Source organism: Blennius ocellaris, assembly GCF_963422515.1.
Source record: "Blennius ocellaris genome assembly, chromosome: 3".
NCBI classification, from domain to species: Eukaryota; Metazoa; Chordata; class Actinopteri; order Blenniiformes; family Blenniidae; genus Blennius; species Blennius ocellaris.
This window is the reverse complement of record NC_137652.1, coordinates 8,997,905-9,069,993: the sequence shown is the minus strand read 5'-3', so window position 1 is coordinate 9,069,993 and position 72,089 is coordinate 8,997,905. Positions and strand designations below refer to the sequence as shown.

At 43.2% G+C, this 72,089-nt stretch overlaps 1 protein-coding gene across 1 annotated transcript; it reads right to left on the bottom strand.

Annotated features, from left to right (window-relative positions):
* Positions 1-13,741: 13,741 nt before the first annotated feature.
* Positions 13,742-68,109, bottom strand: bnc2 (basonuclin zinc finger protein 2). The gene is made up of 5 exons (XM_080494287.1): positions 68,090-68,109; positions 59,105-59,207; positions 57,416-57,651; positions 27,136-29,531; positions 13,742-19,362 (listed from the first exon to the last, which is right to left on the bottom strand). Exons 1-5 carry the CDS (start codon positions 68,099-68,101, stop codon positions 18,573-18,575), a joined length of 3,537 nt encoding a protein of 1,178 aa, XP_080350413.1. The 5' UTR covers positions 68,102-68,109; the 3' UTR covers positions 13,742-18,572.
* Positions 68,110-72,089: the final 3,980 nt, after the last annotated feature.

Genomic DNA, 72,089 nt, shown 5'->3' with positions numbered 1-72,089 from the left:
TACAAGGACTACAAACAAACAGGAAATCATGACAAGAACACAAGCAGTATTTACTGTTTAATTCCATTTCTGGGAGACCAAAGCCCTCCCATCTTCACTATCAAGTTATCAAGGCCAGAAACAAACCCCAGGACATCAGGCCACATGGCACGGACCACTCTTGGCAACCGTCAGACACCACATGACATTTAGTTGTATAATTATCTCAGCCACTGTCTAGCTTTATTTGCAGATGTCACTTGTTCCTTTTGAGAAGGTTAAGAACTGGTTTACGACTACGGCCTAAGACCTTCTCTGCAGGCCTAAGAAAAATATCTGAATCACGGATTGAAATTGTTTATATTATGTCCATGAATACTTTTTAAATAATTCCAAACGGTCTGTCCGCTTCTTGTCAGAGCTTCTCCCCTAGCTGCGCCGCTTCCAGACATGTATTTCCATGTTAACATTTTTAACCAATCATATTTCAACCATCCCCTGTTGCCAGGGTGAAGAAGTCTGCCTTTGGCCTTCACTTTTACTTCTGCAGGCATGTGCAGTGTAAAACTAGTGTCGGTCACGCTGCTGCTTCAACCAATGAGATTTTGATATTGGCGACTCAGGACCTTCTTGAAGGCCTAGCGTGACGTCAGCGTTTTCATGCCCTCTGATTGAGTTCACCCTCCAGCGAGCTGACTGCATCTGCCGAGAGCTGCACCAACAAAAATATAGTTGTGTTGATTTAATAGTGGATTTGTCAACCTACAATGACTAAAGGGGACGATAAAGACATTTGGTTGCAGATTTAATGTCAAAACAATTTTCAAGACAGACTTTTCCAATAGGTCTTGAACGCACCGCATCACTCCAAGCCACTGAGGTGCAATTTACTAGTGCTCACTACAAACTCCATGGCAGGACTCGGGATTATATTATTTGCCATCATATTATTTTCAAGACCACGAAAAGCTGACGTTTGTCACCCTCCTCGACCCCCAGAAGCTTCGAGAACAGCAGCCGCTTTTTTAATGTAGCTGCAGATGAAGCAGAGTTGTGAACTCTAGACATTTATTCATCAGTAAAAGGATTTAATCTGGCTACACGAGTATCTATACAATGGCTCTTTATACTGCATTTCTGCATAACATGGTTTTTGTAGGCATAAAAAAGTTATTGAGGGGTGGATTGACCTCGCACTAGTGAAGGCCTGGGTCAGAAATGCACGGCCCGCCACTGGGTAAATGATACTTCTATGAAATACACAGGAATCTGAGGCATTATTGTGGGTTACAACACAGTTTCTATATGTGGCTCTTACTGGCTACGGATTTCATTGTCAGTTAATGAAAATTTCAGCATTTAAATGAGGGAAAAAAGTAGAAATTTGAAGTCATCTAACAGCCATGATTTTAAGTTACCAAAATGTTTCCAAAGGCACTTTGTGCCATGTACTCTGGAGCTCATATTTTGGGTCTCAGCACTCCAGCTTCAGTTTCAACACCTCCCATTCATTTTGTTTCACCAAAGTTAAATAGAGACATATATTTCAAGGCCATTGTCGTGATGAGCTGCATTACAGTGTCTCCATTGTCTTGCAGATACCTGCAAATGACTCTCAGTGAGCATATCGAAGTGGACGGAGAGGGTTGATAGCTTGCACCGCTCGAGCAGCACCGACTGTTATTCTGGTCATGTTATTATCTGAACGATCTGAATTGATCCAGTGGAGTGATAACATGCCAGTTTTTCTGACACAGTGTACCCCTGTTTTCATTTTCTGAGTGAAGGTACTGTGAATCCCACTCGTTTTTGTAAAAAGACCTGTAATTTCCCACTGTGCTGTTATAAAGGAGGTCGGACTGCAGTCTGATGCCACTATAGCTCAGACCGCTTTTGGGAAGCTTCATGACAAAGCTGTGCATTTTAAGCAACTAAATCATTTTCTAGTTCTTACCAGTCATGTGCATCATTCTGTTAACATTCCAAGTTTATCCACAGAGATGCCTACATGCCCACATGTAGATTTGAGGAACATTCTTCAGCACAGACAGCCAGAGTTCTCAAATTTCTCCAACTATTGTCAACGAATGTGGAGCGTTTGAGACAGAAAAAAATTCTGGATGGAGAAAAAAAAGGCCCTTAGTTCAAGAGAAATCATGGCTTTACCATGACCATTAGATTACATTTATAAGGTCTCCAACAATAATGTTTATGTCCTTAAGAGGGTGTGAACTATTGGGGTCAAATGGCAAATATGTGGTTTGTTGTAGACATGAGAGTTCTGGGCAGATGTGTGTGTGTGTTGAACATATGCTGTTTGATTTGAAGGATAATATGCAACCACATGACTCAATCAGGAGTTCTCCTCCCATCATCAAGGTTTTGACACACTCAGCATACTTTGTGGCCTTTCTCACATGCAAGTATTTAGAAACTGATAGATTTTTGTCTTGGAGAATGTGTTTCAGGAAATCTCCTCTGCATGTGTGCACACTTTTCAAAGTGGGGGCTTTGTAAAAATTTGATTTGCGGGTTTCCAGTATTTTCTCTCCACCTCTCATCTCGTCTTTTTGTAGTCCTCGCTAAATCTTGATACTGTTCTGAAATATGCTTTGCCTAAATACAGCACATTTATGCACACACACACACACACACACACACACACACACACACACACACACACACACACACACACACACACACACACACACACACACACACACACACACACACACACACACACACACAAACTGAAATAAAAAATAAATAAATCCTTTTTTCCTCTTGGATGTTTTGTTGAAGCACTTTTGGCACATCATAGCAGAAACACACAAGTGCAGAGAGGGAAAAAAACGGTTTAGGGGGATTTTGATGGGTTGAACAATTATCTGATTACAAAAAAGCATTATATGTCAAAAAGAACAACAACATGTAATTGGCTTGGTGTGTTCAAGCTGCAGAGGGCCAGATGTAGAAATGTGTGCATGCCTGTCAATATAATGGCTCACAGCTTGACCACATAGGCCATCAGGCCTGCACCACCAGAGCTCCAGCAGCAATAAAATCCAACGCTAGCATTTGTAAGTGCTAGACACTCCAATTTGATTGGTAAAATTCACACTGTAATGGGCTTATAAAGGATTTCTTGGGCCTAGAACAATGAGCTGGAGGGCTTGAGCGGTGCCAGGTCATGGACACCCAGTGATTCACAACATCCCCCCCTTCTGGGCATGCTTAGTTTCCTCTATATCCACCAGTTACCCTCTGCAGCTCTGTTTAAAAGCCAGTCGGGATGTTCCAAAGGTATTTAATAGTACTGGTGCTGGAGGTGGGTGGGTGGGGGGGGGCGGGGAGAGGGGTTCTGGACCTCCCACATTCAGGTTCAACCACAGAGCCACGGCTTTTCTGTTTTGCCCCACCTCATCTCTCCCTCTCTCTCTCTCTCTTTTTTTTTTCCTCCTCCACCATATGTGTAAGTGTTAGAAAAAAAGCTCTTTAACCAGAGGCACCTTTCTCTTGCACCTTGCTTTGTGCTGAAGACAACAAAGAGGGATAGAGATCCCACACATAGGGAACACATTTAGCCAGGCAAAAGGCCAGTGCATTGCATTCTCATGGACCTGCTCAGGGAAAGAACTGCAGAACACATTTTACACGTAAATATTCAGAATTGGATGTGGCACATTCCTCCCTTCTTTTTCTTTGTCCTCTTCTTGCTGCTTCTCACATGTCTCATCCCCTTCACTCAAATCAGTCTTCCCCGTTTTGACTGTCCACAGTGGCCAAGACAGGAGTAAAACCAAACCAGAGAGCGGGTTTGGGATTCGTTTGATTTCGATTTCTATTGCATAAGAAATTCAGACTTGCATTTTATGCCTGTTGTTCACAAAGGACAGCCAGCTTGACATCATTGCTCAGATATTTTTGTGTAACCAGCAGGAGAACACGTTGGGTGCTGCTTTTTGTGAAATCACTGTGTGTTTTGCATGGATTTGTTTTTGTATATTTGTGCGTATGTCTATCGAACTGTCATTTATGACAGAAACTCTAAGGGCTTGTTTCATTTACTGCATGCAAATGGGTAGAGGCCTTTTCCCTCTTGGGACCATTACATCACATGTCCACTTGCTCTCTGAGATACTGATCTCTAGTTGTATTTTTTTTTTGTATCTGTAAATTTCCCCACGCACTGCTCTGCCCTGTACATACACATGCAACCGGAATAGTTTTCATCTTCCACACCCCAAAACTCCTTCAGCACCGGAGATTGATGGCTATTCATTTCTTTTTTGTTAGCAGACAATAAGTAACTATGCAGTTAAAATGTGAACTTCAGTGTGTGCTCTGCGACTGTGTCTGTTTGTTCTAGCAATTTGGTGAAGGGTTTATGTGATCTCAATCTGTGCATTTCTTCTTCTTTTTTTTTTTTCTTTTCTCCCCAGTGCCAGTGACGGTGGCATTGGTGGGATTATAGAGTGGGTGTTTGCTCCCTTAAACACTCTCTACACATGGACTCCTGCCTCTTTTGTCTTTTTATAGCCTCCTTCTGGGAGACGCCGCACTCTCCCTGAATGCAACACAAGCCAACACACCTCTCAGTTCCTTCGCCAGAGACTGTTATCCAGGGAATACTGCTATTCCTCCCCTACTTTTCCATACACACACACACAGACACACACCCACACACACACACAGACACACACGCACACACACCTTCTCTCATCTCTCAACGCCCTCCTGCCGCCCACTCCCCCGCCACCCCTACCACCAATCCTTCTTTCACCACTCTCAACTGGACACAGATTTTTAGTTTTTGGAGCACGAGGGTGACGCGGGGCTCATGGCGTTGAACTTGAAGTACAAGTAGCTCACATCTTCCTGCATTATTAGTCACTTTTCAGTCACATTCATTTTATCACACTCGTTTGGCAGTGGAAAAAAATGTGTATTGTTCTTGTCACTCTAAGATCGGTCAGACAACTTTTCGAACTTACTGCGACCGTATGCTGACAGGTGACTGTATGTAGATCAGTATGTCACTGATCTATTTAATGGAAATTAATAATGTGAGGTCTCGTCAACAAGTAGCAATAAACAGAGATAAAAAAACATTTTCATATAAATTTGGATTTGGATTTTACTTAAACAAACCAAATAAAAAATTTATGTTTCACTCAATTTTACATCTTAGGATAATATTTTTATTGGATACTTGGCTGATGCATTAGTTCTCTCATTACATCATAGTGTAGTATAATTATTAACTCACAGATACTTGGAATAGAGAATTCATGGTGGATTCATATAGTCATATATTCATTATTAATATTTTGTATGTTTTATCTGTGTGTTCATTCTGGGTACCCCAGTTTATTTCCACAAAAATCATACGATTATAGCTGAAGTTGTGTCTCCATAATTGGCCATAGATGTGAACACGTGTGTGAAAATATATTTCTGCGTTGACTGAGGAATTGTTCATAGTGTACCTGCCCCACTGGAGGTTGGGATAGACTGGAACTCTCTGCCACCTGGATAAAGTGGGTATAGAAAATGGATGGATAATTTCAAAAGTCAGAAAGGATCAATCAACATGCAGTAGTGCCACGTGTGCAAGGAAATATATGACAAATCAAAAGAAACTATCTTTAAAGCTTTTTCTCACAGGTCTCGCTTGCTGCACTAACCTTTGAGTCGTTAAATATGTACTGTTTTGATAACTTACTGCTGCTCATTGTTAGGTTTGCACAAGCAGCCTGTTCATAACAGGCTCAGGTACGCCTCCCCTCTCTGTCCTCGCCACACCCACACCGCACCCCCTGCGTGGCATCAGATATACAGGCGAGCCACTGCATTGACACGGTCGTTTGTCTTCTGACTGCCATGGCATATGGAGAGGGCTGGCACTGCACAGATGTCCACTAAGTGCTGATGAAGGGAGAGAGGAATGGGATGGGCCAGGCCTAGGAGGATCTTTGTCAGTGCTGCTGGAGCCTGGTACTGCTCTTCCCTGCTGGTGTTATTAACTTTACCGTTCTGTAGGGGGGGGGGGGGGTGCGATGTGGCTGTTCAATAAAATATGTGTTTCCAAATATCCTGAATAGCCAGTAAGCATCTGTTTACATCTGTTCTCTCTCTATCGCTCTATATCAATATGTGCATGTGTTCAGTCCAGTGGGTGCTGTGTGCTTGAGTGCTATCTGCAGGAGCTCTCGTAGAAAAGGAGGCTGTGGATTAAAGCTGGAGGTAGAGAGAGCCTGAAAAGAATAATTTGCAGTTTAAGGCCAATAGCTTCAAAGTCATGAATCCTCATGGGTGAGCCAGCCAAGCTCTGAACCTGTCAATGGTAACTTACTCCTTGCATAGCATGCCAAAGACTTCAATAATGACATCACCCAGGCATGGGGGTAGGGGGTCGAGTAAGGGAGAGCTGTGAGACTGGCCAGTTTTCAGGGGTGCGAGCGCGGCCCTGCAGAGCACTTTGAAGTCCCGCTTGACGAGGGCTTTGCAGCTGCCTGATACCGGCCATGTTGTTCTCTGCGCGGATTGGACATAGAAGCCACCAGGGTGGCTTATCAGATTTATTGAGGCTTAGCTGTTGACGTTCAGAGTGTGTGTGTGTGTGTGTGTGTGTGTGTGTGTGTGTGTGTGTGTGTGTGTGTGTGTGTGTGTGTGTGTGTGTGTGTGTGTGTGTGTGTGTGTGTGTGTGTGTGTGTGTGTGTGTGTGTGTGTGTGTTTGGAGGAGGAACTGGGTGAATAGGGAAAGGGTCATCCCTGTAACAATCCACTCGTCCCAGTTAATTTAGACAGCACCCTGGGGTCTGACAGCGAAGAGGCAAGACTTCTCACCGCAGTCCTGAGGACTTGAGCCGAGGGAAAGCACTTGTGCAGCTCCACCATTTTCTCTTTTTTATTAATTCTGTTGTGTTCATCGTCGTGAGGTGAAATATTATTTGACAGAGCGATATTTATTTCCCTACATAAACATACTGTATTCGATACTTTAGGCAACTTGATCAAATCCCGCACAGTTTAATACCATCATCCGTCTGCATCCAATTGGTAAGTTTACCACAAACTAATAGGATGTGGACATTTCACCTTGAATCGCGGTGTTCTTGGAGAACAAAGTGCACACCGCAATCTTGCCTTGGTGAAGTTTCCCAAGCCGAGGTTTCAGACACACGCTTCAAAGTCCTTCTAATGAGTGGAAAAACATTTTGCCTGCACGACATTAAAGAGTGCCATTTTTTGGTGCGTGTGTGTGTGTGTGTGTTACTGCTGCAATATATTTCACAAACGTTCCCTTCCAAATGTTAGCAACTCATTTTCACCTCCAGCACAAACAAACAGTGAAGTATCGCTTTGTGCAGCCAGTATCAAAGGCAGCATTTGTTAACAATAAAATGCTGGTTTGAAATGGCTCCAACACAGACTTTTTGTACACACACTCTGGCCAACATTTTTTATGCCACAGAAATATATATAAAAAAAAAAAAGAAGGAGAAATGGTCCGGACAAAAGAAGGCCAAATTTAATGTGTGTAGGAGAACTGCCAGACAAACTACATGCAACAGTTTTATTTAATTGCTCAGTTGCAAATTCTTTGTTCTCACTGCTGACATCTTCTTTTCTCAATTTTTGATCGCTGTTGTATTGTTTGGAGATCTTGGCTTGTATTAAAAGCGTATCAAATTTGGGACAGGCTTCCAAGCCTCCGTAACAGATATGGAGAATCGATAAGAGCATTAAAAGACTGTGACAGAGTGGCCTCCGCCTCGGCTCCTCTCATTTCTAAAAGAGTGGCTTTGTGACAATAGGTTTCACTCATGCTCACAAGATCCATTCTGGGACAGATCATGTTATCTGGTGGGTGGCATGAAAGTTGCTTAACCCTTCGGTGACAGTAAGAGCAGTGCAGCATTAGGGATGTTGGGAACATTTCACGAAATATGAATTAGTCCAGCCAAAAAGTGTTCCGACTACACAGGCGTGTTCTCTTTCTATCACAACCTATTTTGACAGCAAGTTTCTGGCCTCATCAGTATCACTTTCTCCACAGTTTCAGTCGCCTGAGCTGCTTTTAGCTCCCTTAGCATCGGTACCAATTCCATTTAGGGGTAAAAATGAAAAGTCTTCCTCCAGTCATTCCCAGGTGGTGTTTGTGCGAGAGGGAAAGAGAGGCATAGTTTGGAGACGGACAGAGAGTCAGAGAGGATAAAAAATGAGCAGTGGGGTTTGTTCAGGTTCAAGATGCATTGTGTCTGTTGGCAGCTTGTTGCGCCAACATTGTTTGACGTTCTACCCCTAGTGCGTTTGTGAGCCTTTGAGGGCTTTATGGCTTGGTGTGACTCTGCTGCCAATAGGTTCCAGATGCCTCCGGTGTGGGAACTTGAGAGTAGAGTGAGAAAGGAGACAGGGAAGAAGCATAACCAGGTGTGACCCATTGCGATCTGGGATGTTCTCCATGGATATTCAGACTAATATGAGTATGCATGCATGTGCATGTGTGTTGGAGAAGTACTCAAATGTGTTTTCAGTCTGACACTGGACAGGCAAACACACAGGTAGACACAATTATGGACACAAAAAACTATCCTTGTGTATGCAAGTAGCCCATGCACACATACCCTCTGCCAAGGCACGGAGTTCATGATTTGAGTCGCATTGTTCAGCACATTTGCTGCTGGCACCTCTGAGGTCCAACATATGGCAGCACTCTGAGCCTTCAAGCCCGATGTTGGGCCTCTGAACAGAACCTGCCAGCTCCACAGTGGCCTGCTTTCAGGGAAAATTGTCAGCAGGACCATTTAGGGTCCCAAACCACAAGCACTGATAAATGTCTGCATGTCTCTTTGTAATTACCTTTAATCCAGTGTCCCTTTTCCAAGAGGCCAAGCAGGAAACTGCATAGTGCTGCAGTGGACAGCAACACATCACAAAAAAGAAAATGAGAGGGGGAAAAAAAGCATGATTTAATAAAAAGGAGAAGGTGGGTGCAAGAATACATGTGTTTTAGCCAATGTGCTTCAATAGAAGTGTGCCTATAATTGGTATTAATTTTATATATATATATGCATTGAAAAACAAACAGAAAACATAAGGTAGTCAATTTATGTCTGTGATCTGGATCTAACATCACCAAAACACTGGCTCCTTACGTGAATCCATTGAGCACATTTGCAGCTTAGATAAAGTGTGAAACAATACATTAGTCCTCTGTTTGACATTCTTTTTGCAATAATACTTATCAAAGGTATCAAACAACACTAATATAGAACATGTGTTAGTTTTCCCAGTAGTTTGTTGTCCTTGTGTTTTATTAAATGAAACTAGTAATGACTGTTTAACGATGGGAGTCGTTCACTATACAAGTCTCACTTTTACCAGCAAATGGAGAAAACGTCATTTTATGAAACATGACTAAAATAGTATTTCGGAAAACTTAAAGTGTTCTCTTGATCCATCAATTGAAGTTTAAAATGGCTAAAGTATTCTTTCTAAGGAAGGCTTTTTATCGAGAAATGGTACCTACTAGTTGTTCTGGCATGGCTGCCGCTGCTGTCGATAATCCCTTCCTCCTCCATCAATCATCTGCAAAATAAACACAGGCCACCCCCCACCTGTGTCTGACTTAGAGGGGCGAGGACCCGTTAACCTGCTCGCACAGGCCACCGGCTCAGGCTGCCGATTTCCCGCCTCTCTGTTTAGATTATTTTCCATGGAGGCGGGTGACTCTCCTGTGTCACTGATAAGAGCGCAGTAGGGTGGTGGCAAGAGGGTCAAGCCACAAGGGGAATAAAAACTCAGGAAAACAGCAGAAAAAAAAAATGCCTCCATCCCCTGGAAAAAGTACTTTTCCCCCCCAAACTTCTTCACCATGGCACAAGGCTATTACACTGATAGAAATTCTGCTCCCTCCTCGACAGTCTGGCCCTGAGCACACGAGGGGCCAGAGTCTTAGCCACATCTCAAGCTAATTTACAAAGATCCTGAATTATTCTCTTATCTTGGGCTTTAAAGGTTGTAAGGTTGATTAACAAGGTCCTGTCCTGTTTATCAGTTTGGGGCTGGGTGTGGAAAATAGCCTGCGATAAGTGCACAGACCATTAAACATTCTATTTCCCCTAATATTTGTCGGCAACCATCTGCTTAACTGATCTCCCTTCACTTTAATTAAAAGGGATTCCCGTCTTGTTGGGGTCATTATGTGCTGGCGGACGCCAGGAGAGGGGTTTGTGATGAGTTCAGCGTTCCCTCTGTCCCTGGGTTGCCAGAGGGCTTTTTTCATCCTCCCTTCCACCCTCTTCCGAGTTAACCCCTTCCTCTCCTGCTGTTCTTCGACCGCCTTGTTATTTAGCAGCGTACGTCAGTCCAGCAGTTCTAAAACAGATCCAGCGCCTGCCGTTGCAAACTTTTCTCTTCACTAGTGCATGGATATTCACACCCTCTCCCTCAACTCATGGGCAAGAGAATCTGGCTGTAATGGTTTGATTTGCCCAACACTAGTTGGATCGATGCGGCTGTTTACAGTTTCTCCCTCTCTCATCCCTTTTGTCTTTTTTCTAATTTAGTGTTCCCAAACCATGGACAGGGGTCTGAGTATGTCTGCTGTGCTTGCATCTTCGCCCTCCTCCCCACTCTCCATCACTGTCCATTGATGTTTTTCCCTTCTCTTTCTTTTCTCCTCGTCCTCTCTCCTTCCTTGGTTGGTCTTGGAAAAAGAGCTGCATGCCTCCACACTTCTGGAGAAGACTGATGGCTCGTCAATAGCATTAGCCAGCACTGCAGGCCTCACTGGTGTAGAACCAAATCAATAAGGCCCAGTAAAAAGTCTTATACGTGTATGTAGTCCATTTCAGCCAGTGCTCATGTTACCACAGATGAGTTTTTCTAAGAATTGAGGAGTCACCATCTATTTTATTGCCTTTAATTCCACATTTCCTCTTCAATTCACTAAAAATTATAAGTATTCCTGCTCACGGTCATCCAACGGCTTTTAGTGTAATTATCAATAATACTCTTTGAATAGGTGAAATAGATGTTTCTGTCCTTTGTTGCATTAAGTATGGATATTTAACTTTAGCAGCTCTGAGGTGACACACAAAGTCTATTCTGCTCTTCTCTTTGAAATTCTGCTAATCAACATTCTAATTATTGTGTGCAATTACAATCAATTAGTCCTTAATGGAAATTGATTTGTGCATTGAGGGTTGTGACTGAATGGTGTGTGTAATAATTATTTTTTTGGGGAACTTTGAATTCACTTCTAAAATGCAAACGTGGTATTAGTATTGTGTTGAGACAGTGTGATCGCATACTTAAAAACTAGCAACCTTTTTATGGGAGTTATTCCTGTTCCAGGTTGAAATTCTCGTAACACAGCATGTCATATTTCGTACAGCTTGTAAAGCTCATTTTGGCAGATGTGTGTATTTTGTTATGTTGTCTGTAAAAATTAAAAATATCATTGGCTCATTCTAAATTTTTTTCCCTCATCTTCTTTCCAAAAATGTTACTGTTTGGTCTTTAATAGCCCCTGATGGTTGTTGTGTGCTTTTCATTGTAGTCCTTTAAACACCAGAGGAGGAAATTCAACTCAAGCTGTTTATTTTCCTCAACGACAACGCACAACTTAAATTTATGGTAATTATAGGTTCAAACTATCTTCAGAGAGAGAGAGAGAGAGAGAGAGAGAGAGAGAGAGAGAGAGAGAGAGAGAGAGAGAGAGAGAGAGAGAGAGAGAGAGAGAGAGAGAGAGAGAGAGAGAGAGAGAGAGAGAGCTGGAGGACCCGATTAAAAGCCACACATGCACAAAGAGAACATGCAAACTCGGCACAAAAAGGCCCCAAGCCTGGACTCACACCGACACTCCTCAATGTGAGAGGGGAGGACCAACCACTACTTATTAGCACTTTCTGTCCTCAGTCCAGCATCCTGAGTTGACTTTTGGTCACATGCTTACAGAGAGTGAGAGCATTAAATCAAGTTTGAATGATAAAAAAAAGATTCCCTATTAACTAAAAGATGAAAATTACTTCCACTGGGAGCAATGGTGCCTCAAGATCAATTAAAATTGTAAATGGTTGTTGTCTTTGTATTGTTATCTATCATGTTGGCAACACTGTTTTCCCCCCAGATGCGTGTCACTGGAAACAAGAGATATGTCCTCAGAGTTTATCATAAATCAATTGTAATCAAGTGTAACATTGACATTATGTACTGGTTTGTTTCCTCGTCTGCATTGGTTTATGAATAATGCTTGAAAGGTCTGACACTGTTTAAATGTCTGCTTGGCTGTTTGGCAAATAGTTTTAAAATGCAGCATTTAAACTTTATTCTAAAAACAAAGCCAAGAAGCAATCGAATGGGACACTTTCTGCAATCGGCTGATGGCAAATTAATGCCCAGCTCTGAAAGTCTGCGAGGTCAGACGGACCTCTGACGGTCTGATGGACATCCCGCCTCGTCCACTGCTCCACCCTTTGCTCTTCAGATACAGCAAACTTCCCCCTGGGTGTCCGAGTTATGTCTGCATGTACTTTCCTATAGTGAAGAGATTTGCCTTGCAAAGGTCAGCGGAGGGCCAGTGTGTTTTTCAGACCAATCAATGGTCCGCCGCTGCCAGAAATACATCCAGTGATGGAGCCGGGGTCAGCGTGATGGCAGATCGCGCCCACTGTCTCCCTTGTGGGAGATTGTCACCAAGGAAGGGAATGCACGCGTGTGTGTTTGAGATGAGTGGCCAACCCTTAGAAGCAGGGGGTGTATCTTTTACTGACCCTGCATATAATCAATACTTTCCAGAGCTATCATTCTCAGAAGAGGCGCACACACGCGCGCGTGTGTGTGTGTGTGTCCGTCTGGGGACACGCTATACTTGTAGGGTGTTCAATGCGGAGCCCTACACAGTTTTTTTTACACATGGCTTCATAGCTAAGGTTGAAATTAAGTGACGAGTAGGGTCACTGGTTGTGTGTGTTTGTGTTAACAATGACGGGATCAAAGAACTGGTGTGTGACAAAGAGGATTGGTGTCTAATTCAAGGTCAATAAGGCCCATGTCACTGCTTGATTTTCACAGACGGGAGGGAGGAGGCATCATGTTCCTGTTGGTTACCGTAGAAAACATGACAACCTGGCTATGGCTCATATCAATTTGTAATTTGACCCCAAGTCACAAGAAAAGATGTCAGCGGAGGTTGCTTTTTGCCGCCACTTTCTGTCTTGCTGTGTGCTGTTGGTTTTGAAGGTTTCACAATATATACTCATTTTCTGTTCTGTTAATAATCCTAATAACATATAGAAACTTCAAGTCTGTTTTCTAGACATATGAAATACATTTTTTTTCCAAATATTTGTGCTCAGTCTCTTTTTAATTTAATTCCAGCGTATGATCAGACAAAGGTACTTTATTTCTCTCCTTCCGTGACCATCTTTCTAATATGCTAACACCTGCAGACCCTTCTCCTCGTGCCAGTACATCTTTTAATAACTCTATTAATCTAATCGTCCACTAATTGGTCAAGATAGCCTTTTCCCTAATGATTTCTATCACAGGGTAATTAAGGGCCTGGTAAAACCTGCTGAAATAACAGAGTCCCTTTAAAAAGACTTGATTGCCACTTCATTTCGGCCGTTATATTTGTACATCCCACACAACGGCTCTTTTGGGCTACTTTATATTTTTTTAGGCACACTGTAAGCTGATCTTTCAAGAGGAAATGTCCCTGCAATTGTGAATGAATTGCGATGACAAAATGCCAGTGACTGATAAATCTTTAATATAAAAATTGTACAAGAATTCTGATACAAATTACAAGAGGTATTTGGACAAAATATGAATAAAATTCCATTTACATCCCAAAACCCTTATGCATTTTATGCAAAAACCATAGACAGTTATGATACAGAAACAAATACAAGAAAGGTTAAAAAGAAAGAGAAAGAAAGAAAGAAAAAAGAAACTAGAGTTGTTGCTTTTTTTTCTTTTAAAGGATAATTTTTTTCCTTCTGTCTGCAAATGGGGAACACCTCTTTAGGTAACGTACAGTATTCATGAGGCTTCGAAATCACCATTTTTGACACCAAAGTGATGCAAGCTCCTTTGCTGTGTTTGTTCTTTGCAGTGCGACTATGTAGCCATGCAATGCTGTAGAGCGCCAGTGCTGTAACGCGGGCTTTTTACAAGACACGGACACAAATGCATCGGACACACACACACACACACACACACACACACACACACACACACACACACACACACACACACACACACACACACACACACACACACACACACACACACACACACACGCACACACGCACACAAAACAAAAAAACACAAGTGAAAATAAAAATCAAAATTCACCAGATCTTCAAGCTATTTGTACTTTAAGACCGCAAAATATATTTGAAAATACAATGAAAAACATGTTTTGAATTTACAGCATTTTTTTTTCTCTCAGAATCATTAACATTTCACAGGTTCCAGTTCAAATGAATGAGGAGGGATCTTTCTTCTTCTTCTTCCCAAAAAAAAAATTGAAGACATGAGACTGAAGCATCTATAGAAACCCACTCGTGCATTTTTTTTCCTTCTGTCTGCATATTTGTGATGTTATCCTAACATTTTGACCTCACTTTTGTTCAACGAGTTACGTGCAGCAGCCCCCTCTCCTATCCACTCGCTCGCTCGCTCACTGTGACGTGAACAAAATGGACAGTGATTAACAGGTCAGGCGTCTCAGCCGTTTGCCGGTCCTTTTCTCCCCCGGTGTGCCATGCGGAGTCACAGAATAATTGATGCCTGACGCGGCTCTAATCAAATATTTAAGATCCACTCCAGTGGTCGGAGCCGCTCTAAGCGACACGGTCCTGCCGTCCAAAAGCACCGTCACTCGACAAGTGAGTGCACCTGAACCCACGTGGTTGGACAGTTGGGAAACGCAGAGATCGCACTGGGGGCTCATCTCTCTCTCGAGGAAATGGGTGGTTGTTTCTCACAGGTCAGAGAAAAAAATGGGTGGCTCTGTCGCTCTCAAACAGGCCGGATTTGTGACGAGTCGTTGGGCATCTTTGCTCCCCTTTTCTTCCATGGCTCTCCCTTAACCCAGCTTCCTTTCTCTCTTTTTTTTCACGACATTGTTATTTGCCAGCTGACGTGCACCAGCCAGACCACTTCCCTTTTCCACTATTCGTCTCTCTCTCCTGTAAGTAATGCACACGCACATGAGAGAGAACGTGCTATATGACAAATGGACATTAAAAGCGAAGAACATAAGGAGGGTGTATCACGATCACTTCTGATGTTTTTGGGCACGCTCTGCTCTATTAATTCTGGAGAGTTCAAATCAATCTGTGAGGTTGATGACCTTTTAAATAGATTTTCTTCATTTGATCACTGGCCTCTTCAGGTAAAATGTCACAAATCATTAGCTTGTTTAAAAAATACTGGAATATTTCAAATATAGAAATAATACTAAAAGCTTTGGATTTTCCTTGTCTGCCTCAATTCTCGCCGGCATCATTCATCGTAGTGGAATGTTAGCTTTCTTTGTAGTGGGTGCTGCTGTAATAGTAATGCAAGAAGGCGAGTTTCATTTCCTGCGGTGAGAATATTTTTCTCTGCCTCTGTCTCCTCCATCACTAGAGGTTAACAAGTCATCTAGGTCTTGTCATCCTTCTGGGTGTGTGCCACTCTCGTCTGCCGCGCGCCTTCGTCTTGTATGGCTGTGTGTTGGAGAGACAGCTGACAGCAGGGTTCCCGGAGTAGCACTTTTTTATTTCTGCCAGAGCGAGGGCCCGGGGGACTGAATGAGTGAATGAGGCAGCGAGCGCCTCAGTGAAACCCGCTCCTGGGAGAAGGCAGGGGTTCCTGTACTCAATTTTCCCTTCACTTGGGATAAACAGGCAATTACCCATCCCTTTTTCCTATGCCATGGCCGTCCAGTGAACTTAAGCATACACTATTAGTGCGTGTCCCTATAGGATCTGCGCCGTGGCGTGTGGAGGTGGTAAGTGAGTGGCGGGTTGAAGAAATGGGTAAGGCGGCCGTTAAATGACTACGCTCTGATAGACAAAGAGGAAAAACAGAGCGAAGGGAAGAAATTCAATTGAACTGAATTGCCAGCGACCCCGAATAAGTAAAAAGCACGCGTAGAAAATGAATAGATGAATTGAATCCAACTTAATTGAATGAGTCAAATTAAATTGTTCGGAGCACACACTCACTTTCCCTCCTTTTTCTCCCGTCAGTGTCACAGTCCTGTCAGCGAGCGTGGCGTCTGGCAGCGTAACAAAGTGACAAGTGAGTTATTAGACAGAAGAAGCCGGGATGGCGGGACGCCTCCAGGTAACAGAGAAGCAGCACATTTTTAATGATCGTTGCTGTCATCCTTTCCTCCCTAGTCAGCCTTCCACCTCCGCAACCTTTCCATCAGAATCAGCTCCCTGTCTCGCCCTCTTTATCTTTGAGAAGAGAGGACTAAAAACTGCACGTCACACAGGTGGACTCCTCAAAGAAGACATGAGATATTTCCGTCCGATAGGTCACATCTGTATTGCAAAAATGGCTTAAGTGTGGAACTGAACACTGTTATGGATGTCAGGTGTTTTGAATACTGTACAGCACACCACATAACACTGCATATTCCCCCACTGTGTGTAGCACCAGTCAAGTAAGAGAAGAAATCTCCTTGTAACGTAATACATGGCATTGCTAACACGTCGACAAAACAAGTCACACTGAGGAACAATCTCTATTTTTTGCATTTTTTTTTTTTTAACAAAAAAATATTCTCATACCGGACAAAAAAAAAAAACATCTCCATGAAGATACATCACCCACTAATAAATACCCCTTCCCTCGGCTACTTTGCCCAATTACTGGAAATATTTGTACCGCAAGACAGTCGTGGACATGTTTTGATAATGGCTGCAACCGTCAGCCAAGAAATGGTGACATTTTTGAATAGTACAGGAAGCGACACTAAACAATGGAAACCAATAGAGAAATATCACAGCAATAGTTTTTAAGACTCAAGTGCATCATGTTAATCAAATGGGGTATGATTTTAAGTACAATGTCACACTGAAAGAGGTTGTTTTTTTTTTTTTTTGTTTGTTTGTTTTTTTTAAATCTTTTTTTTTTTTTTTTCCAAGAAGAAAACACAAATTTTGGTCACAGTTGAAGGACTATTTCTCATTTTTCTCTCCTTTTCCAAACCTATGGGACAATGATAATCCATTAGTACGCCTTTTATGAGGACAAACACCAGCTCTTGCATCGCTAATTTTGTTTGACAAAATAATCGCATGCTTAGTTTAGAAAGATAAACGTCAAGACTTAAATTTAGTGATTTTGACAAACATTCACGGAACTCCTTACACAAAGAACCAGGAGCGACTTCATCCTATTGACTCTTTTGTGTTTGTGAAACAGCAGTTCATACTCTGGATTTGTTTTGAAACAAGACACTTTGGACACAATTTCCTAATGTGTGGTTTTTTTTTTTTGTTTTGTTTTTTTTAGCAATGGGAAAAGATCTCAGGTTTTGTTCAGGAAGGCCAGATGTTTTCTGTTGTGAAATGTTCTCTAAAACTGAGCATGTGCAAAAAGAAACTGGCACAAGTATGGTGAAGTTACTGTCACTTCTCTCGGCACTGTCGCCATCAATGACCCCAAACAACACCTAAAGTCACCATTGCAAAATATCCTCATCATAATAATATTACACATCCCCTTGTATAGATGCAAAGTGCAAAAACTGAATTGGTATACTAAAGCTCATAAACATAATAGACAAAAAAAAAAAAAAAAAAATCAATAGAAATACAAAGAATGATATCAGTGTAGGAGCCCAAAAAAGCATGCCGGCAACCTCTGAATATCTAACAAGTAGATAAAACAAGTCACATGAGATTCTTTTTTTTTCTTCCTAGGACTCAGTTTTAAAATGTGTCTTTGAAGCTAACATAAATGAGTCAAGCTAAGTAAGATGCTACCTCTTTCTTGCCTATAGCTGGAAGTATTGTACGGGACTGTAACATAAAACCATAAAGAGAGAGAAAAGAAGCAAACAACCATCAACACAAATCTTGTACACCAAAAGCCTCTTGGGACATTATTTACAAATGAAGCGTTCATGCTTTTGTAAGGGGTTCATTTAAAAGCTATCATTACACAAATACATACACAAAGATTTTTTCTTTTTCTCAATACTATCATTTCTGCAGGCAAAGTCACAAATAAGAGTTTGAATGGGTTCTTTGGAGATGGACATCAGCACAAAGTGGGGAGAATTAGAAAGGAAAATATGTGGGGTGAGGGGAAGTATGATTAAAAAATACCGGCTGGAATTTTGTTATAAAGCAAACTCTTCACTCGAGAGTGTCATTCAGTTCTTCCAAAGAAGGAAAAGTCAAAGGACACAATTATAAACTGCAGTTAAGAGTCAATTAATTTTATGAGATGGAGTTACAGAGGACGGGAAGAGGCATACAGGCTTGTATTTGATGGTCTTTTGATGGGGAATAAGGATGAGGAATGAGGGGAAGAGCGGGCACACTGACAGGAGAGTAGCAAGTCATTCTTTAGTCTATTATTGTCGAGAAGGGCATGTTTTTATGGAGGTTGGGGTTCTGAGAATGTCGATTACGGCTGCGCACGGAGCTGAACACCATATTGCAACCGGAGATTTTGCACTTGTGCATCTCGCGCAAGTGCACAGTCTTGTAGTGCACACGCAGGGTCCCTTTGTTGCTGTACATTTTGTGGCAGATATTACAAAGGATCCCGCTGCTGTTGCTGCCTCCTGCGGATGAAAGGAGGAAAGGTGAGGAGGGGTCCAACCCCTCACCCCGTCCTTCCTTGAGTTCTCCAGTCTCATCCGCATGCCCCCTTTCGGCCCGCTGGGAGAAGTCCTCTCCCTCACTGTTGCCCTCTTCCTCATCCTCTTCTCCCTCCTCCTCCAGGTCATCCAGTAGGATGCCCTCGTCGCTGCCCTCATCAGACTCGTGTGAGGAATGGACGCTGCTGCTGGATTGAACACTGGACGTAGTGCTCAGGTCCAACACCATGTAGTCGTCGGACTGGGCCCGAGAGAAGCCGTTGGTGTGGTTGTTTTTAAGGTTGAGAGAATGGTGGGGAAACTCATTGCTCATGGGGGAATGGGCAATGTAGTTCAGGCCAGCGGGCCCAAGGCCGGCACCTCTGAAGCCCATCCCAGAAATAGGGTCCAAGCCCATTTGGTGGCCAGCGTAGATCTTGGCCAATAACTCGGCTCGCAGGTCCTTGGGCAGTGGCAAGTGTTGGGGGTCCAGGACAATGTCGTCCAGCTCTTTGGTCAGCAGTTTGCGGTGCAGGTTGATGTTGGAGCTGTGCCTAATGTGGGAAAAGAGTCACCGTTATTGATCAGAATGCGACACGTGCATACAAATGTACATCACTTTTTTTAATCACCAGAAGTAATATCAATCAATTTTTTTCATCAACGCAACATTTCCCCCCCCCATATTGTAAAGTCACCTTACTTTCATGAGGTCATACTGAGCTTAAGCTATCATTCACACACACACACACACACACACACACACACACACACACACACACACACACACACACACACACACACACACACACACACACACACACACACACACACACACACACACACACACACACACATGCTCTCTGCAGACAAAGTGCTCTAACACAGCAATGGAAGAGAGCAAGAGAACATCCTGCTAGTGTTTACCACTGTCAGCATGTCTGCACTGCTCAGCCCTCAAATCCAATACAGTCTGACTCAATTAAATACTCCACCATATTGAATGGGAGTTTATCAATTGATTCGAGCTGTGGTAATGTGATAATCGAGGGGAACTGGATAGCATATTAGCACTAGGCCCTGACAGCATTATCACATTCGTTCCCTATTGGAGGTGGCTTAATCGAGCACCTCAATGAACATGTCTTTATGTAGCACTGGATTTAATTAAGATGAGCATTTTTCCCAAACACAAGGCAAACTGTATCACACAATGTGCTACAGCCGACGATAGAAACTCAGTAACAAGTGCCATGCTTAAGCCAGGATACAATGAGAGAAGAGTTCAGCTCACACACAAAGCCATGCCAAAGGATGCAAAGTGAAATGGGCATGACAATGGAATTCAGTGCCCTTTTGCTCCAATTTCACAGCTGCCAAGGAAGACTGAGGAAATCAAAGGGAACCCACGGCACACACGTCACAATAAAAACTGCATAACACAGAAAGGAAACTTAAGCAACCAATGACCAGTGTCAGTATTGACGTACACACGGTCTGCTCCTCACAGATCAGCTGAGCACAACCAAATGAAAGAAAAAATAATAAATGCAAACACTCAGTGCCTTTAATGTGAAGGGTTTCCATGCAGGGAAGGCACATGGGTGTAAAACAAAATGAGGTTTGGAAAAAAAAAAAAAAAAGGGAAAAGGAAAAAAAATAAAAAGGTCATCCTGAGCAGGACGGGCAAAAATGGAGTCACAATGGATAGTAGAGCTTACCAGCAGTGGCAGGGTTGATGCAGTCAAAAAGGGTCCCTTTCCTTTAATTATTTACTTCCCTATCCGACATTGTCCTGCAAGAGGTAAAAATACATTCATTTGAGGGACCCTTTTCTGTGAACCAAGCAACCAGGAGCCTGTCCACTCGAGCATCGTCAGCATTGTGGAAAGAGAGCATGGCAAATCGATTGGCCGCGGCTGTCACTGCATGTGTGCCTTTGCACACGCTCGTGTGTGTTTGCGTGTGTGAAAACAGAAAATATACTACTCCCATGTAGTGAGACTTTGATCAAAAAGACTATATAAATCCTTTGTTCTTTTTTTTTTTTTTTTTTAATCCTTTGATAGTACAGTTGCACCCATATGGCGCTTACTTATGGATAAAACATGGGAGTCATGATTCAATGTCTGTAGTGCCGTGTCTCTGTCAAGTACATGTGTGGACTCTTGGCTCGGAGACGCCAGAGCATCTCTACATACTGAAATATGCCATGAACAGTGATCATCATTTATTTTGGGGGGGGGGAATGGGCACAGTTTCAGCTGGGATACTGAACAGCAGGCTTGAGTTGTGATAAAAGTAGAAGCTGCTCAGTGAAGCCTGAAGTGCAGGATGCTGTTGTTGATGCTCAGGTAGGCAGGTCCTTTGCAACATGTCTCCATCACTAAAACAACACCTTCTCACTGCTAATAAGCTCAAAGTTAACCATGGCTATCTAATAAAGTCAAACATGCTAAGTATCATGCAGTAAGTAGTCTGCAGAATTGCTACAGTTGATACTCACAATGCACCATATTGTTAGAAAACGTATGTATTTAAATGACAAAACATTCACGGTTACCACTAAAACTTTTCTATCGATTGCACAGAAATGAACAGAAAATTGGGTAAAGCAACTAAAAAAAACAGTATAGCTTATGTTACGCATTGTTTTTATGGCAGTTGAATCCAAACACACACTGGACATAATGCCTTATCCATTCATTTATCTGATTTAGACTTTCTGCTCTATTCCCCACTACACTCACTCTATCACTCCTCTTCAATCTGCTCAATCTTTCCTTTTCCAACCCAAACTTCCTTCCTTCCTTCCTTCCTTCCTTCCTTCCTCTGTCTCTGCCTCCCTGTTGGCCAGTAATGTGGCTGGCAAACCAATTTGACGGTCTCATCTTCGCCCAAAAGATGGGGGAGGCCTCCGGAGAGCCCATTTTTGACTGTGCAGAGGAGGCGGAGTGAGTGTGTGCTTGTCCCAATCGGCGTTAATCATCTTTAGGTTCATCTGATGGCCCTTGGCCTTGTTTTAGAGCGAATATGTGCGAATATAAGTGTGTGCGTCGTCTAAATGACTCATAATGTGTAAATGAGATGGAAGGCTGAGTGCTATTAAACTGACATCGGTGGTTCTTTGTCTTTCCTGTCATTCAGGGGGTGTTATGAGGTTTTGGGTGTAAGTGGGAGGAAAAGAGTTTTTGTAACATTTATCACTCTCTGTCACTGTTATGTCCCCTTTGCATTGCTTTTGCTACTCGAAGAGTGAAAGAGAAAAAAAAAAAAGAGAATGATTTGAGGTTCTTTGAGAAAATAAATTGTTTTATTTTGAATACGCAGTTTTTATTTTATTGAAGGGGGAAAAAAAACCTTATTATCTTGAAGTTATGATTGAATATTACTTGCGCATCTATATGTTATTCATCTAATCATGAAACACAAAAAAAATCTTTTTACTCCACAAAATGAATCCTAATTAGCTTTCAGGGATAAACCAGCTTTTATTTTTTTTTGCTCAGATATTTCCTCTATGAGCAGTATGCCCTTTGTTTATAAGAGACAAATGGAGAGCTGATTGTGGAGCAGAGGAGCTGGGCCCACATGCCGTGAGGGGACTGAGGGAAAAGGAGGGAGGAAGGAGGGTAGGAAAGAGACTCTCCAACATAATTAACCTTCACTCTCTCCGCTCGCAGTGGCCCATGCAGGGACCGCGGGCTGTGCGCGGCTGCACCATGGGAATGTGGGAGAGGGAGGACACCTGCCTGCTGCTATGACAAAGAAGGAGCAGGTTAGGATGTTGGGGTGAAGGTTAAAAATAAACGTTGGATGGTCTGATAAATAGAACGGTGATGATTGCTTTCCACCAGTTAATCTTCCAGCTTGTTCAGCACTTGTGCCGACGCTGCTCACTCCCCCCCCACCAAAAAAAATTAAAAAAATTAATTAAATATGCAATCATTTACCATCAAGATAGCCACTAAAATATCTCACTGTAAAACCACGCACACACATTTTTAGCTCTGTTTTACATTGAAAAACACACATATGACATGCATGCTCAAGGGGTGTATAACTTTTCTCCCGATGCACATTAATATGTGCAGTATCTATTGTTTAATATCTAATATTCAATCTACAGTGGAAACAAACTTCAAAATAATGATAATGATAGTGATTTTGTTTTATTTTGGTGGCACACTTATGGTGTGTCCTATGCTGTTCTGCTCCGAGTTGTTTTTCTCTTCAGATCAAATGACCTCGTCTCCATTTTCTTCTTCACTTTGATACGCGAGCTTTTGATGCCGGTGTCTGAAGTTGTGTTTACGTGTCTTTGGCTTTTCACTCGGTCAGTGTTCTCCTCTCATATATAGAGGACTTTCCTGTTGTGTCTTGTTGATGTCCATTGCTGCCTGGCAGAGGAGAGATCCTGGCAGGATTAGGTGTTAATATGCTGCCTCACTATAGAATGAGCAGCTCAAAAAAACAAAGGGAGATGAGCTCTGATTTTCTTTTGTATTATTAGAATTCACAGTGATTATTATTTCATGTTCCCCTTCATTTTTTTTTTTTTTTTAAGATTATTTCCTTGAAGTATGTTACATGTGTAATCTAGTCTTTCAGAGAAAAGAGTTGGCTATTAATTTGAACTGCCAACACTGTAGGCCAAAGAAAAAGAATCAAATTAGGAGAAAGAATTCAATTTGACTTATCAGATTTACTAGTAATCAACATTATTTGTTCGAAATAAATGTGTACGTGCAGTTTCTTAATCTTGTAAAAGCATATGCCCTGATGAAAACAACTAAATTATATTCCAATTTTATTGCTACCATTACACTCAAACATACATTACACCATTAGAGGATTACCCAGGGACAGATTTGATGAGAGCGCACGGCTTGTGTATTGACTCTTCCTAAAGCCCAGGATTTCTCTTGCTCGGCCCCGTTGTTCTCTGTTGTTTTGTTCCCTCTTTGAACCTGCAGCTGAGTAATATGTCCCATATGCTATCAGGGAAAGTATGGAAACAATAGTGTGTTTCAGTCTCCTCCACCCAAAGCTATACTGTAAAGGCATGGCTTAAAAATGCATCATTTTCATAGCAGATTGTCCCTCCGTAGAACAAAGTTATCTCTGTCTCCCACATGCTCTACCACTTTTATGTGTTTCAATGGCATTCATACACTGATGTTTCTCATCACATGGAGCCAAACTGTCACACACACTTCCATGGTGATATGGTCTGAACTCTAAACTGTTTGTTGCCCCCCCTCTCACCGCTGGCTTTTGTAAAAAAAAAAACATATACAGTATTTGTGAAAAGCAATCCGCCACGTAATGCCAACTTTTTATTTTAATGTCACTGTCACTTAATTCAGTTTCCATGTAGTTATGACAACAGCTAAAAAAAAAGAATTAATTAGATTATTTTACTTTACTTTACTTTACTTACTAAAGCATAAACACATAAAAAAAGAAAAAGAAAAGATGATTACCAATTCACCAATGACTCTTTAATTCAGTGTGTGTGCGTATTTTAAAATCTTTCATTCACAGAAAAACAAATGGTGTTTGTCAGATTTCTAAAGGTGTTTTCTTATTAGTTTATAGTCTTTGGCTGTTTGATCCTGAGGTAATTAAAAGCGACTCCTTCTTTGAAAATGTAAGGCAGTGAGGTCAGACCTTCTACATAGGATGGAATTGTTTTACCTGTAATTTGTTTTAAACATTTGAGTTGTTTTCATTACATTCATTACAATTCCGCTCTGAAAACGTGCACATTACTCAAACGCCAGTTTTTTTTTTTCCTTTTTATTCATGATTTAGAATGAAGTTAGAATAAATAAGGAATGTTGGGTAACCCCCCCCCCCCCCCTTCTCATTATATGTAAAGCATCTCCATTTAGTTTAATCTTCTTAAACACACCCTGTGTGCAGGAGTACAAATACCTTTCTTTGTGCTCTATTCTCACTCGTGCGCAAGACTGTCTACAAACTTGTAAGCCTGTGTGTGTCTACACGTTGCACGTCGGTCTGATCTTGCCCTGGGCTTCAGCTTCTCCTCGAGCTTCGACAGAAGCGGGGAACTAACAATACACCTTGGTGGCAGTACACCACACTCGGGCAATAAATGGGATAACAGCATTCGCCGACATCTCGCTGCTGCCGGCACAGCTGTGTCAGGTGAGTAGCAGGCTTGCACCTTCGCTAACTTGTCTCCTGTTCTGCTCCCCTGTTCCCCTCTCACATCCACGTCTAATAAGAGTCCCAGAATCACCTGCTCTATTTACAAACTGATAATGAACAAACAGTGCTAGGAACAGATGTGACTGAATCAAATGTAATAAAAGGCTGTGAATGGAAATGAGAACGAGTTTGGGTGGATAGAGGTATTGGTGGGGAATGCAGAGATAATGGGAGATGAGATAAAACAAACCAAAAAAAAATGGATTTAAGTAAAATATTATTTTAAAAATAAAATATTTGTGACTTTTTCAACTGATTTAGGCGCATTGTTGATAGTACAGCAGATGACTTGTTATACTCTATGTGTATAAAAGCATGCAAAACTTTAAATATGATTTCTCATTTTGGTAATGCTCAGTAGCAACTTTTGATTTTAAAAATACCGATGTGCATGCACATGCTTGAGTGAAATTACATACTGGCAAAAAAATATCCAAATAAAAGCACACAAAAATACTACATATTTACCATAATATGAGTTCAATACTTCCCTTACTACCCTTACCAAATACTATATACATTACTAGTCAAACGTTTGGTCACACATTCTCATTAAATGTTTTTTCTTTATTTCCATGGCTATTTTCATTGTAGTTTCTCATTGAAAACAAACATTGAGCACATATGGAATTATGCAGTAAACAAACAAAAAAGTGAAATAACTCAAATGATTTAGATTCTTCAAAGTCGCCACCCTTTGCTTTGTAAACTCTTGGCATTATCTTGATGAGCTTCATGAGGTAGTCCCCTGAAATGGACTTCAAACAGTATTGAAGGATTTCCCAGAGATTCTAAGCATTTGTTGGCCCAAACCATCTCGACTGGGTTTAGGTCAGGTGACCGCGGAGGCCAGGTCATCTGGCGCAGCACTCATCACTCTCCTTCTTGATGAAATAGCCCTCACACAGCCTGGAGGTGTGTTTGGGCTCATTGTCCTGTTGAAAAATAAATTATGGTCCCACTAAATGTTTCTTGGCCCAAACAAATCTCTTCTGCTTGTTGCTTTTGTTTAGTAGTGGTTTCCTCATGCTCACTGAGAGATGGCCAAGAGTTTGCAGCGCTGTCAACAAAGCAAAGGGTGGCTACTTGGAAGAATCTAAAAAATAAAACCTGTTCCGAGTTATTTCACACTCGCTACATGATCCCATGTGTTCATTTGTGGCTTTTGATGCCTTCAGTGAGAATCTACGATGTAAATAGTCAATAAAATAAAGACAAAACTATGAATGAGAAGGTGTGTCCAAACTTCATGGTATGATTGATGAAAGATATTTGTTGTAGTCACCAGAAATATATATTGACAAACAACTATTGCTGATAATGATAATAAAAGAAAGTGTAGTTTATGTTTGAATAAACACGAGCCAAACTCAAAAACTTCAAAAACTTTGAATAGCCACCTGCCAGATCAAAATTGTTCTATAGTTAAAGGGAGTTTTTTGCCAATTTGGGGCACAGGTGATATTATGTACCTCCAGAATGTGTTGTGGCATCAACCAGCTGCCACTGCTGCTCGTGCATATATATTCTGGAGAGTGAATGTGTGGAACTGATATGTGCTAACAAGCTCAGGTGAATATGGCTAGCCTCACCTCTTAATGCGCTAATAAATGCAGTGGTTTGACGAACCGCTGTCTATGTTAATGTATGCGCCTTCATCTCCCTATGACAAGGTGAAGTACTGAGGGCAGGTAAACAACACACTGCAGCTGGAGGGTTAACGGGTATGGCTTCGTGCGCCATGAAATGTCGGGACATGTTTCTCTTCGTGGCATCCTACTTTTTGAGCTTTAACTTGACACAGAGCAGATGCCCTGAATGTCTATTTGAATTAGCTGACAGAGTTTGAGTGATTGGCTAACTGGACTTAAAATGCGTTGGTTAAACTTCATACCCTTAACATAAAAATAAGAAAAGCTCTCAGAGATACAAAACCATGTTTTGGCATGGATTTTTAATTAGGACTCCCTGTTGTTTTGAATAATGACATTTCATAAATTATAAGATTAAAAAAGGAGTTAAACCTACCTGTGACTGTCACAGTTACACTATAAAAACATTGTATGTATGTATTATACTCTATCACTAACCTGTCTCGGCTTCTCCGGGAAGGGAAAGCAGCGTTGCAGCCAGCCACAGTGCACACATGCATCTCTTTGAGGTGCACATTTTTGTAGTGCAGTTTCATGCTATAGGAGCTCTTGAAGCTCTTCTTACAGACGTAGCAGTTCTTGGGGTCAGGACTTGAACACGGGTCTCCTTCTGGCGATTGAGAAGAAGGAAATTTTGGCGGACTTGCACCATATCCCATCGACGAGATGAAGCTCTCATGCAGAGCAGCCATGCTCGCAGCAGCGGCGGCAGCCGCTGCCATGCCTCCGTTATAGAGGCCATACTGGCTCATGCAGAACATGTCATAAGTAGGATCATTCAGTTCTTCCTTGATCTTGATAGCAGGCTGATGAGGGGAGGGTGAGGAATGGCCCTTTCCTTCCATTTCCTTTCTCAAATGAGCCTCTTCACTACCCTCATCATCATGTTCCTTGTCTATTCTTCCACCCCTGTTATGTTTTTGATGTTCCTCAACATCCATCAACTCATCTCGATAAAACATCTTGGAGTCAGATGTTTCAGACTCATTCTCAAAGTCTCTTTCGTGATCCTGATCCTCAGAGGTAAAGCTGTCCATACAGCGGAGCTCAGCGGCCCCCCCTCGGCTGTCGCTACCAGTTCCTTCTCGACATTCATCTTCGCTTGTTCTCATCATTCCTCGTAGTGCTAAGCCGGGGCTCATCTCATCCTGGGAGGGGGACTGCTGCCCACTACCACCACTATGGTTCCCGGTACCGCTGCCACAGTTGTTGTTACTGTTACAATTTCCATTCATTTTGATGTTGTTGTGAAGCAGGGATGACTGATGATGGTGGTGATTATGGTGCATATCATCATCATCATCATCTTTGTCGTCATATTCATCCGCTACATCAATTACTTCCTTCTCAATCTTAACTGGCATGCTCGATTTACGAGGCTTCTTTTTGGGCGTTGGGTCACTGTTGCCAGTGGTGAGGTCCTGATTGGCACTAGGTGTTAGTAAACGGTGGGACATGGGCCCTCCCTCAGACATATGGATATTATTGTGTGAAGACACAGCTGCGGCAGCGAAGATCTGCTGTTGCTGATCCATTAAGGTGGTACTGTTTGTGGTAGTGGGCATGATGGGGCTGGTGGGCAGTGACACTGGAGGGCTGACAAGGTCTGCAGGGGACAGTAGTGTTCGGTAGAATGGTGGCACTGGCTGGACTGGCTGCACCGATTTCAGGGAAGGGAACACCAGCGGACTTTGCAGGGGTGACTGAAGCATGGGGTCCACTGGTGGGGTGGTGAAGCCCAGTGGGGGCCGTCCAGGGCTGGTGAGTGTAAAGCCACCATTTTTGGAGCTTGAGATGACAGGTGTACCACTGGATGAATTGGCACGAATGAGGTCCTTGTCTCGATTATTGCGCAGCATGGGCATGTGCAACCGTGGGTTTGGATTGGCACTGTGTCGGTTGCGGCTGCGTAGTGAGCTGAAGACCATATTGCAGCCCTCAATGGTACAACGATGTTTAATCTTCAAGTGTACAGCATTATAGTGTATTTTAAGTGTACCTTTATCGTAAAAGGTTTTGCCACAAGAGTTGCAGCACACGCGTCCCTTCCGGGAGGTGGCTCCCATGCGGCGCATGCGATGCATCTTGGAAGAAAAGGAAGGATGGTTGATACTTTTAGAGTGCTCTTCCTTTACAAAGTGGTGGTGAACCTGGTGGTCATTCAAACTGTTGGATTGCTGATTCTGACTTTGGGACTGAGATTGACCCTGCTGCTGTTGTTGCTGCTGAAGCTGCGTCTGCTGTTGCTGCTGCTGAGCCTGCTGGGTAGAAGGAGTTGGAGAGATAGGAGAAGCCCGGTTATTGGCTTCTGTCTTGGGTTCAGTGTTGTTGTTCATGGCTCCCAGTGTTCCACGACTTGGGCTTTGACCTGTGCGGAAGGGAGATAGGGACACTTCTGATTCACTGGTGTCCACCTGCTCTCCTTGGCTTGGCAGGCTGGGCTCCCTGAGTCGCAGAGCAGACTGTTCCATAGGAAGGCCGTTGGGAGGTAAGCCAAGCATGGGAGCTGAGACCGGGTTGATGTACTGGAAAGGCAGGAGGAAGGCTAAGCTGTTGGGGATATTTTCAAAGTGATGAATGCTGGATGGGCTACTGTTTTCCAGATGTGTCAGGAGCCCCGGGCTGCGGGTCCTGTTGTTGCTTTCAATGAATGTCCTAATCCCGGAGTCTGTCTTGGAAGAGGGAACTGTAACTGCCTGACCTTCCTTCTCCTGTATGGCCATCAGCTCCACAATAGACTTGGTCTCTCCAAAGCGCAGGAACTGCTGCAGGGTGATGATCTCTTCTTCTCGGGACATGATGGTCCATCGGTCCAGGACCTTGCCTGCAGTATCCTAGATGCCCCAGGAGAGACAAAGAGAGAAGACAAAAATATAAACCTTTATTGATTGTGCATAATCAGTGTGGTCAAAAGAGAAATGGAGCAAGGGTTAGTTTGTATGGCTGAATTTTTCTGCTCATGAAATTCAGAGACCCCTGGAGCGGCATGTAACTAAAAGAGCCTCATCGAACATCTCCTTCTCTCCACTGTCCCTGCTCTTCATCCCTTCTTCAGTCATCATGTTTGTTTGTTTTCCAGCAAACTATTCTTAAAAATGTAAACAATAATTACACAATGAGCAGACTTGGCAAGACTTTCAGTTTCAAGAAAAGAAATCCAGACAACAGACATAAGACTATACATGCATTTGTGATGTTGAAGATTGTAACAATGTTAATATTGAGATCGACTAAAAAAATATTTGATAAAAATGTCAACCCTTACTTGGATTCCCTCTGTATCGAATAAATATCAGTGGATATTTACAAAACTGTGAGGCTTTTCTTTTCAAATGTTGATGCATGTTCAAATGCTTGAGGAAGGGCAAAAGCTTAGTTTGTATCAACAAAATAATATAGGAAATTCCAAAACAAAAAAAGAGCTTTAAAAAACACTCAAATTTGTTGAAGTTCCTGTTTAAATTAATCTTTTAAAAATATTATTTATATTGTTAGGGGAATAATGTCATAAGAGTGTAAAAATGTGAAATGTATATAAAAATCATACTTTCTATTATTTCAAAAGATCATTTTTTCGCCCATTTAGCGGTCAGTGGCTTTTCATGAAAAAAATGTAAAAGAATTGAAACAAGCCATTTTCACATCAGAAAATGTGAAACTGGCACAGACATGTCATATTCTAACCATAGGATATGAGAACGACTTTGCTGAGACTTGCTTATTTTTGCAAATAGAATGGTTTAGTTGTCCAGTGCCAGGTTTCTGAAGCTTTGATGTTAATGGTTAGAAAAATAAAAGAAAATACTCTGTGTGCACAGTCTATGCAAATCCTTAGAAATGACTGGGCTTTAACCACTGAGGTTGAGTCAAGGAAGGTTTAACCAGGAATGTTTGGCTGCCTGCTTCATAGCACTGATGACAGTACTCTTTGCAGGATAGTCACCAAATGGTATTTGTTATTACTCCTGGTTTTATAGTAAACATGTTTGTGTGAACAAGACCAGACAGTAGTCTGACAGAGTGTAAATTCTACAGTTCACACAGAATCCGTGGGGACCGTGCAAAAGTGACAACAAGGGAGTAACACAGGCGACGACAATTAGTCACACTGAAATGGTAACATTTCTGATGTGCTCCAAGCTACTGGCATCTATAAAAGATAAATGGGAACTCTGGTGAGTAAAAAGCTGTAAAAACCAACATCACAAAGCACAAAGGGCCTGTAAGGAGAAAACAGAAGATAAATGTTTAAAGAGAGTCAGCAAAAGAGATGGGGGGGGGGGGGGGGGGTGTGTAGGAGAGACACAGAGGAAGAGGAGAGAAACACAGAGAAAATAAAAGTGTGAGTGGTTTCATATCATGCCCTCAGAAATACTGGAGAAATAGATTCTTCTGAGAAGAAACATCAATAGTCACTGGGGTATTTGTTGTTAAATATACATTAAAAAACATTTTACACTTTCATTCTGTGTGCGCTCTGGAGTTTTAGCCTGGAGGTATGACTTTAAATTCTAGCCTGGACACTATTATTTCATACTGCATGGCCATCTGGGTATTAGTACTTCCATTTGATTTAATTGAAACAAAAAAAATGAAAGCAGATTAGAAAGTGAATCTCTAAATAGTTCCACAACCAGAATCTTTCTTAAGAAATGGTAGTTCTGAGAAGTGCAGCTTCTTTTATTCTTTTTTCTAGTAACAAAAAAGATTAAATTGTGCTCCGCACGTCGTTGACCTACAAGCCGAACTGTGAGAAAAAATACAAAAGACGAAATGCAATTTTGGACCTTTGTGGTTGAATAGCCTTTTTTGTCACAAGCAGTGAAGCGCAAACAACTATTCATATTTTAGGGGATTATTGATTTACTAATGAATGGTCACACTTCTTTTGTTGTTGCTTTTTTAAAATTTGAAATGTCTTTGCATTAGTTCTCCACTTGTCTCTCATGCATGTTCAGTGTGCAATTAAAATATGATTCACAAGCCCCCCCCAAAAAGAGGAGGCTTTTGGAGTCACCGATGGTGTGGATTACTCTCTGGCTTTTGAAACATCAACATAACGCTAAGTACATGAAGTTACTCAACCCTGTCTCAATCGTTGAGAAATAGAGGTCAGAAACCTTTATATTCTCTTCCCGTCCAGACCTGTGTCTTCACCTCAACACTCACAAAGTCAAACAAAAGCCAAAACACAATGACACACGCCCAACTGCAACCCATTAGTGTTAGCAAAGGCCAGCCAGCTGTCAGAACAGGTCAGCAGTTCTGCCATGCAATGGACCCTGTCTGAGAGGAGGCCATCACAGCACTCCTACATCACTGGTCAATTTCAGTTTTGGACGCCAGTCAACAAGACGATTTGGGTTGGGGTGGGTTTGGAGTAAAAATCCAAAACAAAATCAAGCAGGAAACAAATCATTTGTTTTTTTCTAAAATCATGTGAAAGATGAAAGCTGACAGACATAGTCTCGCAGTTGTCTTTTCGTCATTTGATGCAGTTTCAAATTACAAAATCTGTTTTGCACCATCAGATGAAATTAATAAACTATCAATAAGAAAAAAACATGTGATGGTGTGTGGTTTAAAATGAGTGTCTGAGGGGTGTTGAAGCACATTTGGAGCCCCAGTAGTCCTTGCTACAGTAAGTCTAACAACTCCACTCTCCTGCATTAGCCCTGTGATGCTGTGAAAGAAACAAATATGCCATTAGAAGCACTTTTACAAGTAGGCACTCATCTTCCAATTAGCTTAATGTGGCCCTCTTCCCCCTATATTTTCCAGGCGTGCCCCACCTCTTCTTGTACACTCCCTCCAGTAAAATCTCATTAATCCATCCCTCCCCCATCTCCCCAAGTGCTATGACATATTAGTCTGTCATTATGCATCCCAGAGTCCTTTAAACAATGCAACTAAACCTCTGTTTGCCAGGTTAATGACTATTAGCCAATAATTACAGCAGAGAGACGATGGGGTACCCACTTTATCTGGTGGACAGCTTCTGCCGTTAGTTTATTTCATCTGCCTGCCTTCACGTCTCTCAGAATTAATCTAGCAATGGCTGTATTTATTCATCTCTGTGCTGGTGCAATGCATTCTTAATTCATTGCCGTCTGATGTGGTAGTGCTCGACGCTGTGCAGCGAGTGTGTAGTGGGGTATCCACCTTGCAGATTGCTGACGAGGAGGATGAGCAAATGATGGCCTTGTCATGGGCCTGGGTACCACTGTCAGTTAAAACAAATCAGGCAATTATGCAATTAGCAGGTTATGTGCTGGGCTGTATTAAAAGCCGGGGAGTGCAGCGTTGTTAGACTGCACCGTGTGCGTTAGGGATTAGCAGCTTAACATGTATATGCTTTTCACTAATCATCACCTATCATACTCAATGGCTGAGCCTGCTTTGCAGGCAATAGTAAGAGATGCCACGCAAAGCGCAGAGAGAAAAATGCACAAATATGCAGTATTGATTTTTGCTGCTATACAGTAACTCAAATAGGAGATCTCTAACTCTTCGGCCCAGCATTGTCTTAGTCTATGCCTAATGACGGCCACCTGGATCTTTGTGAACATACTAGCAAGTCAACTGATCACACGACAGCTCACTGGCAATACGGTGGATCTGTTCTCACAATGGCAAGGCGAACCATGGGAACCACATTGATTCACCAATCACCTTGCAGTGAAGGCGATCTCCACTGAGCCTCGGGGGAATCCCCATTGATCTCCAGTCCTGCTCTCAGATCCAGTTCCTTAAAAAAAAAAAAACTGCTCTATTCTTGTGTTCGCCACTTCAAGGGAGGTTAAGCAGAAGTTCCCTGTGATCTGAGAAGGTCCTGAACCTTGATGCTTCCTTTTCCATATTCCGTTTCTCTCACACCCTACATTGGGCTTTATGAATAATGCAGAAGATCTAGTGGCGAGTGGTGCCATGGGGGATGGGTTCACGCAAAGCCCACTGCCTGGAGCCATCACATCAGAGGCCAAGAGCTCCCAAGATACAGGCTGCTCCCCCATTGGCTCCCTAGTGGCAGGTCAGAGGTCATGTGTGAACAACTGACTCTACTTCCTCTTGTGATGGGCCACGGGGAAATCAGTAGCTACATACATATGTGGGTGGACAACATATGTAAGAATAGCCGTTTAAATTTGCACTCTGTGATCTTGGTAAACTCTTATTTTATGTTCTGTACATTAGAAAGAATTGGATGTCGTTCACTAGAAACAGTAACTTTCTTCAATTGCGTGTTGACTACTGTGTGTGTGTGTGTGTGTGTGTGTGTGTGTGTGTGTGTGTGTGTGTGTGTGTGTGTGTGTGTGTGTGTGTGTGTGTGTGAAAAAACAAAGTGCTGTTTGGGATACAGTTTTGAGCAAATAGTAATGTATTGGTACATCCTTGGGAACCAAACGTTAAAATATACAAGAGACACAAACAGAGACACTATATTTACCAAAGATGATGGGGGGAAAAGTATCGCTGAATAACAGCAAGTTACAAAGACATAGAATCCTATTTTCCAAATCACGTCATGGCCTTTAAACTGACGTGGAAATACAGCTGATTCAATAGAGTCCACACAGCACCCTCTGTACAACTCATATTCCTGATTACAACTTGGAACAAATCCATTTAAGCTTGATTCCAGCTTTATCATTTAATTAACAGCCATGCAAGAGGGCATTGGCTTGGTCAATAGTATGCTCATCACTGCTCGAGAGGACTATTTGCTGGGCTCTGGTGTGAGTAAATGTGAGCAGGCTACAGGGCTTATTTCACTGTACCAGACACACATTGACCAACCAACAGGCCACAAGACACCCTGTCTTCACCTCTCAACCTGATTTAACTCATGGCTTTGCTTAAAAATTCATGACTGTGTGTTAGTTGTTGCTAAGGGCACACTAATCGACTGGAGTGAGATTTATAGTGTAGTTGCAGACTGCAGGGGTGGAGAAGGAGGTCAGGGGGGCTACTATTGGAGACTTTACCACAGACTGGTGAGTCACAACCTGGCACATACCAATTTCCAGGTGGCCTTTAGTAAACAGTTTCCATTTCTTTCCCTCCTGACTTGTCATGTTTCATTATCTACTTTTGAAAACAAATCCGTCATCACAAGTCTCAAGCCTCTGATTCAGTTTCATCTCGACTGACATCCACTACAATCTACACTGCTTGTGTCTAAAAATCATTCCTTCAGCATCTTTAAAAAGTGGAAAGGACAGTCCTTTGGCCACAGCCCAGTAGAGGTGCAGACGGGGCAGCACATGGAAGCCATTTCAGGCCCCGGTGCGCTGCAGAGCAAAGTCGGCTGTTCCCCCGAGTTCAGAACCTCTTGAAGAACCGCCTCATAGCACTTACATGTAAGCAGCACTTGGGCCCGGCCTGATGTATTGATTCCCTGTCTCTTTGCACCAAGCGCACAATAACACAAGGACGTCGGATTGCCTCACCCAACTGTGCTAAGGAACCGTGGCAGTGGTCAATGTGTAGAACTCAGCGGACCCAGCACTGAGCTGGAGGGGATGCCTCGGAGAAGAAGGGTGCAGCGATAGGAGCAGCGAGGGAATGCCTGATGGTTCACATTAATTGAGGATGATTCGTGTGATCTCTTGGGTCTGGATATGGCAGCCAGGTCTGTCGTGGGCCTGGGAGACAGATGTGGGGGCCTCTGTGCTCCCTCCAGGGCCAATGGAGAGCAGTGAGGCGGCTGAGAAATGGTCTGTCTGTCCTGTGTGTGTGTGTGTGTGTGTGTGTGTGTGTGTGTGTGTGTGTGTGTGTGTGTGTGTGTGTGTGTGTGTGTGCGTGTGTGCGTGTGCGTGTGCGTGTGTGGGTAGAGATGCTTTTCTCTCCCTCTTATATCACATCTCCTTTGTCTTGATTACGATTTTGGCATGAGGCCGGAGCAGAGAGGGTGCATTAACATATGCTCACAATTTGCTCTTTGGCTACATAGTTATAAGGTTTTACTGAGTCTTTACTTATCAGTTGTTTTTTGTCTGTTCCTTTTCAGTGTAATACCAGTTATCACCTTATAACACAAAGCTTGTTCTGGGTGGCAACATGCAATCCCAAGGGATTAACTGTGGTTACAATAAAATTAATAAAACATAGAAGAGCTTTAGGTCAATAAAATCAGTCGTTCTTGAATAGGTCTTTAAAGTTTGTCATGGTTATGCTACTAAGCACACGAATGTGCTACATTTTCCTACATTTTTCCGGTGTACTACATAAAAACACCCCCCCCCCCCAAAAAAAAAGAAGACTTTTTAAGACTCGTCCTAATAAAACAACCAAAAACAGAGCATTGCTCTCTACACAGTTCAAAATGATCCCCCCCCATTACATTCATGCCACTGTGTAAAAGGAAATAGACGTGAATGGATAATGGATTGCAGGGTAGGTAAACCTCCTAAGTCATTTTGTGTTGGTGGAGCTGGGAACAGATAGAGGTGTCTGTAACATGCAGACACACTGCATTAGAAGAGGTTTTCAGCTTTCTCTCTCTGCCTTTGCTGTGGAGCATGCAGGAGGAAAGAGAATAAGCTAATGGACTCTTTATTTAATGTGATCAGAGTCATTATTGACATGCTGCCAGGAAGATGCAAGACCATTAACTCGAGCCTCTCTCTCTGGTACCTTCCCTCCACCCCGCTCCTTTCCCCGACAGTATTTCACTGCCAGACTGAAAAGCATTCGAAGGAAGGGCCACTAGGGGGTCTGGGCACCCCAGAGGGATCTGTGTCTGTCATGTTAACTAGGAATCCATGATCCACACAGTTTGGAATTGCCCCCCCCCCCCCCCGAAAAAAAAAACTGTTGCCCAGACCTCTGCAATTACAATTCTCTCAATATGACAGTGAATTTCAGATAATTATGAACAAAAACTTTTAATGTTTACAGATTTGTGTGGCTTAAATGATCTATTATTTATCTTTTTACATGCTTTCACTTGCTATTTTCCCACAGACTCTATGTAAAGTGTCTAAGGGATACTCATCTTAAATTTAGTTCAGCTTTTGAGGGAAAGGATGTGTAATAATAATAATAATAATAATAATGATAATAATAATACTTTTAAAAATTATATTAAAAGTGTAATGGGACTGCAATGGGACTGCTATAGGACGTAGCATGGATATGATCGAAGCCCAACACTGGGCTTGTTATGAAAGACATGCGGACTCTTGTGGTCGGAAAAAAAATCGTGGTTATCACAGTGAAATAGTGCACCGAGTAGGTAAAATGGTCCCCGCTTGCAAACAGTGCAGTCTCCGTCTTTTAAAACTCCCTCGCTGGAATTGTTGCCTGGCATGTAAGTTGGCTCATTCATCTTGGATGCGGATGGTGCCTGTGTGGCTGCAGTGTAATTTACACTCTCCCAACGTATGTGCCAGAACACATCTATCCCTGTGGCCCAGAGGCTCACAATGCCAGTGGCCCAGAGGATGTTGTGTGTGTGTGTGTGTGTGCGTGTGTGCGTGTGCGTGCGTGCGTGTGCGTGCGTGCATGTGTCTGCGCTGATGTGGGTACAACAGGAAGTGGTGCTCAGGTCTCTCGGGGCACGGTTCCAGGTCCCTGGGCCTGTCTACTGTCATAAGTTCCAGAATGGTGATTACTTACTGCAAAAATAAACACCATTACCATCTGGTGCTGCCTCTTTGTACTGTAACTTATACACCAGGAAAAGCTCTAGACCATCAAAACACAGAGAATGAAGGGTAACCTAAAAAAAAAAAAAAAAATCACACAGACGCACTGTAAAATTTCAATCTACCTTTTTGCATCCCTGTACATGTTTGCGACTCGTGTGATGTACCTCTCCAATAAATACCTCTCATCTTTCAGGCTCAGGATGATATCAAACAGCTCAGACATCATGTCTGTGGCAGATAGTAAAGAACAAAAGGTTTATGGGGATGCGTGGTGAGAAAGGCGAGATGATAAGGGTCATTCAAGACTATTGAGGCCTTGCAGAGCCAGCAGATGTTTGATCCATTCACGGCACATCTGGTCCATAACACACTCAATCCATTTCACTTGACTTCTTTTTAGACTTTCACTGTTCCTCATGGTCCACTAAACTCTGCCTTCTCCCTTTGCAGCACAAATACTCACTCACCATCAGCTCTACTGGCTGCTGTGAGTTCCGTTTCTTTATGTGATTTGTACCATCACAATTACAAATTGTGTCCTACATCCTAAGTGTCATTGTAAAATTGTAAAAGTCTATTTTTCCTGATGGATTCTGAGCTGTGATTGATTCCCAGTGAGAAACTCCCAACTTGTAGTACAAGTCAAGGAAATGAAAGCTGTCATTCTTATTGTAGTGGACCCTTGAGGGGTCATACAGAGCTTTACAGCTTCATTGTGGGTTTTTTTTTTTTTAATGTTTAAAACGGAGGCGGGCGTGTACGGCCTGTGACTCTGAGTTCTGGAGTGCAACGTGACGAGAGGACTGTCAACTCCCTGTAACTCTCCATGCAACTTCCTTTAATAAATGTCAACTCTATGACCCAGGCAGCAAATCGCTGGCAGGCTGGGTGGCCGTGTCAGCAGGCTGGCTGGCCACACAATGTCTGGGCTTGGCCCTGATGACATGGGGAAGTGGAGCGAACTGCCAGTCTGTTTGTTCAGAGAGGGGACGCAAGGCCACCTGGAGGCTCAGGTCCAGGATCACAAGATCAAAAAACACAAAAAACAACACGCCCTGTGTTTATGTGAGTAGATCAATCAGATCTGGTTTACAGATTGCTCTTTTGTGTTCTCACAAAGTAAGAATTTGTCGCGAAAGACGATACGATGGTGCATCAGAAAATGAAATATGTATCTGAATGCAGGTGCAAATTGAATGTGTGCGCTCTACATGGTTACGACTGTGGACTTCTTCAAATTTGAGCCCAAGTGTAATGCAATCTTCCTGTGTTTGGGTCTGCCCTGGTCTCGCAGTGCTGTGCAGTGCAAAGCTATTGATCTCTTTCGCCTTGTGGTCTGCAGGGTTCCTGTCAGTAAACGCAATGAGCCGAAGTACCTTCCACCCCCCCCCCACCACCCCACCCCTCCTCTCTGCATCGTGTAGCACTACAAGCTAAACAGCCATCACAGAAACTCGATACAGGCAGACTGTGCCCCGGTCGTGAGCTAGCAGCGGTGCCCTACAACATCCCGTGAGGTTTCATCTAAGTCGATTTGGTGTCAGTGTAGCATCTCACCTCGCAGACCTGTGCCAGTCTAATATGTCACGTTAATACGTCTCTCCATAAGAATTACAAGGCTGTGAGAGAAACCCAGATGCAATAAGTATGGATTAGCTAATGTCTATGTTCTGTCTGCACCTTGGTGGGATGGAGGGGCGAGCCAACAGTCGTAATAGCCTCTAACTGGGTGTCTGACTGGAGCTCGAAGGTGAGATGGGGGCATACCGGCCTCTGAGGTTTCTGAGGAGCTCTGGGAAATAAACTTTCCTCTCTATCGCCGAATAAAGACAGAAGGGGCGAGAGAGGTAACATTGAGAAAATGATTAGTGAAGAATGAGAGAAATGGAAAGGGCACGTTGGGCTGTTAATGCTTTTTTTTTTTTTCCCTGACTATTGATCAACCTGGAGGGCTTTAGGTGTTTGGGTGAAAGGTCTTTGAGCCCTTACCTTGTGTGCTGTGTGTGTGTGTGTGTTAATGTGCAAAGTCATTGATTCATCTGCTACTTGTGTAGTTGCCCTGTGTGTAGGGCAAAGCGCCCGACAGGGGAAGAGTGGGATGGGAGCACAACTCGGAAAGAGAAGCAAACAAAAAGGTGGGAGAAAAGGTGAGGGCATGGTCAAACGGGGGCGTAATTAGGAGCCATGTTACCGCTAAACTCCATATATTGATCAGGGATAATTCACGCACACCATATCTCCCCCTCAGCCAGTGTGCCGAGGTGCTTTAATTATTGATGTTGCATATAACTCTACAACATTGCTACCCTATATCCATTTTTATGTGCCTGCTTGGCTGATTCCAAAACACTATTAAGGATATTTTTCCTTTTTATTTATGAGTAAATGCATATTGAAAACATGTGTCTGGTTGATAGTTAATAACCGAGAAGGCCGGGAAGTCTCACACCAAATGTATTGCTATGCATGCGCAAGTGTTTAATAGAAAAATAATTATTTTGACCAAAAGAAAAAAAAAAAGCTCACTTTTATGTTCAAAAAAGTTAGAAAAAATGTGGAATTAATATGATATACCAATATAGAAAAATAATCTATGCTACAAACTGGAATTCTTCAGCTGAAATGACTGAAATGTGTAAAATGTGATTTTATATGATCCTATTTTCTTTTTCCACTGCCTTTTCACTTCTGTCTGTGCTGCTCGTGTGCAAGTTTCACAGCAAAATATCAGTCAAATCACAATGCACTAAAACTGAACTTTCATTGTTGACGAAACCTACGCTAAAATAGTTTCCATATTCTTGCACTAAAATAAAAACTATAATGTTGAACCTATTGTCAGCTGAAACCAGATTAAAAACCAACAAGGCCCATTTGAAACGGGACTACGACTACAACAACAAAATTTTTTTTAACGAAAAATACAGTACTGTTTAATGTCTTTTGACGCGCACACACACACACACACACACACACACACACACACACACACACACACACACACACACACACACACACACACACACACACACACACACACACACACACACACACACACACACACACACACGCCATATTTGCCATTGGCTATCCCTGCAGGCAGATGTGGAGCGTGTGCCAACTGCCTGCTGAGTGAGTATGCAAGTGTGCCCCAAACGCAGTGCTGGACACTATGCTGGGGTGCTTTGATGTGTGTGTGTGTGTGTGTGTGTGTGTGTGTGTGTGTGTGTGTGTGTGTGTGTGTGTGTGTGTGTGTGTGTGTGTGTGTGTGTGTGTGTGTGTGTGTGTGTGTGTGTGTGTGTGAGTGTGTAGGGGGAGTTCAGTGAAACAGCAGAGGGACTGTGTAATCCTCTGACATGCCTGTGGAAAAACACAAGGATCCCTCTGACACTCTGAACTTCAGGCTCAGAGGACCAGTCAGTGTGTCCCCGGGTTCATGTGTGTAGGATTCACTGCAGGCTGCGCGGGCATGCACACAAAAACGGATAGCAGACACACTGGTCTCACACTGACACACTTCCTACACACAATAGACAAAGACACGTCGCAGTGTTTCAGAGTGGGTCTCACTCGTGAGGCTTGTGGCTTGGTGACACTAATACTTTGAAGGCTAAATCACTGGCAAATGTGGTCGAGCCATGTAAGGTGCACTCGTCAAATAAAATGGCAAGCTGTATTGCTCGAGGCAATGTGCACACGCGCACACACACACACACTAGTGCATTAACACAACCGGTTTGGTTTTGCCCCTGGAATGCAGGAGGACAGACGTAGAGTTTTGGCTCTGCCCTGTCTATACTTTGCATAATTGCATCTTACATTTCCTTTACTCTGATGGGATGTCGGATCCCAAAGAGTAACCAGGTCTGGGAACCATGTCTGTTGATCATTAGAGTTTGGCAGAGACCTGCCGCCACTTGTGATTGAGGGAGCAATACATGTAATGCATGTGGGTAAATGTCCTCATTTCTACAGCATGAGGCCACAAGACAAAGAAAACCAGGGCAAATAAAGGGACATTAAGCCTATGAATTAGCGACAGGTTTAATGCGAGCGCTGTGAAATAATAAGCAACAAAATAATAGGAAACATTTCATCTTCTTATTGTCTAATCGCCCATCTGACTGCCAGTGCATTTCCCCTCTTAACCCTTGAGATACTCGCTAATGGCCTTCACAATGGAATTATTTACTACCCATAGCAGGGGGGCAAATGGGTCAAATTGTGTGTGTGTGTGTGTGTGTGTGTGTGTGTGTGTGTGTGTGTGTGTGTGTGTGTGTGTGTGTGTGTGTGTGTGTGTGTGTGTGTGTGTGTGTGTGTGTGTGTGTGTGTGTGTGTGTGTGTGTGTGTGTGTGTGTGTGTTTTCCCCTCGTAGTCAAGAGTGAATGAAAAGGAATGATGGAATCATTGAAGCAGGCAGTGGCTGAGAGGAGAGGAGAAAGAAAAAGGGCGACTTACGGAGGAGACTGAGTGCTGCTTGCTAAAGTGAAAAATCATGCCACGGTGCAGAGGGGCCTGGTTTTGTCCACTGGGAGAAGTGACTACATCTATGCTGGCACTCAAGTGCTCTTAAATACTCTCCCTTTTGCTCTCGATCCACCTCACTCCATATCTTTCTATCTATACCCCCACCGCCTTGTTCCCTCTCCCCTCAGCTGTCCCTCGGTCCAGTCCAGGTACAAATGGCCATTTGCTGTACAAGTCCCATTGCATGTTTGTGTCTGCTCGCACTTGTCCTTGACAACATGTAAAACAAAAGAAGAAAATGGACCGTTCCTTTGTTCACAAATTGCTTTGAAGAACACAAAAGCCTCCTGAATGTAGATGTCAAAGAGCTATTAGAGATGTAGGCTGTGAAAGAGGCCACACTGGCTCCCTGTCAATAGGAGCTAATTCACCAAGGAGATGGGAACCGTGTGTGTGTGTGTGCGTGTGCGTGTGTGTGTGCGTGTGTGTGCGTGTGTGTGTGTGTGTGTGTGTGTGTGTGTGTGTGTGTGTGTGTGTGTGTGTGTGTGTGTGTGTGTGTGTGTGTGTGTGTGTGTGTGTGTGTGTGTGTGTGTGTGTGTGTGTGTGCGCGATATTAAGTTTAATATCTATCGTCCACTGTTAAAAAGTCAATAAAGTCTGAGTACTCTCGTAGCAGACTGGACTTTATTAAGGAACAGTATTATTTATATATTATTTTCAGGTTTGTTTTTGAAAATCTCATCAAGTATTATTATTATTGAACCACATATATTCCAGCAATAGCCACTGCATTAAGTGACTGACAAGGGGAAAATGATCAATTCACAGTTTTTATATACTGCTCATCCCTAATTATGTCATGTTGAGACAAAATGCTCACTTCTTGATTTAGACGTGCTAAATCAAGGAGCGAGCGCTCCGGAGATGAAGGCTGTCTGGGTAAAAGGAGTCAACAGCGCTGCTAACCATCACCTGCTGGGGTTTTAACCCTGCAGTTGCCAACACTTTGAGAAACGTAGATGAAACACAATAGCAGACGAGCCTTTCAATCTCACACCTACAGTTACAGCAGCCTTTCTGTCAGCTGCACGTGTGTGTGTGTGTGTGTGTGTGTGTGTGTGTGTGTGTGTGTGTGTGTGTGTGTGTGTGTGTGTGTGTGTGTGTGTGTGTGTGTGTGTGTGTGTGTGTGTGTGTGTGTGCATCGTAGACATATTTCCCCCTCTAATTAGCACAAGGGAGGCCTGGGGGCAATCAGACTTGAGGTTAATGAGAGAGGGGGAGAGAGAACGGAAGAGACGAGGTTGGGGTGGCAAGTAATGCGCACCGTGCTGCCCTGGTGCTACAGTATTATTCACCCTTCTTATCATGCTGTCACCCTGAAGGGGCATCATCCCCTCATGGCACCCACACTGATGTTTGAGCCTGTGACATTTCGTGCGTGTGCGCATGAGAGCGGCTGCGTGAGTGGTTGGTGTCTCGGCACCCCGGTGATCCTTCCACCCGCTCTTGTCTCACATTATCTCTTCTTTCGCGTCTCCCTCTGTCTGGAAGACCCAGATGTGACAGCATGTTTCCCATAGCAAAACAGAGCTGCCACAGTGGTCTTGGCATCTGTCTGTTCTCAATTGGTGTGCAGCAGTGCTAGTGGGAGAAAGAAAAAAAAAAAAAAAAAAAACACAATCTACCAGATGTCACTGGTGAACACTGGCCAGGCAGAGCGCTCACACGGTGAGGCGGGATAGCGAGCACGACAAGATGGATTCGCTTTGAAGGGTTATGGCTTAGATTTTCAAGCTGAGAAATGTAAATAATTTTCAGTTATTAAAAGCATCCACTTAATCTATCATTTCTTTGTCAATTTGTGGCATTTTTGGCCGACTACATTTCTGTGGTCCAGCATAAACTCCCAACACATGTTTCCCACATGAACATCAAATAATGGCATATTGTTTGCTGTTATAGGACAGCTCAATTTGTATTCTTTTGGATGGTTACATATTTCCTACGTTGCCTTCTTGTGCATTTGTATACTATAGCTCAAATGAAAGTATGCCTTTATCAAATGATCAGCTTGAATGTTTATTTCATATTTTTGAAGTGTATATTTTTTTTCTTCGCGGCATAGTTATTTGGCCCAGCATTAAATTATTCGTAATATTTTTTTTTTTTAATAGATTGTAAAGCAGAGCAGTTTTTGAAACATTTTAAGTGTGTGTGTGTGTGTGTGTGTGTGTGTGTGTGTGTGTGTGTGTGTGTGTGTGTGTGTGTGGTGGCTGTCACTCTAAAACGATGTGATGTGGAGGAAGGACACAGAAACCAGGATGCTGCATTATTAAAGACGAGCCCTGCCATTAGAGACATTTATACAGTAGAGTGACTCGATCAAACTGAGGGACAGATACATGTTCACAAGCTGGCACGCACTCAGGTTTACAGATTGGACACACACATACGATCCACACACTCAATATTGTTGCTCACGAGCCAGCTATTTTTAAAACACAGTTTTAAGACCTTTTCAGTTTTGCTTGTAATCCTTCATATGTGTCTTTTTTCTCCTATCATCACCAAAACTATAAAGAGTCACATTCGGCCAAGCAAAACACTTTTATGCTTTTATTCAGAAATAAAAGAACTGGCTTCAGATTCACATTTTTTCTGTCTGTCACTCTGTCATGTCATGCAGGGAATACAAGTAATCTTCTTCCATGTCTGTGCACAGAGCTACCTATACCCCCCACCCCCTCACCCCCCACCCCTCACCCCCACCACCACCACCGTCTTTTGTCTTCAGCCTTGTTTTTGTATCCCTCACCCGTTAACAAAAGTGCTCGGGGCACGCACAGATGTAAAAAGTAACAGCTCCGCAAAGAGAAGAAAAGAAGAGCGGAAAAAAGATAGAAGATGAGAGAAAAGGAAACAGACGGGTAACGCTGCTCACAAGCATCACTTGTCAATTTACAGCCGCTGCTCCCTGAACCGCACTATATAAATTTCCAGTGTGACATCCGTTTCTACTGCTTCCAAGCCGACTCGGGCTTCGTCCCACCAGATCTCCTCCCCAGACACATACTTGGAAACCTTAAGTACAGACATTGTGCCAGATGTAGCCGGCCTCTACTTTTATTTATTATTTTTTCAGGTTTTGAGATGTTGACTTTTTTTTCTGCATTGGAATCACGGTGGGGGAATGAGAATTGATGGGGTAATGTCTCCAAGGAGCGCTTCTTTAGTGTATTTGATGTGGCTGCTGCCATGCACACATATCACATATATGCACGCACGTTTGCTCACGTCTACGCAGACAGACACAATTTTATGACAGTAAATCATGGGTGTGTGTGTGTGTGTGTGTGTGTGTGTGTGTGTGTGTGTGTGTGTGTGTGTGTGTGTGGGTTGTGGATGAACATAGGGGCCAAAGAGCACCAAGGGATGGTGTGTTTCCAACAGATCGAGAGATGGAGAAAGATAGGACAAAGAGAAAGAGGCGCTTGGCACTGCTCATCTTTGAGTGATGGCAGTTCTTCAGGGTTGAGACATTGGCTCTCTTTAATCTCTCTATCCTTAGACATGAAAATGGAAGAAAAGGCGGTGAGGAGAGTGGCTGAGGGGACCAAAGCAGAAACTTATACTGGGTCTTGTGGCACATTGATTTTTACTTTATATATATATATTTTTTTTTTTATTTTTTTTTTTTATTATTATTATTTCAAGGCAGACAATAACACTCACCTGCCGACGAACACACGGCGCATTAAAAAAAAAAAATACGGGATATGACTGTAGTCCTGACAAGTCTCAACTGATCACATAAAAACTTTATTCCTTTCGAGAGCATTGACTTTGACATGTAACAAGTGTGTGCAGTTTGATCTTCAAATGTTACCCTTATCAAAAATAGCTTCGTTTCCCTTCTTTAACGTCTGTGAGTCACACAAAACAAGGTGCGCTCCTTGTAACCAAGAAAGGAATCTTTTAAGAAAACAGTCTTGGAGAAGGGATGCCTGCACTAATACAAGCTCACGTTCTTGGTGCTACACCTGTTTCGACTTAAAATGTACAGGCCAGTAGCAAGATTAGCAAAACATGCCCATAAAGGGAGAAGGTGGCTCGGCTGACGCTCTGATAACAGGAAAAAAGTGACCCTAAGCTGCATTTATTTCAAAGAGCTGAAGCAACTGATGTGGTCATAATGCTGAGGAATTTGTTCCACAGCTACAAGAGTGCAAAAGTCTGTCGCTTCGCCAGAGAAAAGTGCCTGAATCGGTCTATTTTTAACATTTTAAACCATGTTGCGTTGGAAAAAAAAATATGCTGAGTTTGTGTCAAATGCAGGCCTGTAAAATGCCTGTGATTCAATCATCAAAAGCCGAGTTGAGTCATAGAAGCCATTTCTGGCAAACTTTTACAAGAGTGTATCTAATAAATACTTGATGAGATTTCACCTCATTCCAAAGACAAACTGCCTGCAATTCCTACAACATTAAAGCTCAGGCTATGGGAATTCTAGCGACATGGTCGGTGTTCAAACCTGGTAATCTGTGAGATCAGGGGAATCGGGAGAGATGTCGTTCCTGAGGGACACTCGGTTCAGAGCTCACACTGCTAAGGAGACTTGATCTAGAACTGATCCCAGCAAGTCTACTGCAGTAATTAGGTTTTGTCAGCTTGGCAAAAAGTAGGAAAACGCTTTGTACTGTGTCACCTCAACAGGCTGGATTTTTGTCAGGGATCAGGAGGGAGGCAGCACACCCCATACCTAAGTACCCTCAGTGCTTGACAAAGGTGTGACTCTGGGCTTAATGTGCACCACTGCTGCTGACAAACTCATTGTCAAATTGTCAAGGCGTTTTTGCACATTGTTCAGGGACTTGCTGTGATTACATTGTCAGATCACAGAGTCTGGATTACTGTGACGGCCGGTGGCAACAATCTTGACAGGAAGTCAGAGAGGAGTCCGACACCTCATGCTGCCAGCGTCTCCCGTTGTCAGGAGAGCAGCAGTTAGAGCTGAAGGCTGGGAAGTGGTGGTGGCACACGGAACAAAAACTGCCTCTCAAGGAGACTCACAATTGGCACCACATAAACACAACCAAGACAGCAAACGCAGGCACGCGACTGTGGTCTCTCACTAATAGCTGTGTACCTCTTGGGGCCTTGCTCTCTTATCTTTGTTTATGTGGAGGGCAGATCATCATGTACGACTGTGTGTGAGTTCCTGTGCACGCACGCACCGCGGTTCCCTGAAAGTGCTCGTGGAAGTAAAAATGATAGAGTGTGCATGTGTGTACCGGGGAGGTGATAAGGCAGTGCCTGGCACCAAAGTGCTCGTTGGCAGTGAGCCTTAGATCTTGAAGATAATAAGAGTAATACTTAGTTGTGTGTGCGATTTCAGGCACACGGAGTGAGAACCAGAGGTCTGGGAAAGACAAAACAGAGAGGCGCATGCAGCACAAACTAACCTATGCATGTGCCTGCCTACGCCTGTGTGTGTGTTTGTGGTAGTGTACGAGCTGAGGTCAGTCACCTGTAGCAGTCTATTGATCCTCGCTCTTCAGAAGGCCCTGCTGTCTTTGTTGATTATCACCTTTGCCTTCTAACGTGCACACACGCACACAAACACACACACACTGTGGGAGGCAATACCTTGGATCAGCATCTTTTATAACCAAATCTTGGACTAGAACAGATTTTAGAAAAGTCACTGGCAGGCTGAGCAGTGCGTGCTGGGAACTGATGTCTCATCCATCCAGTGCAAAAACATAATTTCTGGTGTCCCTATAATACATCCTGTCTGTGCCCGGGGTACTTAGCTGAGAGCGAGCAGTGTGCCAGTGACAGCACAGCTCACTTGGTGGTCCCAGCACTCAGCCACTTACCCATTTAATAAGACAGTCTTTAAGAGGACGGAGCCAAGCCTATGCATGGTGCTGGTGGAGATTTTTTTAAATTTTTTTCCTCACTTTTACAAGTGCTGTTTTGTAGACGGCCCAAGGGCTGGCATTCACTGTGTGTGTGTGTGTGTGTGTGTGTGTGTGTGTGTGTGTGTGTGTGTGTGTGTGTGTGTGTGTGTGTGTGTGTGTGTGTGTGTGTGTGTGTGTGTGTGTGTGTCCCTCCGTTAGGTATCCATTTATTATCCATTTATTACTACTATTAGTCCCCCTTTCTCTGCCTCACTCTCCTTCACCTCAGTGAAATTCTAATAAACAATCAGGGTAGCGCCATGCTGAGATGCTTTGTAATGGGCTCCTAATTAGCCACTCCAAACACAGAGAGCGGCTGCTTCACGCCTCGTTTTCTGCACTCATCTGCGCAAAACTGGATGAATTGATTCCATTTGCTTGCCACTTAATGCACTGATTGTTTATTGGCATGGTTGGGAATAAAAAAAACAAACAAACAAGAGCTGTCTTTAAGGTTGCAATGCATGCTAATACTAATCACCATTAAAACACAGGCTGACTTATGAAAGAACTTGACTTTGAAGTTTCTTGGGTTGTGCACAGTGAAGTGAACAGCCCCGCTCTCACCCTCACACCCCCCCCACCTCCATCCACAGCCCCTCAACCCCTCTGTCCAGCGCTCCTCTCCTGTCTGAGGTGAAGTGAAGCCAGACCAATTGGTAGGGGAAGAGGCAGTGTCTTTCTTTAGACCAGAAGTGGGTGGAGGAGGTGGGGGACGACAATGAGGGTGTGTGGAGGGAGGTGGGTAGTCATCACCTTCTCCTCACACCTGCATGACAGGTCATCCTGCTTAATAAAGGCACTGAAGCACAACACGTCAGAAAGAGAGCGAGCGAGAGACACATTGGAGGCAAAAGGGGGTGAGGATGCTCTACGAGAAGCGAGTGAGCTGGTAAGGAGCTGACCTATCTACAAACTGCCAAACATCTCCTTTCCAAAATAACAATCTGCTTAACTTTAAGAGGTTTACATTCTGTTCCAGCTCGTTATTCGGTTTGCCGTGGTACACTTCCACAGGCGTCTCGAGACTGATCCTCAGTCTGCTACAGCACAACGTGGGGCTGCAGTTCGGTTTTGAGCCGAGTGACACCAAGGACTCACGTAGAAAGACAGGAAGTCCAACACGGTCGGAAAGACAGATGAAAAACGAGATGGTGACGGATATGGTGCAAAGCACAGCCACAGTTGGCACCAGTGTGTAGCTGGCCAACGCGTACGTGTGTTTGTGCGTGCATTTGTATGCGTGAGGGTGGGGAGTATGTGTGTGTGTGTGTGTGTGTGAGGTCCTTCATTGTGTGTGTGTGTGTGTGTCACACTCCTCTCCCTCTACACACAGACTGCCTAGCTCATTTCCTCCACAGGCTGCCTCCCTGCTACTTTATGAGTGAGAGCTTCTACAGCTCTCACCTCAGGACACACTTCGGTGTCTAAATGTTTCCATTTGTGGGGGAAGTGACACACATTCGCTCACACTGCGGGGAATCTACCCATAACTAACCCTCTTGCATACAAGCAGCAGTGAAATTAAATTGATTGGTCCAAAATCTTGCTCTTTTATGTGTGAAGGAGGTGTTTGCAGTACCTGCAAACATTTTGGCTTCTCAATTAAGTTTCAGCCTGTATAAAAGTGGTTATTACATTTGGTTAATAATGGTTATTAAAATCATCAGTATGATGTGCAGTACCAGTTAAGAAGGCTGTATATAGTATCGCCTCATGCTTATGATCTTCATTACATTTCTGCTTATTACATGATGTTTTTCCCAGTTTGAACTCTTCACATGTTTTTGTTTTTTTTTGCACACAGAAGGCACTGATCCAAGTGTGTGTTTGCAGTCCCCCGTCGCTGCTTATACTACACTGGTAATTTCCACAGCACTGCTACACAATTCAGTGTGACAATCAATGGAGGACTAGAATCTCTCGTGCAGATCGATATGGTGGAATGCTGCTAGACAAACCAGTGCTACATGAGATCAACACCTTCCCACACCGTCATTAGTGTCGCTGACCTTGAAGTAAAATTCAATTTCCCTCTGCAACAACAACCCACCCCCGGCCCCCTGAAAAGCTACTTCAGAATTCAGAAGCCATTTCCTCCTTCCAGCAAAGGCGAGACAGGATATTATAACTTATGAAAAGGATATATGGAGCGAGGGATGCTGACAGAAAGAGAGGGATTCTGTTTGAGGAGGTAATTATAACATGGGCTGCTTTGAGAAGTAAAGAGGACAGAGCCTGGCTGAGGTAAATAGAAATTCCTGATAGCAGGCTGGCAGATCCCCAGTTTCAATTAGGGTATAAGGATGACTATGGGAGCCTCGCCTGGGGGAGATCCAGCTGCACAAGGGCGGCAGCAAGGACCTGTTGTGGGAAGTTTCCCGAGGCATGGACACTTTCTCTTTTACTAAAAAGAGAAAGGCAAATGTGCAGTGAGAGAACCAGAGATCCCATTACACTGATCAGTGTAGCTAGAAGATATCACAGCATGTGAGGACAGGCGAGAAACGGGATGTTCAGAGGGGCAGAGCAGAAAGATGGCTCACCACTAATACAGGCAGAATATTCCTTTTTATTCTAATCATGACATGTCAATGGAGCTTAGAGGGAGGAAGAAAAACACTGGTGGCCCTTCTTCTCGTCTTACATTTCAATGCATTGCGGAGTGGACCGAGCAAGCTACTCCACTCTGAGACGGAGAGGAAGAGAGGGGAGAATGTGTGTTGAAGCCATGGGAAGAGATGCAGCCAGGGAATCAAACCAGCATCTCAGATAAAGCTGCAGGATTGGCTCCGAGGCTTTGAAGTCAGCCTTATCATGGGGATTTGAGAGGGAAATGGGTAATAAGGTGGCTGTGTGTGCGTGCGTGTGTGTGTGTGTGTGTGTGTGTGTGTGTGTGTGTGTGTGTGTGTGTGTGTGTGTGTGTGTGTGTGTGTGTGTGTGTGTTTAGTTTGATAAAACTTACTGGCCTCCCAAGGGCGCCCCTAGACCTGACCATGTATGTTAAACATATAATTTTCACTTCCACCGTTTGCCCTGCACAGCATGTGAACTCCCCAATCAGATTTTATGGGATGATCGGGTATGGGATATGGGTACACACACACACACACACACACACACACACACACACACACACACACACACACACACACACACACACACACACACACACACACACACACACACACACACCTGTCATTCCCATATGTTTCAAAGATGGAATATTCATGATTTTTTTTTTTTTTTTTTAAATTTGACCATACACTGGGTCACCCCTCTTAAGTTCAAATAACGTTCTAAAATATACATGTGGCCACCAAGCATGTAATTGATGCATTTCAGGGATTTCAAAATGTGGTGTAATTACTTAAAATATCTCTTGAGAAGAAGCTGCTGTGTGTGTATGAGATCTTTATCATGTCCTGCGAGACAGCAGCCGTGATTTTAGTCCTCGCCATGTGATCATGCTTCTACAGCTCTGCTCTGCATGTAATAATCACCAAGTCAAGAATCTATTTAAACCCTAAAGACCAGAGTCATTACGTTTATGCTTAGCAAAAATAAATAAATCAAAGACCTGATGACATTGAAATAAACTTATATATCACAGGAAATAGGAATCAACTGTGACGATGCGTGCATGGCTTGCAACAATAAGGGCTTGATTTTGCTGGAGCAGTTAGTGCATGCACTTCTGTATTGTGCAGGTGTGGGGGTAATGGGCCAACCCTCGCAGGGATTGAACCATATTGTGCCCTTTCCAACACTCCTGCATGGTTTGTTTCACACCAAATAATGATTCAACTTTGAACATTAGATTTCCTAATTACTTTCATATTATAAGAGATAATTGTCAACATCTGTTAACATCCACCGCCAATAAAATGGGTTCTCGTTTCAGGTTTTTAAAATTTGAAGTCTGATAGATCTTCAGATACTGCCTGCAATCGTTTTGGCACTAAACTTATAATATTAATTTGTCACCAACAAAGTTGGTAATACATGTAATTTACACTCTTTTAATCATCATGATTTATTCTCAAATATTAAAATGGCACGGTGGAAAAAGATCCTCAGATTTCCCCAGTGCTTTTGCCTGTTGCGCCATTAAATAGTTATTGTAGAATTGTATAATTTGTATAATTTATTTCAGAACTTAGAACAATTTCCATTAACACAGTCAAAAATAAATAAAAAAACAAAGTGGTTTATTCATTAATGCAATAAAATACGACCAAACACCAAAAATCATTGCCATTGGTTTTTTCTACTTCAACCTTCACTTCATATCAGGCATATATGATCTCAGTCAAGCTAAAAAAAAAAAAAAAAAAAAAAAGGTTGCATACTAATATTCATCACTGTTATCTTTTTCTATTTTCTCAATTCTGAACTTGCGCTGCAGCTTGTGAGGCCTTGTTGAATCTATGGTAAAATTCAGACTACCTTCCAAATCCAATATAAGAGGAATTATTTCCCAAATTCCTACCTACAATGTAACCTGTTCATAACCTTGCTTCTCCAGCTTGAATTCATTTGAGGCTTGGGTTCAGGATTGGAGAGCGAGGGACTGAGGATTTGGCATGGCCAGGACTTGTGTAAGGAGCTGACTGCGAGCTCTCCAAGCTGTGAGAAAAGGGGCAGCGGGGAGGTTTAAATATGGTGCAGACCTTACGAGATTAAAAACCAAATTATTTCTAATGACGGTGATGTAAGGCGTCATGCTGAAATTGTCGACTTTTTTTTTCTTTTGCAAAATGTTTGTGTTATTGAATGCTGGGGTTTTAATGCCTGGCTGATAACACTCCTCTGCCTTTCTCTGACTGATCCTCTTATCTGAAACCACATCCTTTTATCTCCAGCTTACCAAGTTGAGCGATTGAGAATAAGAAAGGAGAAGACACCCTTAAGAGCACTAGGGCGGACGAGTGTGTGCATGAGTGTGCGCGTTTGTGCGCGTTCATGCAGGGGGCTGGGGGTGGGGGGGTGGGGAAGAATCACCTTGATTCAGTACTCCGGCCCTCTTTGAAGTGTTTGGAGACCAGCACGGCCAGCACAGAGCCAATCGTAAGCCTTCCAGCAAAAATCGAGCCTGACCTCCCCACCAAATCATAACCATATGAACATAAGAATTTCCACCTTAGGAGAATGCTTTCTCTCCCGTCCATCTCCCAGGGTGAGGCATTAAGTAGTGATAACAGAAAACAGGTTCTGAGAGAAGGAGAGGCACAGGGGAGGTGATGGAGGGTGGAGAGGAGGACAGGAGGAAAATAGGAGTTACAAGTGTGCCGTATGGAGGAGGTTGGAGAAGGGGATTGTGTCCAAAAAAATGCTGTTGCAACGGAGCCTGATTTCCTAAAATGGAAGTTTCTCAGGCGCGGATCAAGAGATATGGTGACCTTCACAGTTGACAGAGTGAGAGACAGAAAATGGAGAGGGGGAGTGCAGCAGGGAAAAAGGTAGGGAAAAAAAAAATACTACGGCAGAAATTTTGAAATGTGACTCTAACTCAATAAATACCTCTCTAAACCACTATGGATAAGCCGAGTGGTACCTTTTCTAAGGCCTCAGGACCCACCTGCAACTGGAAATGGTTTCCTGTCTTACACAAACACTGTTGCACCCTAATCCATGTAATTACATCCTATATTCCACATGTGTAAGTACACATGTACAACATTACAGTCACAAGTTTTTACAAAGAAAATAACAGTGCCAGCCCCCCTGCAGCCCTCAAGCACTCCCTGTAGACCCCACCCACCTCACATGTGCATTGCTCATTGGGGGAAACAATACATTTACAGGTAAGTACGTAAATAACAACAACAACAAGAACAAAAAAAAAGCCTGCTGAATGTTTTACTGTATTATTAACTTTAAACACATCCTCATGCAAAGCCATCTGCCACTGAAACAAAGCCTCATGTTGCAGAGCCTTCGGGGTAGATGAGTGTGATTTTGTGGCTGTGTGAGAGTCTGATAGTTTGAATAAGCATTCCTCCGAGTGTGTGCGCAATTAGGGTTAGAGCCGTGTGTGCGTGTGTGCGTGTGCGTGCGTGCGTGTGTGTGTGTGTGTGTGTGTGTGTGTGTGTGTGTGTGTGTGTGTGTGTGTGTGTGTGTGTGTGTGTGTGTGTGTGTGTGTGTGTGTGTGTGTGTGGTTGCGTGGCGGTGGTGGGGGTTGTTAGCGGTTCCATCTGGGTCTCCTGGAAGCCGTGTGGAGTCAGGAAAACCACATCTCATAAAAGCGGAGGCAGCCCAATGTTCTACAAGGACAGAACATTACTGAGAATGTCGCTCAGGAAAACCCTGGGCTTCAGCCCACATGTTGGCTGCAAAGCCTGTCTCACTCTCTCTCTCTCTCTCTCTCTCTCTTGCTCCCTCTTTCCACTCATTCTGTCGCTCTCTCTTTCTCCACTTATTTTTTTACTTGGTAAGGGATAAGAGAGAGGAAGGCAACATAGACAGAGAGGAGTGTGGGAGACAGAGGCTGAGACAGAGAGAAGCCAGTACTGATAGCAATTCCATCTGTCGGTATCGAACAGAGGAGTGAGCAGTGACAGGCCGCGGGATGGGGTGAGGGGGGCATCTGGTGCACATTGGCCGCGGGTTTGTCTGGAAGAAAAACCCTGGGAGAGGGGGAGGCAAGGAGGGTGGGAGGGTGGGAGGGATGGGCTGGAAAGGGGGGAGATGGTAAAAGTCCTGCCAAAATGAAGGGCAAGGAATTCTGGCGATGAATAAACTTGTCTGTGTTGTGCACATATTGTCTTGGATTGAACTTGAAGTCAGGGGAGTATGGGAGAAAGAGCAGAGAAACAAAGCAGCGTGAAGGCTAACAACAAAGCATCTCACACACACACACACACACATCCCCGCGCGCACACACAGACACGCGCGCACACTTCCAGTCATCACCATCTGGAGAAAACCTCCAACTTTTTAATTTTTATGATCCCCAAGACATTTTAAAAAGTGGAAACTACTGGTTGTCAACAGGAAAATGTCAGTTCCTGCTACTTGCTATTTATTGTTTTATCTCTATATGTGCTCCATTAATGGTTATTGATGCCATACATAATTCCTCTCCTTTAAAAATCTAATTCAACTTTATTGTTTTTTAATTGGTATGACACAGTGTTTCTCAGTTCTTCATCATATAAGTTTATTTCATGGAATGAAAAAAAAAATAGTAGCAGTGAAAAGCACATTTTTAATGTAACTTCATTTTGAAGTGAAAAGTGTGTTTACAGTCGGGGTATAATAACAGTTGTTATTGGTTTGTGTCCTCTTCCGATTGTAAGCAGGGAAATGCTGAGACAGCACTGATATATTCTGATATGAATGAACCGTACACAAGCGGTCGTGGCTATTCTTGTACATCAATGTATAGTTGGCTGTATGGAAGGTATGTAGGTGTTTGGCTGGCTCACTGTGCCCACTGATCACACCGGATGGAACTCTGTGAAACTGTAATCGTACAGGTCTCCACCTGGGAGTACAAAACACAACACACACACACACAGCTCACGCGAAGAGAAGACACAAGAGTGACGTGACTGTTTCCAGGATGAGTCTGACTTCACTTGAAAAAGAAAAGTGTCACAGGGTGAAACTAAATTCATCATGCGAGTTTTTAATTGTCAGTTTTTTTTCTCTGTGCTTTGGAAGCATATACATCTGTGTTGTGTTCTCGGAGAAGCTGAGCGGCACCCATCAAAATTAAACACAAGATAAAAGGATTTTCTCTGACTAAATCACTACTGGGCCACATTTGTCATGTAATACAAGAGAGAAAAAGATAGCATAAGGAAAAAAACAAAGAAATCCAGATGTGTGTAAATACACACTGCTGGATAATTATCCTGATTTATAATGCATCTCATTAAAGTAGAAATTAACATCATTACTCCTGTGGCCTTAACGTTTTTGTTCAGAACCTAAATCAGTACAAGCAGGCGTTTGAAAGCCTGACTGCTAGGATTATGGTAAAGTAATTTATCATCAAATAATGTCCCCTGACATCAGTATAAAAAAGACAACTTATTATCTATCATCTGCAATACTGTTCTCCTCACTTTATCTCTCATTTAGCGCGGCGTAGCGGTGGGGGAACGCACCGCTGACATAAAGTGTTGCCCGGAGGCTCGGGTAAGATGATTGAATTTCATAGCTACTTACAGGCTAATAGGGCCGTACAATGACTACTTACTGTCCTTAAGTGACTGGCTGCCGCTCTGTGGCCGCGGCCCCTTTGAAGCCCTTCTGAGGAGATCGGGAGGATTTAGCCAGTAGCGTGACATGAGGCTGAGCAGTTGAGGAACGGTGCTTCCACCAGCTGACTATTAGAAACAGCTGATAAAAACACAGCAGAGGCTACGACTATGGGAACCACAGGCCCGCGATGGTTCTGCAATGAAAGGTTTTCTCACACTGCAGGTTAGGAGCTTAATTCAGTTCAGTCGGGGGATCTGATATTAAATAATAGCTTTTTTTTTGGTTTGTTTTTTACTGACTGATGACAGAGAATTCTAGATTTTAGCAGTGAAAAGGATGTCTTCCTTTATCTGTCTGTTTAAAAAAAATCACAACTTTTATGACAAATGTGCACAACTGACAGAATAGACATTTTTGTGGTTTTTAATCAATTTACATTAAATTCTAGTCAATTGTTTTAATTAAAAAAAATTATATTATATTATATTATATTATATTAGAATTGTGCATCAATTAATTTCTCTTTTAGATTCATGGGTTTAAAAAAAAAAAAAGCATTCACTCTGAGTTTCCGTTTTGTCAGTGCACTTGTTTGTGTTCCTTTCTTTTAGAGAAAGTAACTAAGCTTTACTCACAGAAGCCTTTTCCACCTACAAACAGCCTCTCCTCACCATGCTGTTCCACTTAAACTCTTGGAAGATGAAACCATACATGCATACAGATAAATGCAGGCGCGCACACACACAGTATGTATATGTACATATATAGCAAACCACATGCACATGTTCCCTTGCTCTTAACTAATTCATCCAGGAACACTTTGGTTTGGGTTTCAACACCAAAACCTCTGTACCTTTGATTGAGAAATGTGTCTGACTGCAATTACATGGGAGGAGGGAGGGGAGGAGGGACAGACAAATGGATGGATAGAGAGGAAATGTGCTACAGCGGTTTTTATAGTTTGCTGGCATGACATTTTTCTCCAATTTTTTAATTCCTTTCCTTTTTCCAGCAGGGGCATAGTGTTGACAGGGCAGGAAAAGGGGCCATGCTGGAGTAGAAGTAACAGCAGAGAAAATGTGAAGAAAATGGATGGGCAATGGGACTGAATTGGCCTAAATTGTCACTGCTGTGCTTTTGATCAATACCTCTCAAAATAACTGCCATGTCAGAGAAATTTGTGGATTCACTTGGTGAGAAAATGATGGCAGTGATCATTGTGGATGTAACCCTCACTTTCAAGAATCCCTGAAACCCCTAAAAAAAAAAATATATATATATATATATATAAAAGGATTAGGAAGGATATGTTTGTGTGCAAGTGGCACCTCTGCCTCCCTTATCAGGTGCGTCTGAGGTTTAAACTCAACGCATCTGATGCGTTCCATGTGTGGCACTGCGGCGTACATGCCTGACACTGACCTGCAGTATGTAGCCTCGGACATAGTCTCGGAGGGTCCAGCCCAGACCGTGCAGGATGTGCAGCACCTCCTCCTGCTTGAGCACGGAGAAGAGGCGGTCGAGGAGGATCTTGAGCCGCACAGGTACGGCCTGGGTGCCGTAGAGCATGAGGCTGCTGATGTCGAACACCACGTTGGACTGGACGATCTCCACCTGGGTCGGGTGGTAGAGGTGCTGGGTGCTGAGCTTGTCCAGAGCTGCATGGGTGGCCAGGTGGCAACGGGAGAGAGAGGAGAGAATAATGCGCACACGCACAGAAACACAGACGGGCAGACGGTTAATGACTACCGAGTTCCTCTCTCATCTCGGATCTTCCCTCGCAGGCTGCTGCACAGTCAGCACGAGGTGACGATAACACATCTATCAGATAAAAGCATTGGCAATAATGTTATTACCCACCATTCTTTCTATTTTATCTAATCGCTTGCTCTTTCACATTTAGACTGCCTTATTTTAATGCAAAAGATTGTTGTCTTTTTTTTGTCAGGAAATATACAAGCATATATAGCTAAACGGTAGAGGGAGCCACTTTGGTGTCAGAAATCAGTGGGAAAAGAAAACAACTTAATTACTGTCTGCAGCTTATGAAGTTGAATTTGTGAGGAATGGCAGATTTGTTATTCTTCCCACTGTTACAACCCCAGTCACCTCTGACTCCCCTCTGGCGGTCTGGGCGACACCTGGTCAACTCTTTCTCTCTTCTACCTCTGTGTTTCAGTCCCTGTATTCTCCCTCACCTCACCCTCCCTCCTTCTCGCCCTCCCTCTCTCCCGCCCTCCCTCACATTTCGCTGCCTGTCTGGGTGACACCTGGTTGGGTCTCTCTCTGATCCTGGGACGGCTTTTTCCTGCTGACGGGGCCTTTGCCTGACAACACAGTGCAGCCAGACACGAACATAATAAAAAATGAAGAACTACTTGTCAGAGTCCCTGCCAATGCCGACATGAAATGAAAAGTGGGGGAGAGGAGAGATGGGTGCCTGACAGTTCAGAGGGAGAGATTAAAAAATAGTCAATGGGGTCCTGTGCACTCCGCTGAAGGGCCCATGGCTCGCTCTTGTGCGGACGCAAGCCAAACAGGTGTTTTCTTTTATCTTTTTTTTCCCCTCCTCCTTCTCTTTGTACTTTTTTTGCCTCCTCTCCCTTTTGCTTATACCCGCATGAAAAACTCACAAGGTGTGGCCCCTTGCTTCTCTACCTCGCTTGCTTCTAGTGTTGCCCCCCCCCTTTTGTTTTTGATCTAGGGTGCAAAAACACACCTTTGAAAATAACAAAAATAATACAGAAGCAAAAAGAGCAGCAAAGTTACATCTGTGCAGAATTAGTGAAAAATTTGTAGTACATTCACAACCACAGGGGTGGTCTGTTTTCCTGCAATAAATTAATAAAAAAAATAATAATAATAAAAAAAAAAATATATATATATATATATATTATGGAGCACTAAGATACAAGATTCATGCTACTGGCATCTATGATAATTTTTGGTACAGAGAGGACAGAAATGTAGGTCAGGACCTCCTTTTAATCCACTGCAGGAGCTGGCAGATTTATGAGGGTCCGAAACTGTGTTTATATTTATTTATGCCATACCTAGAGACACTATATCTACATACACCAGCGACTCCCCCCGGACTATTAAGTTTCTTACCGTGAGCTACCCAGCCATGTTTGCACTGGTCACATGTTCGTAGGTGAATCTTCCCTGGTTGGAAACACTCACATGTGCAGTTCACCAGTGTGCAGCGAATGGCCTGTGGAAAGACAGAAAGGAAGAAATTCACATTAACAACTGAAATTCAAGAACATTTTATCATAACAGTTTGCAAAACTTTTTTTTTTTTACCTATTGCAACATTAATTGATCTATTCATGGTTTTTGCCAGCTTGAGTGTGAATGCAGTATGAGACAAAACTAATCAACAGCTGATTCAAATGCCACAAATATCAAGTTGCTTCTACTACATTCCGCAACATCTGTCTGTAAATCTGCATTCCCCTATACTGTAATATTGCTGAGTGCATGTGCACTAACAAAGGACGAGCCTTCCTGAAAACATTGAAATCCAACTTGTTTTGGCTGTGGCTCCATTACTCAACACTGGAGCTGCACTTAGTCTGACCCCGGAAAGCTTTTAGTAGTAAGAGGTTAAGTGTCCAGACTCGACGAGGGCAACTTAGTACAACACAATGCATCTTCCTTCATAAGCAGCTATTAACAAAAAAAAAAACCCTTACAAATGTTTGGTTACAATTTACAAGATTCATTTTATTACTTAAGACTTTTCTTGTTCTTGGGACTATAAAAAGAGCTGTCCTGTATGTCGTGTATGGAGAAAGTTTGGTTTACACAGAAATCTGGCCAAATGAATACAGCTTTATCATCCAAATGAGCGCAGCAGCTGCAAGCTGTAAATTTCACACTGACATGGAGAAACGGAGGACTGTGCAAAAGGAGGGAATAGAGGAGTCAAAAGACAAAAAGAAAATTGAAACATGAATCTTAATCAGCAGTGGCAGCGCTCTTGTTTATCAGACAATTTCTACATCATCAAGATGAATTGATGAGTAAAGGTACTATCACTTCTGCAACCTGAAAAGCCTAGAGGGAATCTGCAGCTGTAGTATGACTAATGCAAACCTTTCATATGGAAAAAAGGGGAACAGTTTCACTCCAAAGACCCACACATTACAATTTAATGAAATATGTATTTTCCGAACATGAACATGAAATCTGAGAATGTTATCTGTCATGCACATGGTAATAAACAGCAACTGCACACAAAGAGAAGAATGTGTAATACATTTTGCACATATGGGTGTCACAAAAGATTGAGAGGATATTATAAGTCTTCAACATCTACAGAGAAAAAACCCCCAAAACTGCAATCAATAAAATTACAAGAAAAACTATTTCAAGAATGCCGAAAGCAGGAAACGGGGTATAGTGTGCAGGAGGGCTGCGAGGAGCTGCCTTATTTATTTTGACAGGAAAATCCAAATGATCTAGTTGTGAGGAAACTTTCAGATCAAAACATGAAGGCACTATAAGTCGGGATGCATGTGGATGTTTATCAGAGACAAGGAGAGGAAGACGATGACAAAGTAGCCGCTTGTTTTCTCTCCAAAGCACTACTTATCTGCCACTTTATGAATTTATAGTCTTTACTACATGCGCTATCTCACACCGTCTCGGGCGGCACTGCGACAATAAGGTGACGGATGTGTACATGAAGGGTCGTAGGTTGGAGTCCATGTCCATACCAGCAGCCAATATTTCACAATATCTGAGACAATCAGATAGAGCAAGATGAGCAACAAAGATCTTAGATCACACACACACACACACACACACACACACACAAACACACACACACACACACACACACACACACACACACACACACACACACACACACACACACACACACACACACACACACACACACACACACACACACACACACACACAGCAGTAGTTAATACACGAACAGTCACAACCAAATATCCTTGTGCTCAGTAGCACATGTGCACCAACTGAACCCAAACACACATCCTGATTTTTAAAAGGAGAAAATAGCTCACACCTCGTCGGTGGATTAAACCAATATCCTGCAACTCAAGATATAAAACTTACCTCAGTCATAATCTACTGAGGGACCATAGAATCTATCAGAATCCCCCCTTGCTCACCCTTCAGTGTTGTAAACCAGATTAGTTACTGGAAGTGTCAAAGTGAACATGGGCTAATCCAAGATTAAACACAAAATTACACCACTTCTAACCATGTCACCTCACAGTTTGACACCAAACGAGACAGGAGACAGAGATTATTTGACTTTACACAATTTTTAAGCTCTTCAGGTGCAGACACGGCAATCCTCGCAGTGTGTGAGGATTACATGCCATGTGTCAGCTGGAGCGCACATAAGGTATGCACTGAGCTGACGCTCTAATCCAGGGCAACGTGCAATAAATGAGTTCAGTGCTTGTGCTCGAGGACACACAATAAAGCAGATGTGGCTGTTCCTAAACATGTTTCTAAACAACATTCAATGAGATAAGATCCTTTAGCTCCATTGCGTTTTTTTTTTTTTTTTTTAATTCAACTACCGGTAATTAAATGTCTTTCAAATGTGCAGAATGTATGTAATAATCGAGTGTTTCAAAAGATCTTAGATTCTAAAAATAACCTTAGAAATGCAGCTGTGAAATATTCTAATATTCAAACGTTTTTTTGAATACAAAAGAAAAAACTGAAACATTAAAACGTAAAAAAAAATATAAATAGAAATAATGCTTGTCGCTCCAAAATATGAAAAGATCACATTCAAACAATTGTGTAATATTTTACAATTGTAACTTCTTCAATGTTTGATAAGACATTTGCAATTAGCACATTTTTAGTGCAATAAAAGCAGAAATATGACAGAAGTAATAACTTATCTTTGCTGTTATAAAATCGTTTTGTTCCTTTCTTGATCTGTCACGTCATCATTGACATTTAGTGCAATTTGTCAGTTCATTCCAGACTCGATTTATTTGCCACATAAAACTTTTTGAAATAAATCTGTAACTCTTCTTGCAGAGTCTTGTTTAGAGGAGCCGAATCTAGCACAGGGATGTCACACTGCACAGGCCTTTTCTAATTACCTCTCTATGCGGCAGCGCTAACAGCAGAAGATGGAAATAAACAAATGGAAATATCAAATGCACCTCTGCTGTTTACGAGCTGGGATCTGACAGCTGACAAGATAGTTAAGGGGCGTCTAATATGGCAATTAGAGCATGCCACTGTCTGCAGGGCTGCTGCTGTGACAAGGCGCCCTCTAATCACTGACTTATTACGCTGGCTAGCAGCACCTCTCATATCTGGCCCATTAAGCAGACAACAGCATTAAGAAGCATTAAAGCAGCAAGCCCCCACAACCGAGGAGGCACTGACAGGCGAAAAAGGATAGGGAGGGGACGAACTGTGCCTGTTATTTCTTGGTGTTAATTTGCGCATTGTTTCACATTCAAGGAGGAGCGACTTCCAAGAGAGTAACACAGGAAATCTTTGTGTTGTCAAAGTTGACAATACAAGAGATTAAAGATCAGTCTGAAGAGAGGCAAATGGAAGCGGCAAAGATGGTCACCAAACGCAGGCACATCACAGATCTGAGTTTGTCGGTCTGTGCGGTGTGTCAGAGGAAACCAGAAGGACAAAATCATCAAGACACCTCACGATTCCCACACACTCAGAACTTAGTGGCCAGCATGGATCTGGGTTGCATTTGGCTGTGGTTTAAATTGCGTCTGGCCTGGGCTGGGTCAGGGACAAGTTTGGGCCCTGATCCCACTGCTACACTCGCACATATTTGTCACAGCAGGCCGGGGGAGGAGACTGTGTTATCTGAGTCCCGGCCAGATACACAACATTAGTCACTGTGCTAACGTCTCGCCAGGGTTTCCTCTTTGGCTCACAACTAAAGAGGACGATGGTGAGCAAAAGGACAGAAGAGCGTGTGTGTGCGTGCGCGGCCAAGCGTGTGCGAGACTCGGCAAATCACTGGGAAAACTGAGCAGCAAGACAGCGAAGTGGAGACAATCCCGCAATGCCGTGGCAATTAGACCCAGACAACAGTTGACCCTCTCTCACAGCTGCCATGTTTGTTGCTATGGTCAACAACTTAACCCAGAATCGTTCAGAAAGCATCATTTTCTGCCCTTATCTAGTTCAAGTGTGTCTGTCTCACTGCTGGGCTTTGTTTAGCTGGAGGCTTGATGTTTCATGGATGTTTTCCTTGGCTCACAGTCCCTGTCCCAGCCCAATTGTATAAACACTGACAGTCAGCAATGGCCAGCATCAGACTGGGGAGGACTCTCAATTAAAAGACTGTTAGTGGTACAGATGGACCGAGGAACTGCAGGAAAGAGGAGCTGTACAACAAGATGGCTTCATTGTGGACTTTTGCACTCCGGTCCAAGATCATTTTAAACAGTCTGCAAAAGGCATAGCAGAAGATCAGATGCGTGCAAGCCAGTCCAGCTCCAAACCAAGCAGCTCGAGTACGTAGAGGTCAACAGGGACATTGCTTTGGCCTTTACAGGACCTGTGAAACTATAGAACCAATGGGGATACTAAACTAATATCCTGTACTACTGTATTACTACCCTGTCATTTTTTTAAATGTTGACATTGTAACTATATGCCACCAACAACACCACTTGCCTCATCCGTTTCAGCCTCTCTGTATCCTCACTCGACGGCGTACAATGGAGCCAGCCCAGACAGCTGCTGGATGCTTGGTGGGGATTGTTCCTTCTACTTTAATTGAAACCTTTACCATGTTGAACACACAGCCACAGACCACATCTCTTGTTTGGTGAATTAAGCAAAGCCGAGATTTAAATGAAAACCCTGTGCGTACGTCTGCATCTGTGTGCATGTGTGTGAGTCTTTGCAGCAGCAGCAGCTTCGGATTTAAATTTGTCTCTGCTTAGGGTCACTGTAAAACACTGGGAGCATCTTGTCCTCTCTTCCACCCACAAGATATTATCTCATCCATGAGTTAGCTGCTGAAATGCTGTCAATTTCCTGCCAGAAATGTGCGGCCAACGTGTGTAGGAAAAAAAGACACGGCGGCTTTGCGTGTCATAAAAAAGGCCAGGACTCCGTCAAATAGATCAGGACTTCACAATGTCCATATTGGAAACAGGTGACAAATAAAACACACAGAATAAAGAAAGTCTTTGTAGTCAAACACAGCACGCCGCAAAATACAGGAGAGCAAATGCCTCATGCCAAGGCTAATCTTTGCTTGTTTGATTTTATACATTGGATCTGACTTGAAACAGGCTGCACTAGCCCAACAAAGTGGTACAAAATAAACAACAATTATTCACTTGTGCACCAACTTTGGTTTCAAACACTGTACTGGGGAGAACTATAATCCACAGAGCAGAGACTGTTTTCCTTCTGAAATCCCCACGGTAGAAGGCCCATCCTCCACGTCAGTTTTGGTTTGGAGCTCCGGCGGCTCGCAGTCAGAGAGGCAGAGGTCCCTGTCCTTTGTGCAGCTGTGCGTCTGGGCTTTGACACGGGGCAGAGCGACCAGAGCTATGCTAATGGGAACCAAATGGGGCGTGAGTCCCTGGTGGATTACAGAAGTAGAGGAGAAGCATGTGTTTTCATGTATTCATGTTGAGACGCTGTACCCCACTCTTCTCTTCCCTCTCTATTTATTTATTTATTTTACTTTCTTTAACGTCTTTCCCTCAAGTCAAACATATGGAAGTGGCCATGTCTGTTATTTGCACGCACTCCCGTTTATTCTATCTGTGACTTCCATCGTTAAAGATCTAATGTCAAACAAGTCGGCATATCTCGAATCACATATGCAGACGAAATAGATAAGCTGTTATAATGTGTAAAAGTACTTAATCCATAGTTCAATATTTTAAAATTACATTTGGATGTAATGAAGATAAACATTCAACAAAGACCGGTGAACAATGACTCACATCTGAACCTCATTGTTCCATGAACATACTGTGTGTGTTTGTGTGAAAATGTGAACCAGAACTTTCAGATGTTTGGCAGTGCCTCTGAGGCCTGCTGCACTTTGCTTTCACCTGTTCTTACTGCGGCAGGATTCGTCTTGCTGTAGCAGCTTTAGAGCTGCTGCAAGCCCCAAAATTTGAAAGGATCACAATGTGGTTAGGCTTTCAAACATCCAATGGGATCGACGTGATAGATGTAGTGGAGGAAATAACAGAGTTTGAAAGTATTAAGATGTATTAAGGTTGTGAGATAAAGTGACAAATTGGCATGGATCACGGTGTTTACGGTTTCCAGTTGCTTGCATCATCTGTCAAATCAAATCCTGTCCTCATTGTTTTGTGCATTTTTTTTTTTTTTTTTTAAACGTGGTACTGCTGCATGCTCGTGTTGAAATTACAACCATGCTGTCATTGAGAAGAATCATTAGGCAGGAATTTAAAAGTTTATAACTAAAACAGCCTAGACAAGTTGTGAGTGACGACATCTGCCATCCAGTGCTGTTCCAGATGATTCTACATTCCTTCACATATGTAACATCCATGTGATTTCTCCATTACCAAGCATGCACTGAAGTCGGAAACATTTAGTTTTTCCAAAGTTCCTACTTTCGCCGTCTGAATTGACAAAGTAACAGAAAAATAAATCCCCTCATGATGAGCACCACCCTATACTTTTCAAATCAGATCAACGCAGAAAAGCAGTTTGACTCGCTCGCATGACAAATAGCAGTGCATGCACTTGTGGTCAGTCATGCTTGTTTATGAAGTGGACAGATAAAGAACCCAGCTGGCTTTGATATTGTGAAACAGAGAGGAAGAGGGAGCATAGTGTATCAATACTGGGCCAGAAACACAATCCTGTGATCTTACTATCATATGCCATGCTCTCAGTCAGAGCTCCCCGTATGGATGGAAAGATGTACCACACCGTTAACACTGGCCTATACTGTCAGTTCAAATACCAAAGCATCAAGGGAGCAGCAGTTTCTGCCTTTTTTGTGTGTGCAGACAGAAGTCCATGCAGAGGCCCCCCAGTCCAGGCCCCTGGCCCCTCTCAGCTCTCCTCAAAGCATTTCCCCAGCCAGAGATCAAACCAGCTGCCCAGTGACAGACCTCTGGGTCCACAGACACAAGGCCAGGTTCAAAGAGGGGTGCAAGGGGAGGCAGGGAGCAATAGAGGGTGAATGAGAGAGGGAGAGGAAACGAATAGGAATGCTGGCAAAAGGGTAGAGCTGTGTGATGGCAAGGGAGTCGAGGTGGGGTGGGGGGTGGGGGGTGTTGTAGCAGGTCAGACAAGCTGGTGGGCAAGAGCTGTTGCAGCAAATATTGAGTAGCGAGTGGAAAGCTAATAAGGGGGGGTCAGATGAAATAATGCTTTGCAAAAGATGCGTTTTATTCCCAAAAAGGACATTGTTTTTAGTTTAAATACACATATCATGAGACTTAGTAATTCTGTATTGATACCAGTGATTTAGATAAAAGTAAAATTAGCAGCTTATAAATAAAAACCAAATTCATAAAAAAGTGAGTTCAATTCAGTTGGCTTCACTTTCAAACAAAATATCAACATCAATTGTTTTTAAAATCAAAATCTATGCCAAATGCTTGCTTCATGTTAAATTGTACCTATTGTACCGAACAAAGAAGTTGGTGAAAATCATAACTTGTACCAATAATAAAATAGGAGTACTATAAAACTAAAAGCTAAAAACGACATCACAACCTATTAGGATCTGTATTGTTCAGGACCCCACTCCCCTTTTACTGGCCTTTGTGTGAGCAGGAAAGAAAATAAAGAGGCCTTTGTCATCAATATAGTGTATACTAGATCTGCTCTGACCTTCACCCTATCAGAGTGAGCAACCTGCGGGAGATAAGCACAACTTCCAGTCAGATCTAACACCTGCCCTTGCTGATTGCCCTCCCCAAATCCAAATATCCTGGGGACAGCCCACACGGCTGTCTGAAGACTTGTGAGAGTGACGTGACCACACAGTGTGACCAGACACAAGTTTTTTACTTTTTTTTTTTTTAAAGCGAGGGTAAAAAAAAAAAAGGGGGGGGTGGTGGAATGAAGAGCAGGATTAAAAGGAGGGAAATAAAACATGAGGAATGGTGGAAGAGGTCTGGCTGGTGAAAATATGAAGGGGAGAGGCAGTGACCGGCATAGGCTGCTCTTTTCATCCCCCCGTCGACACCCGAACACAAACAGAAAGTATTAGTCAGAACCCAGACATATTGCTGACCCCTCTCTGCGAGGGGACTTCTCCATGGTGATCGTTGATTGGTGTGGGCGAGTGGACACACACACACACACACACACACACACACACACACACACACACACACACACACACACACACACACACACACACACACACACACACACACACACACACAGCAGGCTAGACAGCAGCATAACGACAGGATGCCACAGCATTTTAGAGCAGAGCCCCCCCCCCCCAAAAAAAAAAAAATTGACATTCAGTCATCACACTAGTCTAACAAGTGAGACTCCTCAAACTTTTCAACACACTCGCACACAAGCGCCCACACACTCCCCCACTTTGTCTCTCATGCAAACATGTGTACTCTCACCCGCGCACACAAACACATGAGCACATGCAGTGAAATCCCCTTCTCAACCGAGCTCCCAGCCAGAGAAATCTTGGAAGAGCTCCTAGATTTAATCGTGCCAATAACCCTTTATTTTCTTTGACCATTTTATAATGTAAAAAAGCACGCGCTAATTGCGTATAAGTAATCGGGAGATTATGTGTATGATTTTTCTTTGCTCGGGCAAACTGAACGCTACCATGAACCGATTGGCTCGCTGTCAAGACACACGACTGGGCAATAATATTTGTTTCTTTTCTCTGAGTTTTGTTCAAACAGTGTGTCAGCAACGGTGGGTTCCTTGTAAACACCTGGTCCTGCACACTCGGCTGCTGTAGAACTACAGCTGAGTAAAGGCTATACTAAAACTTATATTATTCTAGTGACATACCGCCACAAATTTGCTGCATATTTATTTGCCACAAAAGTGGCAGAAAAGGAGGGGGAGAAAAAGATAAAAGTCACTTGGTTTTACCTCAGCCAGCATAGCGGGAAGACTACTCCTGATTCGGTTTTGTAATTCCCGCTTTCATTAAAACACTCCAAGAAAAAACGGACCCTTCCATTAGTATTAGCAGTCTCAAGTGACAGAGAAATGGGACACGGGACAGAGATACAGCGGGAAGGGGGGAGGAAGGGAGGATTTAACCAATAGCTATATTACTGCAATGACAAGTGTGTCACTCCCAAAGCCACACAAGCCAGGGAGGGAAGTGAGGAGTGTCTGTACAAGACTGAGTGTGTGTGTGCTCGGTGGGACTTGGAGTATGGGAGGGAGACGGCAGACCAAAGGAAAGTCCATCTTGTCTGTGCGCTTTTATCAGTCTTACAAAGTTCACAGATAGGGGGGCTGAAGTGGAGGCTAGACACTGTTCCCTGCGTCATAGGTCACATAGACCACACCGAGCCATTCAAACAGGTGGAAGCAGGGAAGGAAAAAAAAAAGGGGGGGGCAAAAGGAAGAAAATCATAATTGAACCGTGAGAGTGCGGTGCCAAGCCCCGGTGATTGCCATTCAACGATCGACCTGACCAAATTGCAAATTCCCTCTCAGGACCCTCTAAGTCCGCTTCATTTGGCTAAAGCCGGAATCCTTATTCCTGCAATTATAAAGCTATCGACTAATTCGACATATGTTAGCGTGTATTCCAGCCCTTGAGTGCTGCTGTGCCACTGAGTCATTAACTTTGACAAATTGTGACAGACTTTTTTATTGCCACCCAATCATGAGAAACAAGACTGTGGCAGAGGAGTTAATGAGTGGCATGTTCCCCCTCTTCTCCCACCCCCTCCGCGCCACCAGCGCCATCAACTCGCCCTTCTCAGACCTTTCTACGCAGATTCCTGCACCCCGATCCACCCATTCCTCCATATTTATAATTTTACCACATCCTAACAATAACACAGCCAGTACTCTGTACAAAACACGCGGGTCCTGGCCTAATGAATCTCATGCCTTTACCGCGGTGAAATGGCCAGTAAGTATTACCAGCTGCGACACTCTCCCTCAGTCTCGCTCTTTCTCCCTCTCCACTTGGCAGTGGCAATGAGCTAGGGAGTGCATGGGTGATGGGGGGGTGGGGTGGGGTGGGGGGCGCAAACACATCTGAGTGCAGCTGGACCAGGGAGAGGTGTGGGGGGTGAGGAAGGAGGAGGAGGAGGAGACGTGTGGAGGGGCAGATAGACCGCAAGTCTCCGTGTTTCCAGCTGCCTTTCTCAGGGGCTCAGTTTTCTCTCCCTCCTCTTGGTTTTTTCGCGAGGCCCTTCTGGTCCCAGCTTACTAGAAAAATCACAAACACACAGACACCCAGACACACACACACACACACATGCATACCCTTATCCACCCTCCTCTCCATCCCTCACATTCGGCCATCTTTGTTTGGACAGGGCTCAGGAGTTCCAGAAAAGCTCTCTCAGATGTGCTGAAGTAAGGGAAAAACAAAACAAACTCTCTCTCTCTGTCTCTCTCTCTGTCTCTCTCTCTCTCTCTCACACACACACACACTGAAATTGTATGTGAATGCACAAACACAAACAAGCACTTTACACCTGTACAATGATACTGTTCCACCAGAGACTCACGCCCCCTCGCTCACATACATGAACAATTTCACATGTGAGAGAAGACAAAATACCCTCTTCAACCAGAGAACAAATTTGTAGAGAGAGAGAAAGAGTTTAAAAAGGGATACATTTTTCTTCGTGGAGGTAGGCAGTTGACCATTGAAGGCACGCATTCTTTTACACTCCGTGTGTGTGCGTGTGTCTCTGCGAGTGATCCAGGATCACAGCACCAGGGCAGGGCTGGAGCATACCTCAACATGTGTTACCTCTTTGTAATATTGACTTTGTTATAGCAATACGAGTGGGAGAGTGGAGCCAAGAGCCGGGGCCTTGCAGGAGTGGGGCCCTCCCAAGCTCCCTCGAAAACAAATACGTGAACAAGTGTGAAAATAGAAAACACAGCACCCGCAATTGCAATCTATATTGAAATGAATTCAAATAAACTGTAAAATGTCCCTCGGTCCCACTTTTGACCTTCAGATCTTCAGTCTCTAAATTAAGAATATCGTTTGCCTAATTATTTTTCTGCAGCCTACAACGTCGTAGGATCTGGCAACTAAACGAGAGTCTTGGCATGTGTTCCTGTCTGCTCCATAGTTTTGACTTACAGTTTTACTGTAATTCAATTAAAACATGAAACCCCATTCTATGCTTATTTGGACACCCAGCCAATAATTTAAAAAAAATTGATTTTTATTATCTGCTAAATGAATAATTAATCATCTATGCAGTTAAAATATTTGAAAGATAAATTGGGAACTGACAGAAAAAAAAGTCATCAACCCTTACATTTTAGATCAGATAAAGAAGAAAAACAAGATACTGGATAAACGCGTATGTTTTTATTTGATTGCTTTGCAGGAATGAAAGATTGATTATCATTTTCTTGTTCCTACTAGTCTGAATCCCATCTTGTCTCTTTCCCCAGTGATGACTTTGCTTATACATTTGAATAATGAAGGCAAGTCATTTGAATATTCCCTCTGTATTTTAAAAAAAAAATGGATGTTTTTACACGATGCAGCAATATTAGCCATGTTAATTGGGCTCTTTGGACTTTCCCAATAGAAAGGCTAAATTAATTACTTATGTCGACAAAATGTCAAACACGCCGATATAATAACTACAACAGTTTCCAACAGTGTTGTTTTCAGTGTGTCTTTTGTTGTTTTGTTTTTTTTGCCTTCGTGTGATTGTGAATGAACACGGAAAACACTTGGTTGCGTCCAGCAGCCTGAGTGAGGGCTAATGAACGAGATGGGAACAAAATGCTTTGACATCCTCCCCATGTTTCACGGGTGGCTCTTGAGAGTCCTTCTCCGATATTCATCCCCTCTTCTCATACTAATCAGCCACCACGGTATTTGACTGTTTGTGCTTGCAAAGTGACTGAAGCGAGTGTGTGTGATGTGTGAATGCGTGTGCGCACTGTATAAACACACTCGCAGACATTAAAATTATTATTATTTTTTTTTCACAAACATGCTAGTGTGCAATCCTCTTTGTAATAAAACTTGCAGAAGACAAGAAAATGCAACTTATTTGCAGGACGTTGACTGTGTTTGTGAAATGTGTGATATGTTCATTAATGTGTTCCCACTACCAAGGGGATCTTTGAAGTTGAACTTTTTTTTTTCCTCTTAGCTTTTGGCTGTTTTTCAGTCTCGAAGAAAAACGTTATCAGCGTATTTTCCTCAAGTACGAATAAACATTAGACTTTTGGAGGCGGAAAAAAAAAAAGGCGATGGGGAGAAATTAATAGTCGCGGAGAACGTCGGATGATCTGATGGGGTGTATGCGTATGCATGTCCGTAAATTAACACACACACACACACACACACACACACACACACACACACACACACACACACACACACACACACACACACACACACACACACACACACACACACACACACACACACACACACACACACACGCACGCACACGTGCAAGAAGTGCGGCGAGCAAGAGCTAACAGGGAGGCCTGCTGATGCCATGTTTCAGACGACCCCTTGAAGTGGAAATGAGCTTCCTCAGTCTTATAACGAGTCCGATCTCACAAAGTCAGCAAACTCTGCCACCCCTCCGAAGAACTGCAGACACCCTCCCCGCCCAGCCCCCGTGGTCAGCACGCAGGATGAATTCACCATCTCGACTTCAGAATATGGAAACGCTTCCATCTCACTTGCCTTTGTTTGTCAAGCAGAGTCCAGGATGGAAGCTTCTTCAAGTGGCTTTTGTCCTGACTCACGCAGCTCGCAGTGTCTGCTCAGAACCGCCAGGAAGGACAGCAAAATCCCTGCATTGTTAACACTATGCAGATCAGAAATTTGCTGACTTTTTTCTTTTTCCTTGTAAGGATTGCAGTAGATTAAAAAAAAAAAAAAAAAAAGAGCAAACACTGT

Excerpts from the sequence above, each read along its gene's own strand:
- bnc2 (XM_080494287.1), bottom strand. Across the intron at positions 57,652-59,104 it reads ACATGGCTGGGTAGCTCACG|CTCTGGACAAGCTCAGCACC; the intron begins GTAAGAAACTTA and ends CCACCCATGCAG. Across the intron at positions 19,363-27,135 it reads TCCCGGAGAAGCCGAGACAG|GCACAGCTCCAACATCAACC; the intron begins GTTAGTGATAGA and ends TTCCCACATTAG.